This window comes from Podarcis gaigeae, assembly GCF_964106915.1.
Source record: "Podarcis gaigeae genome assembly, chromosome: 2".
Lineage (NCBI taxonomy): Eukaryota > Metazoa > Chordata > Lepidosauria > Squamata > Lacertidae > Podarcis > Podarcis gaigeae.
The window spans coordinates 66,472,891-66,543,849 of record NC_139679.1 but is presented as its reverse complement, the minus strand read 5'-3'; the positions used below and the strand labels follow the sequence as shown (position 1 = coordinate 66,543,849).

General features: G+C 41.9%; 3 protein-coding genes and 1 long non-coding RNA gene across 9 annotated transcripts; 2 read left to right on the top strand and 2 right to left on the bottom strand.

Annotated features, from left to right (window-relative positions):
* Positions 1–15,915: 15,915 nt before the first annotated feature.
* Positions 15,916–27,161, bottom strand: MRPL22 (mitochondrial ribosomal protein L22). The gene is made up of 7 exons (XM_083728763.1): positions 27,078–27,161; positions 26,897–26,942; positions 23,171–23,306; positions 20,042–20,107; positions 18,959–19,036; positions 18,188–18,257; positions 15,916–16,192 (listed from the first exon to the last, which is right to left on the bottom strand). Exons 1-7 carry the CDS (start codon positions 27,100–27,102, stop codon positions 15,981–15,983), a joined length of 633 nt encoding a protein of 210 aa, XP_083584889.1. The 5' UTR covers positions 27,103–27,161; the 3' UTR covers positions 15,916–15,980.
* Positions 27,161–54,864, top strand: GEMIN5 (gem nuclear organelle associated protein 5). Of its 2 annotated transcripts, none has more exons than XM_083728716.1 (28): positions 27,161–27,494; positions 28,267–28,421; positions 28,591–28,772; positions 30,331–30,482; positions 30,645–30,755; positions 31,394–31,526; positions 31,796–31,958; positions 32,930–33,142; positions 33,483–33,568; positions 34,193–34,275; positions 34,978–35,114; positions 39,008–39,081; positions 39,621–39,802; positions 40,934–41,073; positions 41,758–41,929; positions 42,258–42,485; positions 44,216–44,323; positions 44,593–44,721; positions 45,175–45,270; positions 45,663–45,800; positions 46,059–46,206; positions 46,970–47,089; positions 48,934–49,144; positions 50,068–50,325; positions 51,345–51,507; positions 52,602–53,115; positions 53,663–53,759; positions 54,475–54,864. In XM_083728716.1, the coding sequence occupies exons 1-28, from the start codon at positions 27,176–27,178 to the stop codon at positions 54,676–54,678; spliced, it is 4,716 nt and encodes a 1,571-aa protein (XP_083584842.1). In that variant the 5' UTR covers positions 27,161–27,175; the 3' UTR covers positions 54,679–54,864. The 2 variants fall into 2 exon arrangements, with proteins under 2 accessions (XP_083584842.1, XP_083584841.1); XM_083728715.1 differs by having other exon boundaries at positions 30,642–30,755.
* A 774-nt stretch (positions 54,865–55,638) lies between these two features.
* Positions 55,639–66,584, bottom strand: CNOT8 (CCR4-NOT transcription complex subunit 8). 5 transcript variants are annotated; one of them, XM_083728756.1, is made up of 8 exons: positions 66,399–66,584; positions 63,807–64,003; positions 63,017–63,199; positions 61,676–61,869; positions 59,606–59,767; positions 58,308–58,452; positions 56,939–57,049; positions 55,639–56,760 (listed from the first exon to the last, which is right to left on the bottom strand). In XM_083728756.1, the coding sequence occupies exons 3-8, from the start codon at positions 63,131–63,133 to the stop codon at positions 56,611–56,613; spliced, it is 879 nt and encodes a 292-aa protein (XP_083584882.1). In that variant the 5' UTR covers positions 63,134–63,199; positions 63,807–64,003; positions 66,399–66,584; the 3' UTR covers positions 55,639–56,610. The 5 variants fall into 5 exon arrangements, with proteins under 5 accessions (XP_083584882.1, XP_083584883.1, XP_083584885.1 ...); XM_083728757.1 differs by lacking the exon at positions 66,399–66,584 and adding an exon at positions 66,175–66,317; XM_083728759.1 differs by lacking the exon at positions 63,807–64,003 and having other exon boundaries at positions 59,606–60,574; positions 61,308–61,869.
* LOC310839821 lies at positions 56,999–58,379 on the top strand. Its single transcript, XR_014561669.1, has 2 exons — positions 56,999–57,126; positions 57,236–58,379. It is a non-coding gene; the product is annotated as an uncharacterized lncRNA (long non-coding RNA).
* Positions 66,585–70,959: the final 4,375 nt, after the last annotated feature.

Sequence of the window (70,959 nt, the reverse complement as noted above, 5' to 3'; positions counted from 1 at the left end):
CTCTATGGAGGCGCTGATTACAGCTATAACAAAGGCGGCATTTTTTCATCTCCGCCAAGCTAAGCAGTTGGCTCCTTACCTCTCTCGCCCTGACCTAGCCACTGTGATCCACACGACGGTCACCTCCAGACTGGATTATTGTAACTCGCTCACGTGGGGCTGCCCTTGAGACTGACCCAGAAACTCCAGCGGGTGCAAAATGCCGCGGCGAGACTCCTTATGGGGTCTTCGCTGCGAGATCATATTCATCCAGTACTATACAAGCTGCACTGGCTCCCGGTGGAGTACAGGATTAGATTCAAGGTCCTGGTTTTAACCTTTAAAGCCCTATATGGCCTAGGACCCTCGTACCTACGGGACCGCCTCTCCTGGTATGTCCCACAGAGGAATTTACGGTCTGCAAATAAAAACATCCTAAAGATCCCAGGCCACAGAGAAGTTAGGCTGGCCTCAACTAGAGCCAGGGCTTTCTCGGCCGCGGCTCCAATCTGGTGGAACGCTCTGTCACAAGAGACTAGGGCCCTGCGGGACTTGACATCTTTCCGCAGGGCCTGCAAGACAGAACTGTTCCACCAGGCCTTTGGTCAGGGCGCAGCCTGACCCCCTCCTCTGGCAACCTACACAGAATTTTGCTTGATGGCTGCCATTAATTTGATTTTAATTAATTTTATAATGAATTTTTTTAGAATGTTGAACTATATTGACTGTTGTTAGCCGCCCTGAGCCCAGCTTCGGCTGGGGAGGGCGGGATATAAATAAAATTTATTATTATTATTATTATTAGTAGTAGTAGTAGTAGTATTCATTGTTCTGTTAATTATAATATGCCAGTTTGTAAAAGGGATTCGTTACACCAGTTAAATATTGCAAGCCATTATTTTGGGTTACCCACTTGCAGAGGCTCTGAGATTCTCTTGTAGGTTGCAGCCCACAGATTGGGAAATGCTGGCATAGAAGGTAGGAAAGAGAAAGGGGATGTATGTTGTTGCCAGTGCTTTGTGTTTGTACAGTATTACACAGGTGGATTTAAGTCCTACTTGTGAAAACGCCCCAACCATAGCAAAGAGAAGCAACAGATACCATCACAATCTATTAAGACCCTTCCTCCAAGAATGATGAAGTGACAATCCTTCAAATGCTATGTGCCTAATTTGAAAGCATTTGCACAGTGACCCACCACGGCTGGCAGGGCACTCAGAGCCACATCACACTGATCTATGCTAACAATCTGATCAAAACCCTCCACCGAAAGAAGGATGAAAATCCCTGTGCTCTCCATCAAGACAAGATGCAAAAGCTGGCTAAGTTGCGGGGAGATTACAGCTATCAAATGAATAAGTCTAGCATGTGATAGATAAAACAAATACTCATTAAAATATAAATCTCTCCACACTGAAAAGAGGGGGGAAATATCCCCAGTCTACACGCGGAAGGCCCCTAAGACGCAAATATCTGGCAGAAGAACAGATGGGGAGAGACAAGCAAAGTAATCTGTTCAAATCCAACTACCCCCACAGAATAAAGAAATATGGGACCTGATGTGACACTGATATGCTCCAAAGAACGGTACAGAGAAAAAATAGCTCATCTCGTTGCTGCTGGAAACAGGCAGCAATTTCCAATTTTCAGTGTAATTCATTGAAAAGTAAACCAGACTGGTCTAGTCAAGCTCCCTTTCTCCCCCTTTTATTCATTTCTTCTTTTCCTTTTCTTTTTTCTCTCTGCATGCTTAGACCATAATTTAGATCCACATGACCAGCCAAGTTTAAAACTATGGACGGGAGGCTACAAATCCATTCAAGGTGCAGACTGGAGGGAGGCAGAGGGTTGCAATAGCCAGAGAAAACCCAGGATAAAACCCAGGTCATCCTTTAGGCATAAGTAAATGGGATCACCAGATTTTGGTCTGTTGGCAGTTTTCTTTCTCAGAGAGGAAAGGAACATGACAGAAATGTGATTGGACATGATGTATATACTCCAGGCCCCTCTCCTCTCACTGTCTCTGGAACTACATGGTGGAAATTAGCATGGGCAAATCATAGACGTTATTGATGTCTCCCATCACAGTAGTTTTCAAACTGTGTTCCCAGGAACTTCTGGAGCTTGTCAGAGGTCTTATATAATGGGGTTGGTGATGGTAAACAAGCAGCCTTAAACATCTTCCTCTGCAATGCACAGCTGCCAGACCTCAAAGCCTCTTCATGATTTGGCTCCCAAATCCTCTCTAACATACTTCCATGTCAGATCTTCAGGAGTTTCTTCTTTGAAAGACGTTCCTTCTTTGATGTGAAAAGGTTTCCATAAGGATAGAAAGTTAGAAAGCCAGGTGCTTTAAATGTATGGTGATGATTTTCCTGTTACAAGGCAAGGTAGCAAGGATGTTTGAATAAGTACGCTATCCCTAGGGCCCTTCCCCTTTTTATGAAGATTACCCACTCTGGGATCCCACAGCTAATTCTCCCCTGGTCTCCTCGCTGGCCCAAATAGGACTAATTTAGCCAGCTATCCCTGGTGATCATCTAATGTTTCTTGGGTGGATTTTCCCCCTAAACTGATTTTTGAATTCTAAATTTATTGTTATTCACATTTTATGCTGTATTTTAAGCTGTTTTTTGTTGCATCAATGAAGTGTTTTAAATTTGTTGTTAGCCGCCCTGAGCCCAGTTTTCTGAACAGGGAAGGGCGGGGTGTAAATAACAAATTATTTATTTATTATTTAGAGCAGGGGTCAGCAACCTTTTTCAGCCGTGGGCCAGACTATGTGGTTGGCCTGACTATATGGGGGGGGGATGAACGAATTCCTATGCCCCACAACTAACCCAGAGATGCATTTTAAATAAAAGCGCACATTCTACTCATGTAGAAACACGCTGATTCCTGGACCGTCCTCAGGCCGGATTAAGAAGGCGATTGGGCAGCATCCGGCCCCCGGGCCTTAGGTTGCCTACCCCTGGCCAAGAGGCAAGGAGGGAACATTATCGGCATAATACAAAAGTTACTCATTTCTATTCAGAGAATCAAGGCATGCTAATATAAAAACAGCACTGATTTTGGACCTCCGGTTGTCCATTGGTAAACCAAGATGAAAGGTTCTAGACCTCACACGAAGTTAAGCTGCAAACGCTGCATTTCACAATACATTACAATTAGAAAAATCAGAGCATTGGAGCTGGGCTTGTTAATGCCTCCTCCGTTTTGAGAAATCTAGCACAGCATGAAGTACTATGGCTCATGCTCTCAAGCTGTTCTATTATGCTTGATTTATGGCATGACAGCCCTTGTCCTAACCCGTAACCTTGAGCTTGTAAAATGCACAGGGGGGAATTTACTAACTACAGCATTCATCTTAATGCCCTATTGGGAATTACTGTAGAGAAGAAGAAAAAGCCGAGAGAGGCACAAGGTGTGCGGACACCTTAACCAGTAAATTATGAAGAGCAGTCCTCTAACAGCCAGTGTCGTAGATCATACAGTCCATTCTATTTTTCATTTAATTCAATCTTTATTTATGCAGGCAGTTTACTGAAAGAAGGGATTGCATTTGCCATCTTCTGAAGCAAATAATTAATGAGAAAATGTTACACTCGGGGACTAATCATGCAGGTACAGAAATACTTTCAATGCTTTTTATCTCGTTTTTAGCAGTGTCGTTGAAATATATGTGTGCATGCATATTTATACGCATAGCCACTTATGAGTTGGCTTTCTAAAAATAATAATATTCAAAATGGATAAAATATGAACTAATTTAAGTTAAAGCATTCAAAAATATATAGAATGAAACAAGATATGTGCTGCAAGATGTGCAGTGTATACTTAAACGTAAGTCCCGCTCTGTTCAGTCTCAGGCAACCATGTATCGAAATCACTGAAATAGCCAAATAGCTAAAATGAAAGCACAACATAAACAGATGTAAAAGCATGCTTAGCAACATGCCATCAGATATTTAACAGATAACCAGCTGAAACGCAACCCGAAATAAAAATGCTTTAAACTGGTTAGCAATAAAGATCAAGGGAAGAGAATGAGTGGACTTCTCTAGGGCTCCTGAGTCTAGAAATCGGATAAATGGTTGGTTCTGGGTGAAGGTTCCCATGAAGAAACAGGTATGAAGTTTGGGAGTCCACCTCAATTCAAAGCGGTTGGAAAGTAGCAGGTGGGGTGGGAATGGAGGCGCTTACCTAACCTCCCAGCAAGTGAATAACTACTGCTTACTGGGAAGGGCAAGGTGGGAATGAGGTTGGTGTGGTGTGAACACACAAGTGGAGACAATGCAACTGACCTCTGTACCACCTCATTCCTCTCCCTTGTGGTTAGCAGCAGAGACTCCTCTGCTAGGAGGTCTCCACACACACACCCCTGGCATCTGCTACCAGCTGCCACTGAAGATGCAGGTGTGCACTGCCCATTTCCTCTTGCCATTCCATAGTGAGACGAGACCAGGGCTTCAGCAAGACCATCAGCTTTCTGGAAAATCTCCCAGAGCGTTCAGCAATCCACCACTCTCTGGGGGCAGCCCATCTGAACAGGTCTACTGCCCTTGCAAAGCGGAATTGCCGCCGCCAATCCAAACTTCAACAGAAGTTGGTCAGAGCACGACAACAGGATGCACTACACGCACACGCCAACCTTCAGGCCACCCCTCATATCACTTGGGGCAAAGACTACATGAATTGTATGCCCTACCTGGGCTGTTGACCATTTGAGATAGACCCTGTATGGTTTCATACAGGCCATTAAGTCCCAACCCAGCTACAGTTATGGAACTCTCCCAACCCAGTTATGGAACTCTCTCCATTTAGAAATTCATATTTCTCCCACAGTACATGCCTTTCAGTGGTCTGTAAAGACCATTTTAGTTCATGGGGCTTTTGGTTTGGAATTATTTGTCCCCTAGTTCTTTATTGTCTTCTTCTTTTTTAACATTCTATCTTGTGTTGTATGCTTCAATTTTACTTCCTCGCTGGTGCCACACACACCCCGCCCCCCACCATGGATTCTGTTTTGTTTCAAGTTGATTTTAAATTGTTTACTTTGTAAGCCACTTGGCAGGCCCTCAGGTTGAAAAGCAGCCTAGAAATATTAATATAAACCAACACAGACTTTTAGTGTAGTGTACAAATGTGGCGACAAACAGAAACTCAAGCTGGCAGCACCATTTCCAGTCCCACAGACTGACGCATCAGGTCTGGGGTAAATCAGCAAAGAGGTGCTTAGACAGAGATTATTTTTCTCAGTGAGAGTCCTCTGAGGTGGATGGCAGACCATCGAGGAGAAAGCACAGCTGTCCTGTGCCTGCTCCAGTCAATGGCAGCCTGCCCTTTGTATCTGGGCTTGAATTCTTGAAACAAGAAGAGATTGTTGATGTTGTACACAGAATATAAAATCAGTCCTGTTGATGCAGCTCATGCCCTTGAGATATTCCGGTTCTTATTTGAGTGTTAATGTTCAACAAATCAGTCTCTGGCACCAGCTCCAAAGATTTACATTTTGTTGTTGTTGTTGTTCCCTTTCTTTTAAGTTATTTTCCCCAGGAAAGTCTCCAAGCAGTGACTTGGGTAATAACCAAAAGCTGCACTGATTATTATTGTTGTTATTATAGGCTCACTTTTATTTCTGTTTAATTAGTAATTATTTTAAATTACATGTGGTTGAAGTGCAGCTGGATTAATGTGGCTCAGCCATCAGGATTTTGTTCTTGAGCAAGCCAACATTACAGGAGGATATATTTCTGGGGCTTGTGGAGTGTGTGGTGACAGTTGCCATGCTTGATTTCTGTTGTTCATTATGGATATTTGAATTGTATTAACCTTAGTTCTCTAGTATGAGGAGAGAAGCAAATGTTGGCGGGCCCATGAGGGGCTGAAAGAGTAGAAGTATTATAGTAATTATAATAAATATATGTAGTATTTATAAATAAATAAACCAGCTATGCTGGTTGCCAACTGCTTTGCAGGACCAATTCAAGGTGCTTATTTTGATGTTTAAAGCCCTAAATGGTTTGGGACCCAAATATATTATAGCCTAAATAACTGACTTTGCGTACATGTGTAAATAAACACACTACCACATGATTTGCATAAGGCCTCTTTCTGTAGATGTACTAGCTCCCATTACTAGGAACACAGGGAGCTGCTTTCTATCATGTCAGACCATTGATCTCTGTAGCTTGGTAGATTCTGGCAGTGCCTCCCCAGATTTTTGAATCAAGATCTTTCCCAACCCTACCTGGAGGTGCCAGATGGAACAAATGACCTTCTGCATGCAGAGCATGTGATCTACCACAATTTGGCCCTTCACAAAATTGTGCTCAACAAGCCAGTGATTATTACATTCTATGTACGTGAACGGCTGTGTATTAATACCTAGTGGGGGAAAGAATTTGCACTTGATCTACAATAATCAGTGCTGAAACTGTTGAACATCTGGTAACCACCCACTAGAGTAGTTGTGGACATATGACCTCTTTCTTTCTCTATGGCTGAACTTTTGCTTTTCCTTTCCAGACACTAATGCTTTATATCCTTGGATCTTACTACTGTCAGTCACAGATACGAGCTGTAATCAAGGAAGCCAAAGACAACTCTTAAGGCCAGTGCATTTAACCAAAAAAACCAGCCCTGGCTGCTGAGAGAATTCACTGTGCATTAGAGCTTGCTGCACAGCCAAGTAGTTATCTGATTGCTCTTTTGTGGGGCCAAATTGATTTTCAGCCCATGACAAAGTGTGTGGGAAATACAATCAGTATCATTAGCAACTGAAAATAAATCTGGCCATGTGTTGTACTATAATGTGCATTAGGCTCTCTCTGTAGCCAAGCCCAGTTTTCAGCTACTCTGCACGTTGGCCCTTAATTAGACAGGCTCACTAAACTTGAACAGGAGTCAATCCCAGCGTGCCACTCATATCTAGCTAATTTGAGTTGCAATGATGAGAAGAAATGGAACCACCAGGAAAGCAAACTAAAATGCCAGTATGTTGTGGCCCATCAGTACCTTCTAGGGCACCCATGGAAGGTCACAGAAGGTCACCAATGGAAGGCCAGTGTGAGAACAGGATGCTGGACTTGATGGGCCATTGGCCTGATCCAGCAGGCTCTTGTTGTATGTTCTTAATATGCCCTCAAAAATCCACAGTACAAGAGAGACTGTTTGCTTTTCCTCCTTGGTTCCTGTTTGCATGGACTCATACACCCCATAAACATGACTACATTTCACTGGATGCCATGACTGAATGCCCACCTTCCCATCTAGTCTGAACAGAGGAAAGGTGCAAAGAGCACTTGAGTGTGAGCATGGTGGTGGCTTATGCAAGTACCTTTTCCTACTGATGGGATACATGCTCACCTCATTTTATTCTCCTCTTTTTCTGCTATTTTAGATGTGCCACCTATTGGAGAAAAGTAAATACATTTCCTTCTCCTGAGTTTGTAGTCTATGCATATGTTACTTTAACCCACAAGAGGGCACTGTTGGTCTAGTGATCTAGTCACCCCGTCTGTAGCTTTTCTGTCTGTTAACTTCATCCCTAAATGTTGAGCCATTTTGTTATTCTCTCCAGACAAGATGTCTGCTGTTCCTCTCTCTTGTCTCTACCCATCCTATAAACAGCTTCTGCATGAGTAAAGCCTTTGAACCCCAGAAACTCTAAGTGATCTTTTTAATCCAATTTACCCAAGCTGCAAAGTTTACTAAAACCACCTCTTTGTGGCAGCCAATTTGTTTTATGTCATGCCTCACAGCAGCCATTTTGTAATATGCTATGCCCCTGTGGCAACCAAGTTATGACTGGCACCCACAGCACTTTATCTAATTTTGTGTCCACTGACCCAAAAGGTTTTGTACCCAAGCTACCTCACTGGGCTCTTTTGAGGATAAAATGTATATTAAGGTGATAAGTAACATTGATTACCAGTTAAGAATTGAAAATTGAGATGAGACCCAACTAAGTCCTACACTGAGTTGTTTCAACGTCTTAGTCATGTTCGACTCTCCATGACCCCATGAACCAGAGCATGCCTTGGAAACTCTCTCTTTCTTCTCAAAGCTTCTCCTTTTTTATATCCATAGAGTTATCTTGGCATAATACTGGAGTAGTTTGCCAGTTCCTTCACCAGGTGGATCACGTTTAGTCTAAACTCTCAGCTATGACCTGTCCGCCTTGGGTGGCCCTGTATGGCATAGATCACAGCTTCTTGGAGTCATTCGAGCCCCTTCGCCACGACAGGGGCCATGAAGGGGCCTACACTGAGTAGACCCGCTGAAACCAATGGATTTATGTTTTTTGTTGGTAAGTGGTTAACAGTGTAATCTTGTAATAGCTATGCAGAAGTAAGCACTATTTAGTTCGTTGGAAGAAGAAGAAGAAGAAGAAGAAGAAGAAGAAGAAGAAGAAGAAGAAGATGAAGAAGGAGGAGGAGGAGGAGGAGGAGGAGGAGGAGGAGGAGGAGGAGGAGGAGGAGAGGAGGAGGAGGATTTGTTATTTACATCCCGCCCATCTGGCTTGGTTTCCCCAGCCACTCTGGGCAGCTTTCAACAAAATATTAAAATACAATACTCTATTAAAGATTAAAACAACCCTAAACAGGGTTGCCTTCAGATGTCTTCTAAAAGTCTGGTAGTTGTTTTTCTCTTTGACATCTGGTGGGAGGGCGTTCCACAGGGACAGCCACTTACCGAGAAGGCCCTCTGCCTGGTTCCCTCTAACTTGGCTTCTCGCAGCACGGCAACTTCCATATAGTATCAGTTTACTTGGGATTATCCTTCTGAAATCAATGGGACTTCTAAACAGACTTGCATAACATTGCATTGTAAAGGACCCTGATTTTTTTACTGGAGCATTTAAGAAATGTCAGAGTTGGAAACAGAATTGAATGGAAGCTTCATTGAAGTTTCGTTTTTTCTTCCATTAAACTTCATTATACCAAGCACAGTTTACAGCTTTAATCTGTCTCTTCTCAAAGCCTAGTCTGCGTTCATGCATGCTTGCTCTTCACTTTTTGTATGATCAGCAGATATATATAATGCTGAATCTACGTTGTTCTCTGCATCTGATTAATACAATTAGTAGGCAGTAGAGACCCAAAACACTGACCCCAGTAGGATCCTTCTTAAAATAACTCCTTTATTGGAGGTCACACTATTAATGATCACTGTCTGCTAAAGGTCTGCTACCATTCTTAGCAAAGGATTTTCTTCCATAATTAGGACTCAGATACTCAACTCAAATACAGATATGTTAATGACTGAGAAATTAGAACATCAGGAAACCTATCTCTGTGTTGTCAGCTAAAGCATATCACAAGGGAATAAAATATCTAGAACAAGATTCAAAATTGCTTGTTCCCTTGTCAGTTTAAAGACTTCCCCACTGACACTCCGGCTGAACAAGCTATGCTTTGCCATTGTAGGTTAAGAGCCATATGTCCCGTAGTTCAGGTTTGAACATGATACACAGGAGTGTATTCATCAGGAGGGTAGACCGGTCATGTATACAAGACGTGTTGATTATGATTTTCCTAAATGCAGCTGCAAGGCTTTGGACCAAGACCAAAAGGTGGGAACACATCTCACAAATGCACTTGGGATGTGATCTTAAAACCTCATAATCACGTTTATGTTTGCACCACTGAGAATCCAAGCTTTGCATTTTTCAACATTTCAACTCAGGGAAAGATGGCAAACTTGTTTTTATACCGCTTGGTTATTTTAAGCTTTTTATCCCATCCACGATCTATTTGCATTGGCTTTGAGACTGGAATTCATTTCACAGGTTCTTAAACTTTAGCCACTGGTGCACTTTTGTGCACAATTGATCATCCTCGTCATTTCATTTTGTATGCTGCCTTTCCATAGTTAAAACTATGCTCCATAGCTCCGTTGGTTAGAGTGTGAGGCTAATAACACCAAGCTGTATGGGAACAGCTGTATATTCTTTCATTGAACTAGATGGTCCTCAGGGTCCCTTCCAACTCTACAATTCTATGATTCCATGATTCTGTAACAATTTAGAGTGGTGGTGCCCACATGGGTTGGGAACAGGGTATCTGAAGGTATGCCTGCCTCCACATTAGCCTGCTCATATGCTGAGATAATAAACTGAGGTTTCCGCTGTTAGAAGTGAGTTAGGGTGGCAGCATAGAAAGGCCTTTCTCCATGATGGAATACAGAATACTCTACCCAGGACGGCTTGCCTACTAGCAACTTTGCTATCTTTTTAGGAAATACCTTTTTTCTGAGGCTTTTGGTAGTTAGGATTGTGGTAATTTTACTCTTGCTAGTTTTTATTCACTCTTTTTATGTTTTTTTTAATTTTGTTGCCTTATTTTACTTTTGCAAGCCTCTCTCTCTCTCTCTATATATATATATATATATGATTATACATGCTTTTATTTAGAAATAGGAAAATTTGAAATACAGTGGTTCCTCGGGTTAAGTACTTAATATGTTCTGGAGGACCGTTCTTAACCTGAAACTGTTCTTAACCTGAAGCACCACTTTAGCTAATGGGGCCTCCTGCTGCCGCCGCGCCGCCGGAGCACAATTTCTGTTCTCATTCTGAAGCAAAGTTCTTAACCTGAGGTACTATTCCTGGGTCAACGGAGTCTGTAACCTGAAGCATATGTAACCTGAAGCGTATGTAACCTGTGGTGCCACTGTAATAGGCAAAACAAAAATATCTACTGTGGTACTTCAGGTTAAGTACTTAATTCGTTCCGGAGGTCCATACTTAACCTGAAACTGTTCTTAACCTGAAGCACCACTTTAGCTAATGGGGCCTCCTGCTGCTGCCGTGCCGCCGGAGCACGATTTCTGTTCTCATCCTGAAGCAAAGTTCTTAACCCAAGGTACTATTTCTGGGTTAGCAGAGTCTGTAACCTGAAGCGTATGTAACCTGAGGTACCACTGTAATAAGAGATGCCTCCAAAAGCTATGTGGTTCTCATCCTACCACATGCAAGATTTTGGAAAGCTTTACCACCCAAGTGGTATTCCATTTAACTGAACCTCATCCTCATTCGCAGGTTGCTTTTCGTATTACCATTACGAATACCCTTTTCACACCATGTATATGCAGGCAAACACATATTCTGGAAAGGCATGGGCGTAGCCACGGGGAGGAGGGGGCAGCTGTCCCTTATCAATAAATGAAAATAACTAACTGAACAATTGTGTCACAGATAACTCAGTTCTGTCTCCCTCCCCCCCAACATAAAGCCTGCCCTCCCTCACAAAAAATAAATCCTGGCTACACCCATGTGGCAAGCTCATATAATTTAGAAAACAAGCACATTGTGTGATATAAACAGCTTTTCAATGTTGAATTGAACTACGAGCAATAAACTACAGTACTGGTTAATCAAAGCTTATGTGCCTGACCAGTGACTAAAACTGTGCTTTTTAGTTACATAAGAAGCACTTTAGACAACTTTCTTCCCTTGACTAGAGGATGCTAATAAACGCCTTAGGCTAAATGGGCTGCGTAATTTGATGGAATGTGATCCTCTTCCTCTGAAGTCTCATCATGCCGAAATCTCTCTGAGGTATGGCAATGCAAAATGACACGAGGAAGGTTGGCACTTCACATTTTTCCATTTTTAAAAATGTAAGTAAGAATACAATTTGGGGCAGAGATGTGCTTGTTAAATATAAACTAATCACATTCGGAGGAAAGATATTGCATGCTTAAGCATCTCACAGATGGAATCAGCAGCCCTGACGATGAAAAAGTGAAATATACATGCCTCATCCAGATAGAACCTACCCATGTGGCAAGAACATTATAAAAAATATTGACCACTATTGAAGATAAGCTCAATGTATGTCAATATCAAAGAAAAATAGCTGAACCTTCTGAAAATGACTTTGAAAAACTGGATGATCAAAGAAAATTATGGATATTGATTGACAAGCAATTCCTTGCCGGAGCTGTTCTCATTAGGGAGTTTTTGCCACACGTGCACAGAAAATACGAACAAATTGCCTTTGCTTTCTGGCAAAATTGCTTTAAATAAAACATAGCCTAGTTTGTGGGTGATTATTAGAATAAGAATGCAGGAAGGAAGGGATCTATGAAAATCCATGGGTGGTACTTTCCACCACGATTAGCCTTGGGCAGGAAAGGAGAAGTTGCTTTTTGGGGAAAGGATTTGGGCTCTAAGGATGCAGCCAATTATTCCCATCTTCACTTTACTGCTTGGAAGGCTCTTTGACACCAAAGTGATATTTTGGTGCAGGTGATGGAAGGCTTTGGATTCTTATGTATATGCATCAGAGGGCACAAATCCTCAAACACCAAACTCCTCAAACCTGCCCAATCCTTTTTGTATGAAAAAGGGCAGGTCCCCAAAGCAGCAGTGGTTAATCTGCGGCCCTCCAGAGGTTGTTGGCCTCCAACTCCCATCAGCCCTAGCCAGCATGGCCAGTGGTTGGGGATGATGGGACCTGGGAGTTCAACATCTAGAAGGCAGCAGGCTAGCCTCCCTCCCGCACCCCACTGTATAGGATCCTTTTGCAGGAAAACAGGTGAGAGAATGCAGAGTCCTAGTGGCTGGTTGTATTGGCGGAGTGCAAAATCAGCACCAGACAGCACACTTCTCCTCTCACTGTAGTCCTGAAGGTTTTTGAAAAGTATTTGTTTTCCCAGTAACAACGCAAGCAAGCAACATGATGCCTTATGTGTGCTTACTGCCTTCTGCTGCTGGGGATATTTTGAAGAAGTGGAGAGCTTGTTTTTACCTATTTTTCTGCAAGGATAACAGGTCTCAGTTGAACCAGGTGAGTCACTGGAATGTAGATCAGGTCCCGACAGTCTGTAACTGACTAGATGATAGCTCATAAGCTCAGCCCAGTCAAGATGAAGGTACCGTTGATGATGGGCTTTAGAGATTGTCTTCAATCTGCTCTTGAGCAACAAACTCTCCCTAGAATCAAGTGTGCTGTTTGCAGATGCTGTTAGATCCAGTGCTTCACTTCTATTACCAAATAATATCCATGGCACAAGTTGCCTCATGGACAGAAGTCTTGCTACGGATATCCATGATCTAGTAAACATTTGAACTAGGTTGCTTCAGTATATTGGAACTGAGGGGAGGAGTGGACCTTCAAAGCTATTTAGAAACTTAGGTTGGTTCAAAACACAACAGCCAGGTTGCTAACCACCACTGGCTATTTTCAACAGAGCTTGCCAGTACTAAAAAATCTTGACAAATTCTAAATTTGTTTCCACATTCAAAATGTTGGTATTAACTTTTAAAGCCCTACACATCCATATAATCATCTAGCCCATATAGGCCCACCAGTTTGTCAAGATCTACATCAGAAGCCCTATTTCAGAGATGGGACCTTTTCAGTGATGGTACCTCAGTTGTAGATTGTTCTCCAGAGAGACACTTGGCTGGCAATGATTTTGCTTTCTGGCACTGTGTAAAGAGATCCCTACCTTTCCATGGATAAATTTTACTTCCACCATTTGTGTTTTATTGCTTGTGTTTTGCCATTTTTAAATTATTGCATTGTCTTGTCAGCTTCCTTGGAAGCCAACAGCTGAAATCAGCCTACCAACGATTAGCAAATCAAAAAACTACCAAAGATTCTATTTTTTCTGCGTCATGTTTAGGCAGCAGCAAAACTCCTACAGACACCCCACTTTAATAATAAAGGAGAGCTATTTACAAAAGGGAGGAATTTTTTCAGTGGTCTAGCAGGCACTTGGAGAGGAGCGAAGGAATAACTTCTTTCCCCTCAGACTTTGAGAAGCTGGGTTGTTTACGAAAAATGAAGGCAACATGGAGCAATCTACAACTTTGTTGGAAACCAGTATTTAGCTTATGGTAGCTGGAAGGAAGGAGGTGGGGAGAAGAGTGTGGTTCTAGCACTGGATATAAAGGCTTTCTGTGGAGGATTCTAGCTAAAGGCCCGGAAGGTTGCCTTTGGTGGACCTTGACACCTCAAATTTCAGGGGCGCCTGGTGAAACGCCAAAATCCAGAGGCCGCCCCCTCTGAGCCATCAATTGGAGTAATAGTGGTGGCGCCTGCTCCGGTGCCCAGAAGCTCTGTACCTGGTACGACTCCCCTAGAACTGTCTCTGTTTGAGGGAGGAAGTTTTAAATCCTCAAAAATCAAGTTACCTGAGCCAACTTTTGAGGATTTCAAGCTTGCTCTAGACTAATAAAGGTCACTCAATAATATATAGGTCACACAAATTTCAGCTCATACAGCTATACATTTTCTTTAAGCCAGCTGGTTACAATTAAACAAAAAGCTAAAAGTAGATTAGATTACCTCACCATCTAAAACAGGAGTGGGAAAACTTTTTCAGACTGAAACCCACATTCTCGTCAGCGTGGTTGGAGCCCATGGCAGTGGTGGGTGAAGCCAGAGGCAAAAGTAAGAAGAGCACCAATTATAACTTTTGTGTATTAGGTTAGTTTTACACCCGCCCTGCTCTATCTTCCATCCAGATAAGCAAGAGGAGTTGTCAGAGTTCCAGGATAGATTCCAGCCAGGCAAAAACTCAAAAATAGGGCTGGTAGGATGTGGGACATAGACAGACAGGTGCGGCTGAGGAAGTGTAGCCTAGGGAGAGTCACAGGGGCCCAATAGGCAGGCTTGGTGGGTTGCATTCGGTCCCTAAGCCTCCTCACCCCTGACCTGAAACAAAATGCATCATTATCCTACTTTGGAGCTGGAAGAGAAGGCTGCTCTGTAATACGCAGCTAAGAGCACGAAATGCATAGAGAGTAAGTTGCTTCCCATCAAAAATAAAGAACTGTATAATCACTGACAATTTCCTTTTGTAATCTAGGTGCACATGCTCTATTACTGCTAAGCATGTCATTTCCTCAGAGATTAACTGGCTTCTGCACATATCAGGGACTTCTTAATGCAACCGAGTGCCAAGAGGCAACTAAGAAGGGCTGCAAGCTTTCCATATTTCCTTATGTACCCCCAGAAAATGAACAGTAGCATTATCTGCAGTTACATTGTACTAAACTGAAATTTCTCCTCATTACTTGTTTACTGTGCAGCTGCTCAGAAACTTCCCCCCCCCCTTCTGCGATGCATGAGAAGATATCAAAAGCAATCATCAAACCAAATGCATATTCTCTGCCAATTCTTGTCAGTGAACAAAACTGACTGCCCATTCCATATTCTTTAATGAATTATTATGCAAAAGAAAAGAATGAAGAAAAGGCAGTTGCACTCACAGAGCTTTGCCTGCTAGTTGAACATGAACAGTTGGTGTTTTTGTTTTTGTTTTATTCCCTGCATTTCCTGATGGAATTCAAATTGTGTGTACATACAGTTCCTAGGCAAGTCTCTCATCCAGGTGCTGACAATAACCAAAGCTCCTTGACTACAGCATGGTAGCTGAATCATGTGCCTTCAGAATATATTGTAATTTGAGACATTCACCCCTCACAAATTTGTAACTAGCGTTAAGCATATGCCCCATGTTCAGGTTGGGACACTTTAATGAAGTAAATCTATAATGCTTTAACAGTGTTTCAACTACAGGGCGGAAATCTAAAATAGCTACAAACCCAAAACACCATTAATTGAACTAGGGCAGAATCCATTTACTATCATTCCAGAAGCTAAAAGCACTTCTGTTAATGCAAGCCCCCTTTAGATTGGATATCCCATTAAATCTTTTTTTGCATTCTCAGCGTGTGCTAAAGCATACTTGCAGACTAAAAGAACAAAAAAGGCAATACTCCCAGTGAAAGTGCTACTGGGAAAGATCCAAACTGAAAAATCAGATTGTAGCTTCCTCATCTGGGACCACTCCCTAACACTTTTCTCAAGTATCATCCAGATCTGAGGCACTGTACTTGCCTAGTGCTTGGTATTCTTTCCTAGTCACCGTACACATTTTTGTATCAATAGGAGACACTTGAACCTAATTAGAAACTGATTTTTAAAATGTACTTTGTTTACATGGTTATCACAAAAAAGGGAACAACGCAGTGGGGAATATTACAATGTGTTAGTAATAGTTCTGTTACGAAGCTGCTGCACATACTCCTTTGCGTGATCTAAAGCAGTCTTTGGTTTCTCTGGAGGTGGAGGTGGGCCTTCGACTAATTTCACAAAGTAATGGCACTTGACTTTGTCCATAATGCCAAAAAAGCCTTTGCCATGGTAACGGATCCTTTTCAGGTAGTGCCCTTTTCCAGAGAAGGATTCAGCTAGAAGACATAAAATAGACGTTAAAAGAAAGGGAGAATGCAGGCCATAACATAAATTCTATTAAAAATAAATAAATCTGGCTCACTCAACGCCTTGACAGACCTGGATTTCTCTTTTTAATGTGCCACGTCAAAAATTACAAAACAAACCATAGAAAAATGTACCGGTCCTGTTTATTTATCTGGGCCTACAATAAAGCTATATGCAAATCCTTTACTTTCAGAATGCCCCAACCTCCATTTAGGCAGGCCACTAACTTTATTAAAGAAGTGTGGCAACAACATGGCATAGAAGAAATTAGTACACAAGAAAATATATATTTTTAAAAAATGGGTGAAAAAACAGGACCTGTGTCAACCAGCAGCAAAAACATTAAACAAATTAATGAAAACTACTACTGTTACTCATTTTTCACGAAGTATTTCACTAGGTATTTCTTCTATAACTGTGAGTTTCATCTATCAAAGGTTTTTGTGCAGCCAAAACCCACCCCACCCATTTTAAGCCTTCCCCTAGGAAAGCATAATTCACTAAGCTGGTCAGTCACTTTGCCCTAGAACGTCCACTCGAGGCGTTATGAATCATGACGAAGTGACATTTTATTTCCCCCTTTGCTAGAAGCCATTTCTATACTGCTTTTTGTCATCATATGTTTAAAAGAGAAATGAGCTTCCTATGACAGCAGCATTATAAAGGTAAGTTAAAAGGGTCCATTTGATATGGAGGACTCAGAGAGCTATACCTAAATGCCAGATCTAAATGCACTTAATTTAGAACCTTTTTACCTCAATTAAAGGTTGAAAGATGACCAGTTGCTGGGAAGTGAAGTGTGAACTGCTGGCTAACCTGCCACAGCAAAATGAATTACACAAACCAACAGAAATGGGCTGATGATGAAAAATGGATTATTGTGTTTAAGACCTATATGGAATAATGCACTTTTCATGTATACAAATGCTAGAGCAAGTAATGTCAAACAACCACAGCTGCAAGAACTGAAGTTATACTTAATCCACATACAGGTTGAATAACTTTTCAAAGGTCTACCCTACTTTTTATGCAGCTATCAGTAAAGTATGCTGATTGTAAAATTGTTGCTATCCCCAACAGTGCTAGGAAATTAGAAGCCTATCTTTAATCTATTGGAAGATGTCATCAGGCAAGTCTACTTCTTGCCAGAATTTGAGAAATGAAATATATTTGCTCCAAGGAATCTGTACTCTACATAAAATGGCTAGTAGGCCAAGAACTCCCATTGAAGTTGAAAGTACTCAGCATAACTTGTGAAGTCTTGTGTATACAAGTAATCAGTAGGCTTTACATGTTGTGTTGATTAAACCTTTCCCCTATCTAAGCACACAGATACTCAAAATCAACACAATGAATCTGACATCCTCATCTTAGACATATCCCACTGATTTTTATGTAATAGCTCTCGTGACATTTCAGTACTTAATAAACCAAGAAACTGCAGGACACTGAGAGACATACAAAACCCTCCATTTTGAAGCTTTCATTGAATTTTTATGGGATTTTTTGCACCTTTTTTTGAGGGGGGCAGGAATAAAAAAATCACAACATTTTCTGGTGCCCTTAATCACCTGGGAACAGTAGGTTGTGTTTAGTAAGCATACTGCGGGTGGGGGGTATGCCATGTGTATTTTACTTGCTGTACAAATGGAAGTTTTTCTCAGTTTTACTCAGAGAAGCCAAACTATGGAACACATTGGATACACAAAGTTCTGGTTGGGCCCTGTTGAGAAAAGTTAGATGGACACAGGAAGTGGTAGGGGGGACGGACTTTCCTTACCTTTCAAGTTCATTTTTAGAACTCTGAGCTTTCACCAACCTCCAAACCTTACGTAACCCATCCCTAATTGTTCAGAATGGCCTGCCAACCTTCCAGAGAGGCTTTTCTAGGGGCAAAGGTGGTTGCAGGGCAGAGAAAGGGATGGCCCTTTAGAATATGTCTTCTATAAAAATAAACTATTTACCAATGTGTAAGTTGGATCTAAATTCTACATTATGCTTCCTCACCGCCATTTCTTGGGCTTCTAGAAGGACCTATTGTAAAAAAGGAAAAATTACAAATTAAGATTATGTAAATTTTTAATCCTGGAGTTTTCATATGCACAGTAATACCTACTCACCTTTAAATTTAAAAAAGGAAACAATGCATTTCTTCAACTTCCTTGCCTTAGGGTACTTTGCTTCTTAGCTTCCCTACCTCATGGCAACATGTGCTGGGGCAGATTTTAACCCCAGCCAAACTGAAAACTTTCTTTTCCCACACAGAAAGAGGACTGCAAACAGTCTAGTTCCCCAAATCTCTCTACATTCTGTGCCAAAGGCTTCCCTGCCACAGGTGCCAAACAATATAATTACACTTTTGCCAGCACAAAAGTGGAAATGCCGTTTCAGGCATAAAAATCCTGCCAGAAAAATTAGATATACCCACATCAACTCGTACACCACTGAGTGAGGATGAGATACTTCTGCAAGATACCATGCAAGCTCTTAGCCACACACATCCATGTGTGTGTGTGTGTGTGTGTGTGTGTGTGTGTGTGTGTGTGTTGCATTTAACAAAGTTATCTAAGCAGTTCACCAACTTGTTCAAAAATACAGCATACAATCCAAGGCTTATAAAAGAATAAACCAGTTATAAACAATATGAACTAGCCCAGAAATATCATCTAAAAGATAGAAATATATGGATTTAATAGAGAATGGTAAATTAAATTCTGAAGAAACTTGTAACATACCTCTTTTATCACTTTTGCTCCCTTTTTGTCATTGAATTCCAACTGAGCTAGTGCCTGATCTATGGACATGCCTCGTATCTGAAATGAAAAGCAACACAGAGATGGGGAAAATTCTCAATACAGTATATAATTCATATATAGTGAAACAAACCGCACTATAAGCATCAGTTTCAGTGCAGAAGAACTATGCAACACTGAGTTGCTTTACACAGTTTTATAGAAGTGCTATGGTACAAAAAACTAAAACACACAAAAACTCTGACAAAGAGCATTAAGGACTACCAAATTGATATCAGGAAGAAAAATTCCTAATCTCAAATGCACTGCAAAATAAATAGAAAGCTTCTGATGAATAAGGCTTTCAAATCTATCATGCAGATATGGCTAAACTGTGACGTGCCAAGTGCTGAAGGACTGCAACTCCTGTTATTCCTGACTGCTGGCCATGCTGGTTGGGGTTTTGCAGAAAGGAAAAGGCTATTTAAAACTATTTTCATGTGCAGCTGCTTGACACAGCAACCTATGCAATTGCTGTATGATCAGCCCCCACTATGTGGCTTGCCTTCACCTGGCATAAGCTGTCACTAAGAGTTTTTCCCACACATAAATAACAGTTTAGGGCATGGAGAAAGTTTCAAAAGGCTTCCACATGGAAACTGTAACATGGGAAAGCCATAGTCAACAGATACAGGTGACCTGACTTGACCTCTGCAAATGATCCTGCAATGCTTTTTGCTTTTCCAGAGGAAATTTAAGCAATTCTTCATTTTTCAGTATTTGCTACAATCCATGCATCCCACCAAAAGTTTATATTATCTAAATCTCCTCCTGGTATATTCCCCGCCTAACCCCAACCAGGACAAAATGGCAGAGCAGGATCTTCTAGCACAGTAGCGGAAAGCATCCTCTGCTACTTTAAGTAAACTTACGTAACATTTTATCCAGGGATTTTACAAGGAAAGAGGGTTTTTAAAAAAATCAAATGCAACCACGTGTAAAGAGGGCACGAAAATACAGCCATCACCAAGAAAAGAAATCTCATAATCCTAACAAGATTAAGCCTACAAAAATCAATCCTCTTACCAGTTTTGCCAGGTACCACATCTTGTCCTTACTGTATTTAATGTGTCTTCGACAGTGGTATATTTCCTATATAAAAGAGATGTTTATGTTCTAGGGACAACAATGTCTTTTGTTTTCTCCCCACCACTCCCAGTTCCTCTACTACTTTGAAAACAGAAAACATTTCCTCCTCCACCTGCCAAAAATTATGTCAGACAGACTTTACATGGCAACAGGCAAGAATGGAAGCAGCGAAAACTAATTCCAACTATGTTGAGTCATTTGTCTCTTACTACATAATAAATAACGCTTAGTATTTCACGTGGGCAGCTTTATGGTCACCAACTATAGTCTGGCTGACTTGTTCCTACCTTTAAACAGTGCTATGCAATGACATGGTGCAGATTGAAAAGGTATCAGAAATGGTGCATCATACTGCTGCCTCACCTACACTACTTGGCAGCATCTCTCCAGGTTCTCAGGAAGATATATTTTCTGAGCTTGCTAGAAAATATCTTTTATTTTTAACTGGAGGTTGCCAGGAATTGAATTTGGGACCTTTTGCATGCAAAATATGCACTCTACCTCTAAGCTATAGTCCCTTCTCAGGTGGGCACACATTAGTACAGTGGTACCTTGATTTGCGAACAGCCTAGTTTACGACCATTTTGGATTATGACCAATTCAAACCCGGAAGTGAACGTCCCAGTTTGCATTTTTTTAAATATTATGGCCCATTTATTTATTTTTTTGGATTACAAACAATGTTTTTGGTTTACAAAGAAAAACATTTGGATTGCAACTTGGTTGGATTTTTTTGGAGTCCCCATTGGCGAAAGCGCGCCTTGGCTTACAACCTGTTTTGGTTTACGAATGGACCTCCGGAACGGATTATGGTTGTAAACCAAGGTACCACTGTATACTGAAGCAGTGAAATTTAATACAGACTTACAGATAACATAGGGAACAGCTGACCAGCTGCTTGCTTTGTCTAGCTATGCACTGCCATGGGTCTTCCCTGACCCCACTATTTTCCAGTACTCTTCTCCCACCACAGTGCTGAATGGGTCTGCTTGTCTCTCCCTCTCCTACCTGCAAACACCTGTTGGTCTTTGCAGCTGGCAATGGAAGGAAAGGATCCATGCTCCACACACAGTTCACTCCATGTTGAAATGAATTCATCCTTTCCATTTTCCAGGTGCAAAAATTAGCCAACAGGCCTTTGACACAGATTTTTCTAGCACTGCTCAACACAAAGCTGTTCAACTTCCATACTAATTCTCAGCTGTGCCTCAGTCAGTCTTCATAGGTGAGATACATTTCATGAAATTAATGCACATAACATAGGGTTGGCATATGTCTGGAATTTCCCAGACGCAGCCAGGATTCGCCCATCGGAAACAGTGTCCTGGCAGTAATTGCTGAAATGTCCAGGAAAATCCAGGTGTATGGAAACCCATGCTCAATAATTCCCCCCCCCCAAAAAAAGCTCAACAATTTATTGTTGTATGGCCACCCTAACAAAATAGGTCAGTGCAGGTTAAGTTTTCAATATACAACTGATTAAAAAGCTGCTTATAATAATCCCTTCACAACTAATATTTTGCTAACACACATAAGGTCCAGTACCAGCTACAGAATGGGAATCCATTTATATATATATTTTTTAAAAAGCTTTGAAAAAGAGAAGCAAAATTCACCCAGATACATTAATCATTTGAGAAGTGAAATTTCGTGTGTGCTTTGTTGCTCAAAAATATAGTGTGTATACTTCAAATCATATTGCTCGCAGAGCCGATAAATGCGCACAGAAGACAAAAATGAGGAACTTAAAAATAAATACTGTATTTGTCTGCAGTGAAACCATTTTTCATTTTAGCTGCGCTCAGCAGCAAGCCAAACCATCTGACAGTAAATTCATTATTTAAAGGTAAAGAAAAGCTGTAAAAAATGCAAGACCAAGATTACTATAACTGATGGGAAAACTTGAAAGAGTTTTCATACAAGTCTCCCAAGTGCCCCATATATCATGCTACCAGCAAGTGATTTCAAGCTTTTTTAAAAATAGCATCTCTTTCCTGCAGTGACCAGCCTTTTAATATTTAGTTTATCTAGTTCCGCACACAATGGAAGCTGACAAGGGTACCACTATGGCTACAGTTTCCTAAGTACAGCCCAAGGCAGGAGAAATAAGGATGCGATCACAGTGAAATTCAGGCCAGAATAAACCCATTAGCTGTACACAGCAGACAGAATGAGACTCAATTTCTACAGAATTAGGGATACATATGCCTTATCCTATGATGTCTATTCAAGATCTAGCATCTATTTTGTTTACCAGAGGGGAGAATAAAATAAATGATACTTTAAAAACTTAGCATGATGTGCTTGGCCATCTAGCCAAGCACACATATCCTAGATACTAACAGCAAATTCAATTTCCTGAGACTGGATCCTTATGTAGCTAAAATGTTTCAACATGTTCAGGAAAACCACAAGGTCTGCAGAAGTGCAGTACATCTTTAGTGAAACAAAAAAGCACACACAAAATAACGGCCACTGAGCTTTTTATTAATATAAATTCTAAAGTACAAACAAACCAGAAAAACATAACCACAGTTACTAAGCAAAGTTATATCGTTTGTACTTTTGACCTTACATTTTTTTTTAAAAAACTTTAAAAAAGTGAGGACTGACATGCTAAATAGCAAGAAAATGCTGACTGGCTATTACGGAGGACAAAATCAAAATCGGAGGGCTGGAATTAATAACAATAACAATAATAATAATAATAATAATACCCTGTCTTTTTCCCTGACAGAACTCAAAGAGGCTTGTGAATGAAAACTGAGTAAGGATCCTGAACAAATCATGTTTTATTTCAGTCATTAATTGTGCCAAAGAGCTGCTGGGATATGGTAAGTCTGGGAGTCACTGCTTCCTTTTTTTGTGAATTAATTTTTTTTTCTTCAAAAAAAATTAACAATGTTTTTTTTTAATGGGGGTCATTGCTTCCGACATTTAAGCCTGTGTGTTTGATACAAATGCGGTGCTAGCCTTGTTCTCGGAAATTACAGCCTTGCAAAAATAGACAAAATGAACCCCTGTTCATTGCTCTACAATTCTGTAATATATAGATGTAAGTCTTACTGCAGGTCTTCGAGGTTCTCCTGGTTGCTGTGGAGGATAAACCATCCTATTCTTCTTTTCCCATCTTCCAATATCCCCAAGAGATGCACTTGTATGGATATTTGACAGAAGAGGAACACTGCAAGGTGCTAGTAACCTGTGAGACAAGAATTTGTCATTCCACCAAGATTATAATAATCACTTAAGAGGTTGATTGCTAGATGCTTTTCATCCCAACTTATCAGAATGTGCTCTTTCATTGTCTCTCCTAACCAATGAGCAACATACTCCAAGATGGCTCAATTGCCCTGCTGGTTTGAGGGGCAGTAGGCCTAATGCAAGGAAAGGGGGCAAAGATAGCCCAATAGGCAGCATCCATAATGCTATCCTATTTATACATTATGGGCATATGCTCCTAATAATATATTCAATATCAATTACTAAATGAAGTGGTATTGATTCAGTTAGATACACTATATGGGAAAAGCTGAGCTTAAAGTAACTAACAGAAACCACACACTAAACATTTTAATTTGGGCATATGTCTCCCAGTACTTCTCTTATTATTCCAACTAAATGATTTAACTTCTGGACTGGGATTGGAGACAGGTAAATAAGAAGGATGGGTCTTTCTGGAGGGAAAGGAAAGAATTTAAGTGATTAGCAGTTTTTATAATTCAGCTTTGCTTACTTCCTTGAAAAAGATTATACACTGGTTAGTTGTGGGAGGGACACTAAAGCATTCATAGCATGAAAGGTATTATGAGAAGGCAAATTTCCAATGCATATGGAGTTTACCTTATTTGACACGTACAGGTTCATGTAGAATATGTGCAAGTTATTTATAATTTTGTTCAGATAATGACACAGACCAGGAATTTTTTAATGATACGAAGTGTGCATGGCATCTTCTTAAGACTAAGGCCCTTTAAGTTTCCCTCTGGAACACTGTAAGAACTTATTGATGCCCAGAAATGACTATGCAAGAATTCAGGCCCAGTTGTTCTTTGCAGGGCTACATCAGTTCTTGCCACTTGCAGAAAGAGGGAAAAGTCCCTAGGCTGAATAAAATGCTCACATGGGGCCATATCCAACACTGCTGCTCCACTAGTGTGGTAGAATTCCACTTGCACAACTGAACATTTCCCTCCTTCCCCCGCGCACACACACCCTTAAAATTTGCTCGGAGGGTTGGAAGACCCCCCCAAGCCAATTTTAAGGGTGCCCGGGGAGAGCAGCAGAAAGGGAAGTCTTGCTGTGTGAGCAGAACTCCCCACATGCAGTGTAGGATGCAATTCACAGGCTGTGAGACGCAACCAGTAGTTCCATGTGATCCATTCACACAGCTGTGACCCATAGAAATAACTTAAGGCTTCTGCAGTATCAATTGTATTTAAAACAAGCAAAACAAATCCACTCGTTTCTGAAGCACATAAACTTCTGGAATATTGCAAAATTCTTTTTATAGCCTCCTCAATTTCAGAAGCAAGGTGCCATATAGCATAGGAGAATTTCTGTCTGAGAAACACAACTTGGGCACTAGAATATTTATTTTTTCTTTAGTTTCTGTCCACTGTCTCCATATCCAGTCACATTTCAGCAGAGACAAATTACCCATGTGCAAGAAACCATTAGGTGATGGCACCCTCTAGTGCTCAAGACACCCCTATAGAGAGAACACAGGAAATACCTATTGCTATTCGTATTTACAGATACATATCTTTTAAATTATTTTCATAATTTAAAAAAGCATTTATACACCTTGGGTCTCAGCTAGTACTATCAAATCATGTTAATGTCCTTAAATATATATATACATATTTCAAATATATATCAAGTTTCCTGAAATGTTCAGTTTTTCCATCTGTAAAAATATGCACATGCACATTTGTATTTTGTGTCTTCACAATGGTATTCAAATACCAAGAGACAGCCTGTAAAATTAAAAGCAGGCGCAAGCTGTCTCCCAGCACAGCCCAAGTTTGCTAGATCCTATTGGTTGGACCAGTAGCAGAATTATTCCAGAAGAATTTCAACTCTAGAATTAACTTCTCCAAAGGAAACAAATGGAAACTATTGCCTATTTTTGCCATTAGGATGCAAAATACTGGCTTTGGATTATACTCATTAAAGCCATCTTATATAAAGGTGTGATTCATTAACCATGCAGATAAGTGTAATCCCACTGAAATAAAATAAAATAAAAACTGTGCATGTTTTTATTCTTCCCAAATCTTTCCCCTGTGATTCTTCATTAATGAAGATCAGAGCCCTACTGTTCCTCTGTAATACCCTACTGAATGAGAATGGTTTCCCATTGTGCGGTAGAAGTGTGCTCCCTCCTGGTCACCTAATGAAATGCTGGCCTCCACTTTTCTTTCCTTGTAACTCTGCAGCTGAGGGACAAGGAGTGAAGTTTCATAAACATTTTTGCACCCTATCAAAGGCTCCTGTGTTCAGTGATTATGACTGGGGGGGGGGGGGCTTTCCAGAGTAATCACCTGCTGCATGTCAACTTGGAAGAAAAACCTCTAACACATATCTTAACCACACGTGGGGAGACACAATCCTTTAGATATTCTGGTCCAAAATTGTGAAGGGATTTAAACTGAGCCCAGAAACTGATCAGGAAGCAGAGCAATTGACTTATAGTGCCTGGTCCTTTCTGGCAATTTGGCAGCTATACTGTGAACTAAATGAAATTGTTGGACCCTCTTCAAAGCAGTCCATTCTAGAGGTTACCAAGAAATGACGTCCAAGGCATGATAACCTGAGCGTGAAGACGTTCTACACATACCTTCATTCACTTAAATATTATCTGTACTCAAGCACAGTCTGAGGGTGTTTCATTTCACCATCAGGTGGATACCCTCTGTTGATTGATTGCATTTATATACTGTCACTTCAAGGCTGCAAATTCCTCAGCCAGGCAGCCTAGTAGCTGCTAATGGAAGATGTTTTCTGTTCCTGCACTGATTTAAGAAAGCAGACACACAGAGGTTGGATGACCACCTGTCATGGATGATTTAGTTGATATACCTGCATTGCTGGGGGTTGAACTAGTTGACCCTCAGGGTTCGTTCCAGCTCTACGATTCTGATTCCATGATTCTAGAGGCTGGCTTGGGTCTTGGAGGCACAAACAGCCTAGCCCTTTCTTTTCCAGCTGACAGCAACAGCACGGCCTAAACCAGATCCCTATACAGTGGTACCTTGGGTTAAGTACTTAATTCGTTCTGGAGGTCCATTCTTAACCTGAAGCACCACTTTAGCTAATGGGGCCTCCCGCTGCTGCCGCGCCGCCGGAGCACGATTTCTGTTCTTATCCTGAAGCAAAGTTCTTAACCTGAAGCACTATTTCTGGGTTAGCGGAGTCTGTAACTTGAAGCGTATGTAACCCAAGGTACCACTGTACAGGGCTGTTAAATCGACCAACCTCTCTTAAACACGGGAGTACAGAAACCTTTAGAAGATTTGTTTAAGTCTCAGTGGTTACTGCTGCTGGTCATGCCCTCGAACTCTTGGATACTGACTACGACCAAAGGACTGCATTGGGCGCCATAATTCTTCTACAACACCAAATGGCCAAAAAGTGCCCTTAAAAGAAGAAGCCGACAGCTTTGCATTAGCTGTTTTCGTGCGCCAGAGGCCTCTTCATCACCCTGAGAGAAAGAGAGAGAGATACTGCGGTCTCCTCCGCAGCCACAACAGCGACCGGCCCCCAGACCCTTTCGCAGGGCAGACTCACCTCCCGGTCCGGACGGAGTTGAAGCAGCTCCACAATCGGGCGGTCCCTGAAAACGAGAAATGAGCCATTAAGGGCAGGAAGCTGGTAGTTTTGTTTTGTGGGGTAGTGGAGAAATATTCAGCCCCCCTGGGCACATGCCATTGTCGCTTTCCTCTTCCTCCCTCCCCACCGCCAAACTCACCCCCGAGCATTGCGGGCGCCACCATCTTCGCGGCCACAACCCGTCTGCCTATTTTACGACAGCAGAGAAGGGCGCTTCCCCCCTCCCTCCCCTCCGGAATGTCCTCAAACAGCCGCCGTAGCTCGGCGCGAAATGCTTTGCGGCACACGCGGGGAAGGAGCCGCAGCTGGGCGGCGCTTTGCGGCGGCCGCTGCGAGCAGCGAAAAAGAAAACGTGAGGAGGAAGCCGCCTGGGAAGAAGGAGACAGGATGGCGGCGGCGTGGCGCCCCGGGGCAGCCGAGCGGGTGCTGACGGCCTCGCCCAACTGGTACTGCAGCCGCTGCAGCGACACCTCCCAGGACGGGCGGCTCTTCGGCTTCGCGGCTCGCAACAGCGTGTGCCTCCTGGAGATCCGCCCCTCCGCGCCCTCCTTCCACGGTACGGAGCCGGCGCCTCCGCTGCCTGCATCCTGCGCGGGGCTCCCTTCAAACTTCGGGCTTTTCCTTCCGTGCCCGAGTTCTCAGGGCGGGCTTTCAATTCTGGGGGAGCGGCTGAAGGAGAGCCTCCTTGTCCAGAGGCAGTATACCAGATACAGTACTTGGGATCCCTCTCTTATTTCCAGTGTGCCCTACAGTGGCAGCAGCCCTAAGCACACTTAGGACCGCATGCGCCTTTCTTTGCAAGTGTGGAAGGTCTCTGGTTCAGCCCCTGGGGGAAAGATCCTGCCTGAAACTCTAAAGCCGTGGTTCCCAACTGGGGGAAGGGGGCAATTTGATTTTTAAAGGGAGGGGGGCAATTCGAGAATGAGATTAACAGTGAATGGAATATAGAATTAGTCAAACCGATGTGGGGAAGGGTAAGACGCACTGTATGAGAAGACTCATTGAATAGCTACTAGAGCAAGGGTTTTTAAGTTGCAGTCCATGAACTCTCTAGGAGTCCGAAACCAAAAGGTTAAGAATAACCGTACTAGAGCAATTGCATAATTATGCCTCCCTTAGCAGGAGATAGGTTGTAACTTTTCACAAATAATTTTTAAATAAAAATTAAGAGAGAAGAAAGAGTGCAGAAGCTTTAAACATAATTTGGAAGTTATGCTAAAAGTGTGTAGACAATAGGCCTGTGTTAATAATAAGCTTTGTTTTTTGCCCAAAATGCTTGAAACCAAAAGTTGGCATTATTTTACAGCCATAATGTTTTCTCATCACAGGGGAGCTAGTCGGCCACACCGAAAGAGTTTCGGGTTTCTCGTTTTGTTCCTATCCTGGTCAGAACAGCTTCTGTGCCAGCAGCTCTGATGATGGAACTGTGAAAATCTGGGATACGCAGACATTGACTGTCATGACTGAACATATGTTGCATCAGGTAAAGCAGTTGACTGCGGTGCCACTGTCATTTGACAAATGGAGAATCAGGGGGCATTCTCCAGGGAAACTGCTGCTGATGTCTACTCTACAGAATAGTGTATACAATATAGCTTTCCCAAAAGCATCCATGTTAATCTTCTTTCTCAATTCTCTCCCCCGTCCCCAAGAATACAATTTCTGCAGTGCATTGGTCGCCGAAAATGAAAGACTTGGTTGTGTCTGGTGATGAGAAGGGAATAGTAATTTGCTACTGGCATAATCGAAATGACAGCCAGCAGTTCTTCCCAGAGCCCAGAACTATATTCTGTCTCACCTGTTCTCTGCACCATGAGAATTTGGTAGCCATTGGGTAAGTATACTAAGGCTGCATACATGATTTACTGTGCAGCTCTATATTAAAAAATCTCATTATTTTATCCGGGAGCAACTCATTGGCACTTACTTCTTAGTAGACATACAGAATTGTGCTGTTGGATTATTTACTTGGCCCTGCAGAAAGAGGAATACAGAATAAATGAAATTCTCACTGACTTGAGTGATTACATGTTTCACTCAGTTTTCACCAGGGGAACGTAGATGAAACTACGGTAGTTTGATCATCAGTGCCTGAACTTAAGGACTCAACTCTGTTCTTGGCATTCCCTAATTCATGAATCTGTGGTTGCCTTTTTTTGCAATGACTTTTGCTTTTAGAAGATGCCTATAACACATGTGGGGGGGGCATTGGTAGAGAAAGAAAAAATGATTTGAGAGAAAATAATTTTCACATGTCACGTTCTAGGTATCCTTATATATTTTGCACCTGTTTTTGGATTCTGTAAACTACAATGAAACTTTTCAGAGTTAATACATCCTGCCAGTTTACTAAGTGGTAACTACAGGGTGGTACAGTTCTCACCTCATTTTCCTCAATATAGATGAAAAGCAAAAACATGGCAGAAAACTATACCACTTTGCAAGTTGGTCATCTGTATTATGGCAGGGTTTGTTCAGATTTTGTGTCACATAACACTTCTAGAGATTTTTATTCACTCCATCATAAGGCAGGCATCCTCTTCTGGGCCAGGATAGTAAGCATTGCTCCAAATAACTCAAAGTAATTTTCTTGTAAACCACTTGGAGTTTTTACTGCAGGCAAGCAGTGCTGTATATAAATTTTGTTAAATTAATGGTTGATTTTAGCATTCTGACAGACCAGGGAAACTTAAGGTAGCAACCCCATTCACACTTCACTTTGTAGCAAATCCAGTTAATCACAATGGGACTTAAGTTGCAAGTACTGTAAACATTCATGAATTGGGTAGCAGTGTGTGTTTGTAGTTCTTCATGAACTGTTCATGAGCTGTTCTTCATGTTCTATAAATTTTTATATTTGCAGCCTCCCTTATTGGGAACCAATGGTTCCAAAGTCTTTGCACCAGTCTGTGGGAGGAGGTTTGGATTGGGTGGTGATGCCCCTTTGCCAGGCTAAAGAGGTCACCACCCACAGAGTGTCTGTATCCTCTGAGTGGACTTCGAAGGGTAATGGCTGATCAGCTGATCTTTGGGTACATCAAGCCCCTTTGAAGGCACTTGCTGGTTACAGTGATCTCCTTTGAATGTTGACAACTGTCATTTGCCTGGCATCATTATTATGTTGGGTGGTTGGCAGTATTTTGTCCATGAACAGTGGGGAAATCAAGTATTCATTCCACTGGCTGTATCCAGTTCCCCACCCCTGTTCTAGACATATGTTTCTCTTTCTTTCCTTGTATAATGGGAGAGGAGGAATGTGTGTGTGGTGGAGGGACAGTAGACTGCACAAAATATTTATGGGTTGCATCTTGTACTGACCTAACTCGGTAAAACATTATTGATAGCTTGAGAATTCAGGCATCCCTCCCCTAACGTATGGCCTTTCTTTTAAGCTATAAAGATGGAATAGTGGTTGTGATCGACATCAGCAGAAAGGGAGAGGTTGTTCATCGACTGAGAGGTCATGATGATGAAATACACTCTCTGGCTTGGTGCCCTGAGCTTGGGGAGGAAGGTATATGTGGTCGACAAGATGACTTCCAAGGTATGTTCCTGTACATGGGGCAAAGGGGTAGTGTTTGTTCTTGTGATCATCACCCTGCGTGTATTGGGTGCTCTAAGGGCTCCTGAAGACTATGTAGAAGATCTTTCATTCAAAAATAAAGTAGTACTGTTTAACTTGATTTCATGGTACTCTTGGAAGAAGACACTCCTGTTGGAGGTGTGACGGAAGAGGCAGCTGTAACAAAAGGCTATTACTTGGCATCAGGAAGCAAAGATCAGACTATCCGTGTGTGGAGCTGCACCAGAAGCAGAGGTAAGTGTATAAAAATTTGATTTGTTTTTCTTTGGCAAGGCATGCTTTGTGCATGTTTCTCAGTTTGCTTGCTTTGTGCATCACCATTTTGACAGTTCACAGCATAGTACTGACATGTTGTAACTGCATTTAGCATCCCCGACATGCAATGTTTTGCTTCCCTAAGCAAGTATGACAAAACCTCTTCGGGTGCCATGTAATTTCTGGCACTGTTGTCATCCAAGACTGAGTGAAACATGAAGACAGAGCAGTGCCTTGGTTGAAGTGAAGGAGACTCTGAAATCGAAAATGCAATCCTTTGCATGTTCAGTCAGAAATAAGCATTCTATGGTTTTTCTTCCTTCTAAGTGTGCAGGAAATTGAAACCTATGAAGTCTGGCTTAGCTAGTCATAAGTTTTGGTGCCTTGTACTCCAGATAATCAAGGGCCAGGAGTTAGGTTGGATTCTGAGAACTGAGGCAAGAACATTTCATAAAGTTCCTGGTTATTCATAAGGGCACTTCAAATACATGTGAAGAGTCAGCTTTTCATTTTGGAAGACAGTTGTTTCGTGCTGTTCTCTCCCTTGTCCTGATATCAGTGGAGCCTGGCAGCACTGGTGGATAAGCATGCTGTAACCATTCCTTCTGTTTCTGCAGTGGTAATGACTCTGAAATTGCCTTTTTTGAAAAGAAGAGGTGGAGGTGTTGAAACACCTGTGAAAGAACGCCTCTGGTTAACACTACATTGGCCCCCAAGTCAGCCCACACACATCTTATCCAGCTGCTTTGGGTGAGTACTAAATGCAATGCAACAGTAATAGAAAACTCAATGCAAGCATGGGATTTGGGAATAATTCCTTAGCATTCTGTAGCCTCCCCATTTCTGGAGACTTCCTCCTTTCTCGGCAGCCTGAGTCATATATAGAATGTGATGTGTGAAACTTGGTATGATGCAGTCTTTCCCATTCTTAATGGAAGGATTTCATGTATATTACCATTACCATGTCTAGTTGTTGTTGTTGTTGTTTTTTGCATGTCTTGCTATTATTTTCTTCACAGAGGTGAGCTGCTGCAGTGGGATTTGACTCAACATGGGAAGCGGAAATGGGAACTTCTGGGAGCTTCATCCGAAGGACAAAACCACTCCAGAATAGCGTTCAATTTGTGTTCCTTGCAAGTAGAGGCTAGGCAGCTACTTCTCTCCATATCAATGGACAGGGATGTAAGAACCACAAGTCTTTTAAAATACTCCAGAGTTTTATTGTTTTGGTGGGTTACCCTGCTAAGTTGCTGTCAGTAGCCATGAATCTGTTCCTAGCAAGGACCTATTCTAGCATTATGTAAAAGCACACAACATCTCTCCAAAATAATTACAGTGGTACCTCTGGTTATGTGCTTAATTCATTCCAGAGGTCCGTTCTTAACCTGAAGCTGTTCTTAACCTGAAGCACCACTTTAGCTAATGGGGCCTCCCGCTGTTGCTGTGCCACCGCTGCTGCACGATTTCTGTTCTCATCCTGAAGCAAAGTTCTTAACCCAAGGTACTATTTCTGGGTTAGCAGAGTCTGTAACCTGAAGCATATATAACCCGAGGTACCACTGTATCCACGTATTGCAAATAACTCCGGAAGGGGAGGGTGCTGAATGAATTAATATGGTGTCTGTCAAGGGCATTTGAGGATTAACTGTTCTATAATTCACCTTGACTCACTTTCCAGCTTTATTGTCTCATTATCATTGTCTCTGGACCTCCCATGATTTGCTCTGGTCTTTGCCTTCTTCAGCCTTCAGTTGTTAACAGCTCAGCTATCAGTACAAACAGCTATCTGTCTTTTGTGTTACCTGTGGTTTTGGAGATAGTTTTCCGTCTTCTGAGAATTAGTTTCCTTGATAATGTCAATTTTATAGAAGCGAAAAGTGATTGAAAGTCCTGTAATCTTTTAAGTTTTCAGCCGGGAAATAATCAGACCCAGCCTGGCCTTTTCTTTCTTTTTTTTCTTGTATTTTGTGGAGACAGGGAAATGATTTTGGTCTGCAAGTTCTTAAAATTCCATATAGGGCCACTTAGTCATCTTTGGAGCAGATATCTGCTCATCAGCACTGCTCCCCTTTTGTAAACGGCATGCTTCTGGAGAAATGTTTTGTTAATTCCCCCCCAAAACCTTTAACTCCCTCCCCAATCTCTCTCTTTAGGTGAAGTGCTGGGACCTGGCAACTTTAAATTGCTGCTGGACGTTGCCTTCTCTTGGGGGTTTTGTGTACTGTTTGGCCGTTTCCCCCGTGGATACAGGCTGCCTTGCTGTAGGAGTTGGGGATGGCATGCTTCGGGTGTGGAACACCACATCTATCAACAATCACTATGATGTGAAAACCTTTTGGCAGGGCATTAAATCCAAGGTCACAGCTGTAAGTGTGTGCTTTGATGCTTCTCTGTTTTTTAAAAAAGTTCTTCTGATTCCGAGATTGATATTGGTAGCAACCTAAATGGGGTACGACTAATGCTTGCTGTACCAGGAATGTATGGAAGCACCTAGAGTAGCAGAGTCCAATACCTGGCAGATTTGTAATAGTAAAAATAAATACATTTTCTAAAATGGCAAATCTGATTTAAAATGATTGGCTTTCCAATTAAAATTTTTGCCTTTTGATAACCTGACGAATGTGGAAAGCAGCACCTTGTATGGATAGAAATGAATCCCAGACATCCACAAAATGTTGAAAGCCTTGTGGCTCTTTCTGTTTGCAGTTGGCCTGGCACCCAAAGAAAGAAGGCTGTTTAGCTTTTGGAACAGATGATGGGAAAGTCGGCATCTATGACACCTACTCCAACAAGTAAGAAATGACTTGGCTTTTGTTGATCTGTGTGAGTCGGCAGATTATAACCAAACTAAAAAAAAAATGAAGAAATGTTATAAAGGGGGGGGGGAGTATTTTTTAAGGAGATTATAGAAGGTGGATAGGATAGAAGTCTACAAATTTCACGTTCTAATGCAAGAAAAGGAACTGTGTGCTCCTGAAATGTCATGCCGAAAATATTTACAGATATTCCAGTAAACATAATTTTCTGAATAAAGCTTTGAATTTGTTTTGAATATAAAATGTAAACCTTTTTTGTTAAGCTGATTTACTTCATTTAAAGTCATTCATAAGGTTAAAATCTGAGCAAAACTGACATTGGAAATCTCACAGTGATTTACTATTCTCTGAATTGAGACTCGGCATAAAAAATTGCATATGCAAAACAGAGCACCAACAGTCTCCTAAAATTTGCCATGGAGGAATGCAAAAGTATCTTGAAAAGTTCTGCTGTTCTAACTTTTGCTTCTTAACTCACTTAGCCATTTTCACACTTTGATTTCTGTTTGCAATCTTTTTCAATTATGCTTTGCATTTTACACTAGATAATGCATGCTCGGTGAGCTTTCTGTTAAATATGACACCCAAATTCTCCTTTAGGCCCCCACAGATCTCCAGCACCTTCCACAAGAAAACGGTGTACACGTTAGCCTGGGGACCTCCCGTCCTTCCGTTGTCCTTTGGTGAGTCTGGGGAATCCATCTAGGATCGCTGAAATAGCCTTTAAGAAGCTAACTAGCAGACAGTGGGGTGTCTATAGTCTCCAGTGTTAAGAATCAAAGCATAGTATAATACTTGTTTCCTCCTGCTCTGGAGGGTAGGACTTGAGGCAATGGATTCAAATTACAAGAAAGGAAATTACGACTAAGCATACGGGGGGGGGGGGGACTTTTTGACACGAAGAACTGTTAGACAGTGGAACAGACTCCCACGAGAGGCAGTGGACTCTCCTTCCTTGGAGGTTTTTAAGCAAAGGTTGGATGGCCATGTGTCGTGGATGCTTTAGCTGAGATTCCTGCATGGCGGGGTTGGTCTAGATGACCCTTGAGTCCCTTGTTTTATTACTTCTGATACGTTCTATGCACTGTATGCCTGCCCCTGCATTCTCCAACATTACTGTGTACAAAGAAAAACAATTGACGTTTAAGGGTGGGGCAGTAGTGCATCTGGCTTAATTCTTCAGTGATTTTGTTGTCATGGGGAGAAGAGCCCTGTTGCATTAATGTAAATCATTGTATGGGGTTTTGCTAGCAGGATTTAGTTAGTTGAATCCCGTCCGATATGTTTTGCTAAGCTGGTTAGCACACTTCTTTCTGCCAGTTGTATTCAAGGTGTCTGCTTATAAAAAGACTAACAGGTTTAATTTCTTTGTTTCTCTCTTGCAGGAGGGGATGGTGACAGACCTTCAGCAACTTTGTATAGTTGTGCAGGAGAGGGGATTGTCTTTCAGCACAATCCTTGGAAACTTGGTGATGAAGCCCATGACATCAACAAACTAATCAGAGAAACTAATTCAGTTAAAGTGAGTAAGAATTTACGGGCCATAGGTGAAATTCACCTGTTAAGTCTTCTCCATCTGTTCTGTGTTGTGCTTGTGGCAGTGCAGCCTTTGATACTGATGGGCTGAGTTAGGTGTGCGGCTGCTCAGGGAACCGAACAATTTGCAGTACAGTTTCTGAAGGAAAAGAGAGTTGTCAGTTCAGCTGGAATTAAAACTGTGGGCCAGGAAGAGCCTCCAGGGGGCTGGGAAGCTGAGGGAGTCCAGAGGCAAAGAGGCTGAAGGAAGGACAAGGGAATGGCAGGGCCTCTGAAGACCTAGTACGCTCAAGTTCAGGAGGTGGAACAATGTGATCTGAAAAGCAAAGACCTAAGAAAAGGATTGGGGTTTGAAACATGGAACTGAAGAAAAGTGAAACCATGATTAAATTAGAACAGCAGGGAAATAGCGTAGGCATGAGGGGGAATGGGAATTGTGTACTATTGGAGGAAGGCAGTGGGAAGGAAAGGGAGTAAAAGGATCAAAGGACTGCTAGGAATCTGGAATGGGAGTTTGATGGAGGAGAGAGTGTGCACACAGTGTCATCGCCATGGGTGTGTATGGGGCTCTGAAGAAAGAGAACCATCTTTTCCTTCCTTGTTGAGCAATGAAGAATGAAATCAAAGAACAGGTCTGGGAGGAAGGCAGCCACAATTGAAATCAAAACTGTCTAGGTTAATTGTAGGGACACTTTCTGGAAGACATCTTTTTGGTCCTCTGTACTACTTTTTTTTTGTCAGGCTTTATTCTAAATTTTAAGCTATGGAATTTATTCCCACAAGAGCTAGTGATGACCATGAACTTGGATGACTTTAAAAGAGAATTAAACAAATTCATGGCTATTGATGGCTGCTGCCCTTGATGACTATATATGTCTCTGAGACAGTATGTCTCTGAATACCAGTAGCTGGGAAACTGCTGGAGAGGAGAGCCCTGTTAAGCTCAGGTCCTGTTTGCAGGCTTCCCATAGGCATCTGGTTGGCCACTGTGAGAAGAAGATGCTGGACTAGATGGGCTACTGGACTGATCCAGCAGGCTCTTTTTGTGTTGTTTTTCTCTTTCCAGCTTTCAGCTATTCAATTTATTATTAGTTTATTTGTATTTTATATAGCATTGCATGGATCAGTTGTTTTGTTGTAAGCCGCTTTGAGCATGGTTTTTGTGTGTGTGGAAAACCAGCATACAAATAAGATGTATGACTGATAAACAAAACTTTGAGGTGTTGTTTTTCACTATATATAGGGTTTTTTTAAAAAAAATGTTTTTGCCATTTATTTGATACATTGCGGACCATTTGGGGCACAATCTGGTGGAAGAAAGCTGCATACAAATAGACAGATGAGTGAATGAGAGGAGAATGCCATCAGCTGGCACTATAGTGCTATGACTTAGTAACCCTGAGAGGATTACTGCAAGAGCAAAGTAAGAGGCTGCTGGCGAAGGGGCTGAATTTCACACTTCCAGTTCTTAAGCTGCAGGCTGCTACTCTGATTTCCATCCATCCCGCAATTGCAAATCTGTTGTAGATTTAGCACACTTGAAATTCCAAACCTTCAATTATTAACTTGAGCAGATGTTTTAAAGACCTCCCCAAACCTCAGCACATCTGTCCCTTGTTGGGGCTCTCTTTCTGCATGTTGGGGCATTGCATCGTCTCTTGTGGTGAGGCTGCCATCCATTGTTCTTACTCTTCTGTAATCTATTTGCACAGGAAAGCCTGGATGAACAATTGACATGCCTTTGGCTTCTGGGCCAGCCATGTGTGGGCTGGGGCTGGCCTGAAGCTTTTCATGGTCTATAAACACTCATAATTTAGTTTCAAAGCTATAGTGTGCACCTCCTTCTTGGCGTGAGCAAATGTCCTTAACGCCATTCTGCCAAATTAAGGAAGCAAGGCAAGGAGATGAGAGGCCACAGAACAGGGGTAGAACAGAGAGGTTTTGAATTTTCCCCCCTTTTGGCTTGTCAGACAATGGCGTGTCTCCTGAATTTTCCTGTTTACTTTTGTCATAGCATTCTACATTCAGGGAGAAGTTGCAGTTGCTTTATAGGTTCCACACGTATGCAGCAAGATGTATGGCTTGGAACTCCTTAACTGCTCAGAGGGGTTGTTTGTGGTTCTAGTTCCCTTATGGGAAGAACAGTCCAGATCAGTTAAATCCAACTACAAATGGAAAAACATAATCAAATGGTTTCAGGAGATTGTAGGAAGGCAGTAGTTATATGGCCACAAATGGCTTTTCTGCGCTGGTGTATCTTGTGGCAGGCCGTGTTGGCTGACTGAAATTGTTCACTTGTGAAAATTTGTGCAGGAATTTTATGGATTCCCATCTCCTCTGTGCCCCCTCTCTTAACCCAGGCAATTTTGGAAGAAACTGATTTTCTGGATCCATTTCAGTTGGGGTTTAGGCCTGATTTTGGTACAGAAACAGCTTTGGTCGCCCTGTATAATGATCTCTGTCGAGAGAGATGAGGGAATCATGTCCCTGTTCTCCTCAACCTCTTAGCAGCTTTCGATACCATCGACCCATGGTATCCTTCTGGAGCAACTGGCCAAACTAGGAGTGGGTGGCACTGCTTTGTGGTGGTTCCATTCCTGCTTGGATGGTCATTCCCAGAGGGTGTTGCTTGGGGAACGCTTTTCAGCCCCATGGAACCTTCAATGTGGGGTTCCTCAGGGCTCAATCCTATCCCCTACATTGTTTAACATCTACATGAAACCGCTGGGTGGGGATATCTGGAGGTTTAGAGTACGTTGTCAGCAGTATGCTGATGAAACTCGGCTCTATTTCTCCTTTACATCTGCAGGTGAGGCAGTGGAAGTGCCGGACCTAGTGTCTTGTCTCAGTAATGGACTGGATGAGACCCAACAAACGGACACTCAATCCAGATAAAGCTGAGGCACTGTTAGTGGGTGGTTCTGTAGACCAGATAGGTGGGAGATCACCTGCTCTTGTTGGGGTTACATTTCCTCTGAAGGAGCAGGTTCGTAGTTTGGGGGTCCTCCTGGATTCTTTGCTGTCGCTCAAGGCTCGGGTGGTCTTAGTGGCCTGGAGTGCCTTCCATCAGCTTTGGTTGGTGGCCCAGCTGTTAAGACAGGGATCGCCTAAGTACTGTTGTCTATTCTCTGGTAACTTCAAGGTTAGATTACTGCAATGTGTTATACGTAGGGCTGCCTCTGAAGACAGTTTGGAAACTTCAGCTAGTGCAGAATTCAGCACCAGGTTGCTCACCAGAGCCAGATGGTTTGAGCATATTACACCGATCCTGGTCCGATTGCACTGGCTACCAGTTAGTTTCCAGGCCCAATTAAAAGTGCTGGCTTTGACCAATTAAGCCTTAAATGGCTCAGGGCCGCAGTACCTCATGGTCCGCCTCTTTAGATATGAACTTACCTGGTCCCTGAGATCATCTTATGAGGCCACTTCTTTGTGTGCCTCCTCCTCGAGAGGTCAGGAGGGTGGCAACACGAGAACGGGCCTTCTCTGCAGTGGCTCCCCGTCTGTGGAATGCTGTCCCCAGGGAAGTTCACCTGGCACCTTCATTATCCACCTTTAGATGCCAGGCAAAAATGTTCCCTTTTAACCAGACCTTTGGTTGATTTGTTTGACATCCTATGCCCTTGCAAAATGTGGGGTGTGGTTTTTGTTTGGGGGGGTTATTGGGTTGTTTTCATTTTGATTGTGTATTTTGTGGTTTCATACATTGCTTTTATTGTTTGAACCGCCCTGAGACTTCTGCATTTAGGGCGGTATATGAATTCTAATCATCATCATCATCATCATCAGTTCTCATGTATTTTATTTTTTGCTGGTTCTATAAAAAGAGTGTCGGGACTATTGATGTGGCTCTCTACTTCTTTGTCTATTTTATTATAGCACAAACTACCAGCGCACACAGAGATCAGCTGGAAACCAGATGGCAGCATCTTGGCTATTGGTAATGAAGATGGGTAGGTACTGACATTTAAGTTCATGCTAACTTTATATATGCAAAACAAAACAAAAAATTCCTTCCAGTAGCACCTTAAAGACCAACTAAGTCAGTTCTTGGTATGAGCTTTCGTGTGCATGCACACTTCTTCAGATACACTGAAACAGAAGTTTCCAGACCCTTCTATATAGTGAGAAGGTGGGGAGGGGTATTACTCAGAAGGGTGGTGGGAATAGGTGGTTGGCAGATAGCTGTGATGAGCAATATATATATATATATATATATATATATATGCAGTAGGCATTGTGGGTTTAAGGTCAGCACAGGGTGTACTTAACAACCTTCCAAATCTAACTTAATTTTAAACATGACAAAAATAGAAGTGGCTTACTTGGACATACTAAGCTGTTTAATTTTTATTCATTTTTTTGCTAGCCTGAGGAGTTGCATATATTGTTTTGGGAAGGCAGGTGGCAAACATTTTTGTTTGCCACATTATTCAACTTGTTAATTGATCATCTCTTCCTTTCTCCCCCTCCTTTATTTTTAATATTGCAGTTCTATTGAAATACTTCGGGCTCCTGACTTGAAACTCTTGTGCACCATCCAGCAGCACCACAAGCTCATCAATGCTATTCGCTGGCATCACGATCATGGGGCACAGCCAGAACTGAGTTACATGATAGCTTCTGGCTCAAACAATGCTGTCATTTATGTACACAATATCAAGAGCGTCATAGGTAACTCTTGCACATGCTTTTAGAACCTGCCATCAGTCACTCTGTTCAGACAGCAAACTGGCGGTGCTGCTATTTCTCCTCTTCCTGGGCAATGTTGGTTCCTTCATGGCTTCAAACACTAAAGGATTCTTCCTTCTCCGTTTGTTTGAGCAATGCTCTGTGTGTATGTGCGTCATTGCACAGATCTGCTTTTATGGAAGTGTCAAGAGATAACAGCAGCTAAGACTGGAAACCTCGTTTTTTTGTGTGGTACAGCAAAAACCTGTGTTCCTGTGAAACTATTTTCTCAGTGAAGTTTGGCATTCATGGGAGATTTCTGAAAAAAACTGTAAACTATATGATAAAATTAGCCTTAATGTTAGCATGTTGTCTTGGGTTTGGGGGGGCACTGGCACTAGTGGAGTAACGGAGAACTGAAATGATGACAGTAACACAGAACTAGCATGTTCAGGAGCTGATTGTGCAGTCAGAGATTTGACAGAAATTATGTTATGCCCAACCAAAATTGTGATCCTGGACTGGTAATACCTGCTCAGATGAAACCATTAATCTTGGTAGATTGAAATTTGCTGAGCAAATAGGATGCAAGGAGTATATTGTTATTGAGTCACCATTAGCTTTGACCAGGAATAGGCAAACTTGGCCCTCCAGATGTTTTGAGACTACAACTCCCATCATCCCTGACCACTGGTCCTGTTAGCTAGGGATGCTGGAAGTTGTAGTCCCAAAACATCTGGAGGGCCGAGTTTGCCTATGCCTGGCTTTGACAGTACGCTTTGCTTCCCTTACGTTGTGATGGTTGCATTCCCCCCCCCAGTATTGTTGTGTTAAATCCACTGAAGTCAAACTCTTCAGAAATTCAAGCATTAATATTGTTGCTGTCTTGAGAGAACTGTGCAAGAAAACTATCCTTGGGAACACATTACTTAACAGCACATTGGTGTGTATGGCATTAGCCATTGTGACAGAAGATTTCTAGAGTGTGGACATGGGCTACTGTTCCCTTGTGCTTGCGCTGCCGAGGGTCTCTGACCAAATAACATTGGCACTTTTAGAAGCAATTTTTATTCTCTGACATGCGTTTAGGAACATTTGTCCAGCTGCTTCCAACACCATGTATTTTGTCTTTAGAAAACTCTCCAGAGAGACCTGTGACAATAACTGAACCTTTTCGTACTTTGGCGGGGCACACAGCTAAGATTACTAGCTTGTCTTGGAGCCCACATCATGACGGGCGACTCGTATCTGCTTGCTATGATGGCACCGCCCAGGTATGATTGTGAAAGGGTTGTGATTTTTGTACAGTTCTTCCCTCTGCCGCCGCTAATTAAATAGATAAGGGATTTAGGGATGCCTATTTTGCTCGTCTTTTTAATCAGGGAGAGTTGTATCTTGAATAGTGGCTTCTTTTGCTACATTTTGTACAGAGTACGCAATATGTGTGTGCTTTGTTAGGTGTTAAGGAGGCACTTGTGTAAATAAAGGGAGGCAGCTGCTATGAAAGGGTGCTGCTTTAGGATATTTTGTAGGTGAAATCAGCACTTTTATAGACGGGTGCATTCTTGTATTTTGCCTTTCTTGCAAAACATAAGTAATAAGAAAAAACAACATAAGTTTCTTCCTAAGTGTACTTTGGTGTGTGTGTATATAGAATTCAGGAAGTGTAAATTGGGTGTGTGTACACACACAGAGAGAGGAAACTGATCTTGTACAAATATGCCATGAGCAAAAAATGGCAAATTAAGAAAAATGGGATGTGGGTGAAGAGAATGCCTATGCAGATAGTAGGCATTCTTTGCACAGACTGTGTTGGAAGTGCTGCCTGCTGTACTCCAAAGTGGAGGGGTCTGGAGACTCAGATGTTCCTCCTTTGAGATGACCCAGTTGCATTAGCCTTCTTACTGAAAACAGGAAAAGTTTTGACTGCTTTTCTTAATGAGAGGTTATGTTCACAGGTTTGGAATGTTCTGAAGGAAGAGCCTTTGCACAACTACAGGGGACACCGGGGCCGGCTGCTTTGTGTGCAGTGGTCACCTGTGGAAGCGGACTCCATTTATACTGGAGCAGATGACTTCTGTGTTCATAAATGGGTAGCTACAAAGCAAGAGCACAGCCGCCCTCCCCAAGGTCAGTAGATTGCTGATGTGTTGACACCAGGGGGACTAGGAAGGGGGTGAGGGGAAGTAGATGCATTTGCTTCATTTAGTTCAGTGTTTCTCAAACATAGCCCTAGGGAGTGTTCCTAAGTCAGCAGGAATTGAGGCCTCATGAAGTGTGATGAAGATGAGAGCTCACCTGGCAGCATAGACAGAGCTCCAAAGATGGATGGTGAGCACAACTCATCAGTGCAATTCGTCTGGTTCACCCTCCTTGGGTGAGGTTGTGTGGCTATTCTCCCAAGCGCATTTTGAACGCACACAGCTTTTATTTTCAGGACATTTCTGTTATTTTGTAGGTAAGAAGAACATTGAATTGGAGAAAAAGAGAAACACTCAGCTCAAACCAAAAGCCAAGAAGAAGAAGAAGCCCTTGGGAAAGGTGCCTTCAATACCGGATGTAAGTGACTGGGTGAATGGTGGTGAGAACGCGAAAGAGTCTTTCTTAGAGGAGAATGGCCTGTCAGACCAAGAGGGAGAAAAGGAGCAACAGGAGCAGGATACAGTTGAGAGGATTTCCATGGAAGGTATCTACTTCGTTTGTATGTTTTCTTACACCATCTGTCCAAAGATTCCCCAGATCTTCTTTAAAGAGCAGAAGGTCCCTCTCTGGTCTGCAAATGGAACTGTGGATATAATCATTTTTATACTAGTTCAAAGAGCGGAAATTAACTTTTAAGTGGTTATGAGAATGGCTGTCATCTTTATTCATTTTATTTGAAATTTGAATACCGAAAACAAAGTAGGATGAACCCTTGACATCTGGCACAAGTAAGATCTCTGGGCTCTTAGTTTATGTAGCTCTGAAATCAGACTGTGTTATCTTTGAGGTAAACTAAACTGAACTGGAAGTTGGCCTACACTTCTCAGCTCTCTTACACTTTACCTGTTTTTCTTTTTTTAAAAAAAATGATTTTTATTAACAAACCAATCAAATCACATTAGTTCCAAATTACAAAACCGAATTTTAAATTTTTGTTTGGGGTACCCATGCTTCAAGCTCAGAAAGGGTCCAATCATCTCTTATTTTCTGCTGCTTTGATGTTCACAGTTCTGTCTTTTCATCTCTTTGTTATTTTCCTTTCCAAATCATCTTTCAATTTTCTTGTTGTTATCGTATTTTTTTCCTTTCTTTATAACCTCTGAAAGTCTCCACAAGTAAGTTGAAACGAACGTTGTTATAGTCCTGTGTGGATTTTCACATTAATCCAAAAGTCATATTCAGACGGCAGACGCCATTTCGATATTTCCATAAAATACAGTCTCAGCATCTGCTCATTAGCTTTCTCAGACCTGTTGCTCCGACATCATTCTTTTCAGGGGGTTCTGCCAGATCAAACGCAGAGTCAAATATGGTAACAAAACCGTGGCTTCCTCCCCCTCTTGACCGTCAATCCTGCAACAGAGCCTGTCTTGTCATGGCAGTTCTCTTTTAGAACTGTGTCATCCCAAAAGCCTTCCATTTCCTTTCCAGATCTTCCACAAAGCAAAGCCTTTGGTTAATAATTCATTTCCACACAGGTCATTATTCGATCTCACTTGTTATCGGTAATTGCAACGGTTCTTCTTAGGGGGGGCTGTTAGGCAATCATATAGAGAAAAAAAGAAAAGTTTTCCCCCCCTTTCCGCCACGTTCCAACATACCGACATCTTTGATGTAGTCTTCTTTGATATATTTTCCTGTTCAGTCCAACCCTTCGCTCAGCTTCACAGAGGTCAATTCAGTTAGCAATCAATACTCCCTTTCTTCACTCGAAACATGTGCATTTGCTCTTCCTAATTGTTTATCTTGAGCTCCTGCAACCAGGTCACGATCAGAAGTAGTGTCCGGGAGAGCGAAAAAAACTCACACAAGGGCTTTCTGTCTAGTGCCCTCACCCCTTCCTTCTTTCGAACTCGGGGGTGATTTATAGGCAACCGCAGACGAGGCAGAGTTTTCCCAATGCCCCTGGGAAAACCTGGGAGGCTAATTACTCCCATATTAGCCTCTCTTTTACCTCGTGTGAGCCGGAGAGATGGTATTGTCGGCCATCTTCCAATGCGCCCCTAGCGGCCCCCTACACTTTACCTGTTTTTCAACCAGCGTTGAAAGCCAGAGGCCATGAAATATTTCATAGGAAATAAGAAGCATGTGAACATCAGTTCTATTTTGCCCAGCTTTTATTTATTTTTTCAAGTTTCTGTTTCCATAGCATGTATAAAGTTGGCCATTTTTATGCTAGACATTATGCAAATGTAGTTTTGTTATTCACTGTAGTTCATAAGGATTCTCCCGTGTGTTCACCGCTTGCCTGTGTGACCGATATTCCAAAACCACCTGTGATCCACAAGACCCCGCTTGTGAGGAAGGATCAGTTTAAACCAGGTAGGTATGCATCCTGTAGGAGAAATCTAGGGAGGCTACATAGGATGGGGACATGTTAAGCCTTCTTTGCTTTTAAAAGGAAATACATTTGCTTGTATTACTAATTGTGGTTTAGCACACCTGACCGTCAGACATGCTGCTTGGGTCCAAAATACCTGGCGAGCACTAGGTTGGGGAAGGCTACTTTAGCTCTTAAATAATGATACAAGCCTGTGGCTAGAGATTCCCACTTGTAGCCTAGAACGATATTATGGCAACTCTCTTCTCAGGATCAGATTCTTCTATGAAGAGGAAAAAGCCTCGCTCCATCCTACCTCTCAGCACATCTATGGACCATAGGCCAAAAGAAGACCTGCACCAGGACTGTATGAGACTAGCAGCTTTCTTGCACTCCAAAGGTATGGGCAGCAAATTCAGTAATGATGGCTACGCTTGACTGTGCTCAGCTGAAATGTGTGTGCTGTTAAATAACACGGGTTGAAAATATGCAAAGTAGGCCAGGGTGTCTTTAATGGATGAATACATATGAAACAGTAAATTGCCATTCCAGAGATGAAGCAGAAAATCTACTTGCGAACAAAAGGACATCAAACTGAACATCAGAAGAATGTGTGTATGGGAGAGCCTCAATCTGAGTGGTCATCTGGAATCTGTTCTTGGGCGGGGGGGGGGGGAGTTCTTAAAGTAATTATGGTTTTAGGCCGGGCCACAAACTTCACTGAGTTCTTTGTATATTAATAGTGCTTTATAAGTAATCGAGAACTGTAAAACTACTCAAAATATTTTACCCTGTCATGAGGAATATAAACGTATATGTGAAACAGAAGGTGATTTTGTTTTCTTTCTTATAGCTCAGAATGAAGATATATCCTCTTGTTCAAAGGATCCTATCCATTTGGGGCTATTCACAGACAGACCTGCCCTGTACAGAATGATAGAAGCAGAAGGTTAGTCCTTGAATACTAACTCAGGTTTTCTCACCTTCTTTTTTTTTGGGGGGGGGTGATATTTGTGTGGCTGTTTAGTACCTAGTGAATCCATCAAACTTTAACCTTGAAATAAGTGGCTCCTCTACATTCTCTTGTACGCTTGTATGACAAATTGCCTAATATTCCAACTACAGAAAATAAGGATGGTGTGGGTAGGGTGGGTGTTTAAGGGGCTGAGGTGGCAGCATGGTCTCAACATTTCACCATTAAACTGAAGAGCTAATAGTAGAAAGCCGGTATAGACATTGTGTTCCAGTGGTGACTTGAATATTTTATCGTTCTTTTGCTGTACGCATTTTTCCGTTCTCCTTCTGTGGCGCTAACCAGGGAACACGTTTTATTTCCCACAGGAAAAAGCCACTTGGAGAATGGACACCCGGAATTATTTCAGCAGCTCATGCTGTGGAAAGGAGATCTGAAAAGTGCTCTTCAGTCCGCTGCAGAAAGGGGAGAGCTGACAGACCAGCTGGTGGCCATTTCGCCAATGGGTATGTTTTGATATCCCTCACCTCGAAAGAAGCACCTGCTACTTTGCTACCAAGCAGGCTTAATCAGGCTACTCTGTGGGCTTAGTGGCTGGACCCCGGAGAACAGAATAATTCTAAAGTGGTTTCCTCCCCCACAGTTAAGAATCCTGCGTTCTCTTTACACTACAAGACAAGAATGTTTTTCCGTTTTTGTAGGAAGTCCTTTCTTGTATGTGTTCACTTCATTGTTGTATTATAATTTTGCTGTCACTGTTTCAGCTGGCTATCAGACCTGGGCATGGACTGTAGAAGCCTTCGCAAAGCAGCTCTCTTTTCAAGAGCAGTACGTTAAAGCCGCGTCCCATCTCCTCTCCATTCATAAAGTGTATGAGGCTGTGGAGCTGCTGAAATCACACAACCTTTTCAGGTTACTATACTCCTGTTGTTTTGATGGGTTACAATGTAGAACACACAGCCCCCCGGCTGCTTAAAAACTAAAATACATTAAATCCTAGTTATTAAAAGTCCTGGGAATAGTGAACACTCAGATCCATTCCTTCAGTTGCATTTCTGGATATGTAACGAAGGAAAATGTATTGCCAGATAAATCTACAGATGGCAGCCTTTTAAGTGACAGTGGGCAAAGATGGATATCAAGTTTAGCGCAAGGGTGTAATAAACGGTTGTGTTAGAGCTGCGTAAGGAGCTGATGTAGTTACTTTTCTCATTTTAAATAACACTGTATTCTATCCCATCTGGTAAAGAACCTGGCCCAATTCACACATGTGTTCAAGCCCCAAAAGATCAAGTGATTACTCGCTTGTACATGAACCATTGCAGATGAATGGTCATAGATAGGTCATATATGCCTGTTACTACGCAGATAAAATCCTTCCAGTGACAGTAATTCACACATACATGAAAGACTTGCCAACTTTTGAGCAGTCGTGTGATTTCTCTACTGCTGTGCATGTGTATGTGAGCCTGTAAAGTTCACAGATAATGCAACAGTGCTACAAGTCATTCAAGTTAGACTCTTGCTGGTTTAGTGAATGCCTTGGCATCTGAATGAAGTAGAATCAATTCATGATCATTGTTAGGATCAACTTCCTTTTGAAGTAAACGGAAGCATGCTCGTTTTTCCTGTGCATTAGTGTGGTGTATCTAAATGGTTTTCTCATTTCCTCCAGGGAAGCCACTGCAGTTGCCAAGGCTAGGTTGCGTCCTGAAGATCCCGTTCTGAAGGATTTGTACACCAGCTGGGCAGCAGTGCTGGAGAAGGATGGCCATTATTCCATGGCAGCCAAATGGTATTGGTGCAAGCAACACTTTTCTTACTTTAAATGAGAGCAGTTTTGAACCTAAGAGCCAGGATCTCCTAAATAGTTTGGTTGTTTTGGAGTGCCTTCCTTCTAACATGAGATGATGGAGGGCACAATCATTTAATTGGTGCAGAGTACTGTAGAACTGTGATCCACAGATTTGGGAATGTGACAGCCAGCTCAATGCTGTTCACTTCAACCTGATCTTTGCCATTCTCAATGTGATGTGCAGTATTGGCCATGGTGAATATTGAATCACTTCCTTTCAGCTGCTTAGGCAGGGGTGAGGAAACTGCAGGTCGGCAGATGTACTGGGCCCACAAGGTCATTTTTCCAAAATTCCAGCCACCTGCACCTGACATCATATGCAAGGTAGAAATGCCAGCTGCAGAGAGCAGGATGGATCTGATGCATGAGGAGTTGAATCCTGCTCCGTTCCCTCTAGGAATGTGTGGATTGCCCCAAAGTTTCAGCAAAGAGTACTAAAATACATACCTCTATTCTGATTGCTTCTTTTGTGCAGGGACTTCAGTCCTGCTCAGTTGGGTCATGCCAGCCAGTTCCCACCAGGAAATGCTGCATAAAACAGGAATGAATTCCCTATGTATCAGTGATGGGCTTGAGGAGTATCTCCCCCCACCCTGGGTGGGCCAACTTTTGATAGGTGTGTAGCCCTGCTCACCTGTCAATAGTTGGCCCATCAAGGTCAAGGGAGATAAAGATTTGCCCCTTTCATGCCATAAACGAACCTGGGTCTTAGCAGGATGTCGCAGTGGTGGTGCCGGACATTGTTTGTTTGTTCAGCTAGCTTGATTCACATATGTATCTTAAATCTGATTTTGACTATCAGAATTGGACAAGCGTAAGCAGTCATTTTAGTGATCTCATTTTGAGTCACCCAGTACCCCCTGAACCAGCCTTGATATAAAACCAGGTACTTCAAGAAAGTGAAAATGATTTTTTTTCCATTTGTGAATTGCTTCCCATATGTTTTAAAAATAAAAACAATTTCAGATTTGGTACAGATGTAGACTGGGATAAGAATCTCCATTTATAAACCTTTCTGGAAGAGGAAGGTCTTCATCAAGTGCTGTAAAGATAATAAGAGGGGGCACCTGCTGGGTGTTGCAGAGGGTGGGTGCTGCCACACTGGGTCCAGTTCACTGCAGTGTGCAGAGATTGGTTGGGTGTCTAGAGGGAGAGACATTCATTTAGGCATCCTAAAGCTGCTGTAGCACTTTGCAACCAGAACCAGCATGTTGAACTTGGTAGAGCATGTTGAGCTTGGTAGCGAGTCCAATTCTTTCAGCAGTGTTTTAACATGGCATTGATATTCTACTCCAGTCAGCAGTTGAACCACAGCGCCTTTGCACTTGTTGTTTAGTCATGTCCGACTCTTCGTGACCCCATGAACCAGAGCACACCAGGCCCTCCTGTCTTCCACTGCCTCCCGCAGTGTGGTCAGACTCATGTTTGTAGCTTCGAGAACACTGTCCAACCATCTCGTCCTCTGTTGTGCCCTCAATCATTCCCAACATCAGGGTCTTTTCCAGGGAGTCTTCTCTTCTGATGAGGTAGCCAAAGTAGTGGAGCCTCAGCTTCACGATTTGTTCTTCCAGTGAGCACTCAGGGCTGATTTCCTTAAGAATGGATACGTTTGATCTCCTTGCAGTCCATGAGACTCTCAAGACTCTCCTCCAGCACCATAATTCAAAAGCATCAATTCTTTGCACTAGATTAGACTTAACTTTTGACTTGGGTGGTTAAGTTGTCTTGAAACAAAGTGTCTGCTGGTGAAATAAGAGTTTCTTTTGTTTATGGTTCCCTTTCAGTTACCTGGGAGCTGCCTCTCCCTATGATGCAGCCAAAGTGCTGGCTAAAAAGGCTGATACCACCTCCCTTAAAGCTGCTGCTGAGCTGGCTCTGATAGCTGGAGAGAAAGATCTGTCAACAATGTTCTCCTTCAAATGCGCCCAAGAACTTATGTCTTCCAAGAATTGGGTTGGGGCACAAGATGTCCTCCAGCAGCATGAGAGTTTGTTGGTCAGTGTGTGTTACTCCTTTTACTGTTGCACCATGGATGACTGGAGTTGTATCACCTGTTCAGTCCTGTGCATATTTGTTCAGAGGGAGATACTGGTTAGCTTTGCAAGCCCAAGTGATCATTGCAAGCCCAAGTGATCAGGGTAAATGTGAAAAAGTGATTTCTTTTTCAAAAAATCTGAATTTTAAAAGTGCTCTTTTTAATGTATATTGTGTCATTTGAAATAATTGGTTTAAATAGTATATCTCTTTGTAATTCAAAGAACTTATTAAAATTTACCATCTTAATTGCTTGAAAACAGAATCCATGACTACAAATAGAGTTAAAGCCTGCTTTTTCATGGAAAAGTTATCAATAGCACAACTTATGAGATGAAGTATCTCAAATGTGACCACAAGTTATACAATACAGTCAACCATTCAACATGGTAATCTACTTCTTGTTTCAAGTAGAAACACTGTTTTCACAACTATTGGCACTTGCCTCTGAAGTGTTTTTTAGTTTAGACACTTATACTTCATGCAGGTCTGCTTAGTTGTTGTACGTGTATATATATACAACTAGAGCCAAACAGAAATCCTTAAGCTACAGTCCAAATACATACTAACTAAGGAGTACTCTTCATTCAATACAGTGGTCTTATTTTTTCCTTATTGTTGTAAAATCAGAATTTCAGTTCCTGCCATAGGAAAATTCTGCTAATAGGAAATACCTCCATTATTTAAGTTTCCAATAAAATATTCCTAACTCTCCCAAGAGACATTTGTATTTGTGATGTGACATCTACCTTTCAGCCATATAACCCCATTGAATACATTGCATCAAGTTTTACGAGAAACGTTCTGGATTGCTTTTCCTTTTCTGTTTAAATGAATCGGTCCCTGGGTGCCTTGTTCCTCCTGACTATGGTTTTAATCTACAGGGACAAAGGCTGGTGTTCAGCGTCAACGAATTGCTCCAAAAGTGCCTTGCTGAAAAGAATCTGGTGGAAAACCGAAGCCCATCCCTACCTTGCTACCACAGCTGGACAGTGAAGCAAGGCTGCTCTTTCACAGAAATGGTGGCCGATGTGTGGCAGAGCATATTTGGTGTCGATACTGCTGAGCAGTCCAAGAACCTGCTTGAACAGCTGAGAACTATTGAGTATCCTCCCGCTACTAGCCATAGTCATCCCAGGCAGGTAATTTGCGTGTGGGCTCTGCCTGTATGGTCTCTCTGAATTGGAGAGAAGGGTGAGGAAAGGTGATCTCACTGCCATGAGTACAGTGCAGGATTAATCATAGTTCTTAGCCATGCTTTTCCAAAATAGGTCAAGAAGTTAGTGCTGTAAATCCCCATTTCAATCAATCCATTTTGTTCCTTCTGTATTTAGGAAAGGTACTGGTAGGGCGACTTATGCATTGTGTGCTTTGAGAGAGAGCTTGCATCAGTTTTCTTGACTTGCGTGTTTTCCATCATTTGGCGTTGTTTGCTAGGCAGGGGCATCTTGAAGGAGTGAGCCAAGTGAAGAGACTCTCATCTCCCAAGGACTGGATGTCCCACTGGACATTCAGTATCCTGTTGAATTAAGTGGGACTTGCTTCTGAGTAGGCAGGCATGGATGTTGCTGAATATCAGGCTTGTTCTTTGGTTGCCAGCCCCTTAAGTTGATGGTGCAAGCCTTCACATACTGTCTCCTGTGGACAGGCTTGCGTGATAGTTCATGGGTTGGAGAGACAGCTAGACAGAGAGAGCTCCATTTCCTGCTTCAAAAATAGGAATATTTTTGGTAAAAACGGTGCTTTTAAAAACAGCCCCTGTGATCACCACAGCTAAAAGCATCAAGCCACTTTCTACAGCAGGGGTGGCTACCCTTTTTTGGTCCACATTGACTGACCCACGGTCAACCAAAGGGTCAAAGTCCACACTCTGGAGCTCCCAGGTTGCCACCAAATGCAAACTTCACTGCTAAGGAGCAACTGGGGGCATATTTTAAGGCTCCTTGTTGTCCCTTTGGAGCCTGTTCCACACCTGACATCACATGACACTGGGTCTGGGGCAGATGCGTATCACTCAGGGGGAGGAACCAACTTGCGGAAACCAGATTAAGACCTCTGGTGGGCCTGATTTGGCCCATAGGCCAGAGGTTCCCCATGTCGGATCTTCAGAAACCTTTTGTGTTTTCACGGTCCCTCCCACCCCACCCCTCTCTCTCTCTAGGTTTTGTTCCATATTTCCCATGACCTCACACTGGCAATTCTGAGCCATCAGACTGCTTCCTGGGAGGAGACAGTGAAAGCCACTCTTGCAGCTGTGACTCGTAGCTACGATGCTGGAAACTTCAGACTTATGCAAGAAATCTGCAACCTCCTCCTCCCTACAGGTATAAAAACTCATCCCACATTTAGGTCAGTTTTTATATAAATCCATTGGAACAGATCAAGACTTCGAGCCCCCCAACTTACAAAGTTCCTATCAAAGGATGGTATTCTGGTAACTTTCCTATAAGAATTTTGCTTTCTTGGATCCCATCATTGGCACCTCTGGCTTCCCTTTTATTCATTAAAAGGGCATAGTTCAATTTGTGACTTAAGCAATATTGAGCAGAGGCTGCATTTGCATGTAATGAGATGCCAAGGTTCTTGGGTTAAGAAACCGTACTCGGCATGCAACCATGTTCCTCCAGCTTTGATGCACGTTGATAAGCAAACCAGGAAAAGGGATAGCTGTGTTGCATCAGAAGCTGGGACCATGAGTTTGTATCCATCTCAATCATTGCATACACAGAACACCTACTGTTGGGGCATCGGAACTTCCCCTGTGAGGGCACATGGAGGAGGAGAGGGAAGGAAATTTTCATCATGCTCACGTAATGATTTAGTTGGATACAACCCATGACTTTTTGCCCTGGTACACCACAATCTGTAAGTTTAGCAGGGAATTAAATATAATTAATAGATTAACAAAGCAGTTGTACTGAACTGTTGAAAGGGAGAGGACTGCTTACGTCCTCCTTGTTCTATACAGTATGCAGATTATGGATAATCAGTGCAGTGTTCTAGAGAAGTTCTGTTGTGTAAACCAAGGCATTGTTTTTAAAAATAACTAACATTCCACTCTGTATCTGACCCTGATTAGGCTGGCATAGTGAGGCATCTACAAGGCCACTTCCAATGACACTTCTTGTATTTCATTTCCACCAGTCAAAGGGGAACTGGCCTCTGCTTAGTGACGGGGATGTCTTCTGTGTTTTACTTCTTTTGGATACTACTAAGTTGTAGCTTTGTCACAGATGAAAAACTGGAGGGTATCTAGGGGGAGGAAGTTCTACATTAAATCATCTGTCATGTAGTCCCTCCTGAGTGAATCAGGGCAAGCAGCCCATCACATGAATGCCTTCCTCACTGTGCCAGCCTAGAAGGTATGGTAAGTGAACCCATGTTCCTTTCCAACTGTGCATATATTATGTTTTGACAGGTTGCGCTCATCTAAGAGAGAAGCTGGACAGCACAGATTTGCCAAGTATGGCAGCCTGCAAAAGCCTGGAGGCATTTGTAGCTTATGGGCAACTATACGATCTCTGGTGGAACCCGGAACGTGTGGATTTGCATGTCGTGGAACAACCAGGGCTGACCTCTGAGGCTTGCACTTTTGAGCTGTCCACTCCTGGCCAGAGTAACATCGAAAGAGTCTCTTTGCCTGAAGAAACTGAAGTTGAAGATCCGCTTTCAAGAGGACATAACAATTGCACACACTCAGAGACTGATTCAGTAGCCAGCTCAAGCCTTTTAGTGGAAAGACAAGCAAAACTGAGGGGCTGTAGAGTGCTCCTTTCAGAAGAATATGCTGCAATCCAAAGTACAAAGAGAGAGATCTCTAGAATTCAGCAGACTTTGGCAGACATGATCAACCAACATCAGAAAAACAACCTCCACCAAAGTGCCACCAACAGCCAGGATTTAACGGAATCCCCAGCAAGCCAGAGTCAGAAGTAAGTGGTGCATTTTAGTGATGATGGTAGTGCTCAAAGCTGGCTGTGGAATCCCATTGAACTAGGCCCAAATTCAGAAATTTATGTTGTGTGATAGTTGTAAAAAAAAACCAAGCAAACCCTCAGAACTTCTGACGGTGTGGTTGGGATTACCAGATGAGAGAAGTTCTGTTGTACTTGCAGAAGTTGTTCCATGTTTGCATTGATTTAGTTGGATATGACACATGGAAAAGGTGTTAATAGTCTCTCCACTCAGTGTGAGCTTTTCAGGGAGACCTTGGCTGTGAATATTTGATACACTAACCCTGAGAGAAACCTTTGACACACTTCACAAAAAACTGATCAGATTTTTTTGCTTCAGACAAGTTGCTGCATTCCTTCTATAGTGATATTTATTATACAGAAGTCAGTTTCATAATGTTTATTGACACAAAGTTATCAAGCCTTATAATCACACTTTAATTTCTAAGTTAAAGTGAGTGGGAGGTTGGGAATATTTAACTTTTTTGTATTTTTGAAATTGTGATCTCTTAAAACTTCTTTACAGTAAGGAACAAGTGAATGAACCAGTTTCTCTGCTAGATTTGACAAAACAACTAACAGAAGCAAATCAGAAACTGGCAGAGTTCCCAGATAGTATAAAGGTAAGTCTGACTTTAACATGGAGCAAAATCCTTGTTTCCCTGCTTTACTTAACAGCTCAAGCTTGTGGGAAACTCAGCCAGATGGGCGGGGTATAAATAATAAATTATTATTGTTATAACTTGACAGAAGGAAATCAAGAGATTTGGGTCTCCTTGAAGATATGTTTGAAGATGCTTGTTTTGTTGTAGCAGTAGCTGGCTAACCTGTGGCCCTACAGATGTTAAGATTCAATTTCGCCAGGGAGAATGGGAGTTGTAGTCCAGCAACAGCTGGAGGACAAAATCCTGTTTTTTACAAGATCAGTTGGTTTAAAAATCTGCATAGCACTCGTTTCATGCTACACTTTCAGTGATGTCAATGACTGGTTGGCAAAACAGCTGACTTGTACAGCTTCAAGTTGGAAAAGTGAATGAATTCTAAAATATGTGACCCCAGAATATACATGTGTGATAACCTATGAGCAAGCGAGTTATGTTCACCTGAAATATGCAGCAGTCATCACTGAAGATACCCATGCAGCTGAAAAGCTGCTTACTACAGCAGCACAGTGTAGCTTTAAAATATTGTGCTCTTTGGAATAGCACTAAATCTGGCAATATCGTTATATTGATCGTATAATGCAGCTGGGAAATGTGGTAAGATATATCACCTCAGCTTGGAGTTATACATAGGAGTTTCCAGTGTGTAAAAATACTTTTTTTTTCTTTTTTCCAGGTTTCTCCCTTCCCCGATGTACTTGAGTGCTGTCTTGTTGTGCTCCACATGAGTGTCCAGCACCATGAAGTAGTTCCAGAATTACAGGAGAAGTCATTAGAACTTCTTAGAAAATACAAAGGAACTCACATTTGTAAGGACGAAATATGTCTCATTCTAGAATGGATGAACAAGATACTTCTACATAGTCATGCCGGTCCGTGAGAGCTTTCTGAAATAATGTGCAGAAAGAAAACCCAACCTACCAGAAGTATCCATTTTTTTTTCTAGTGCTGTCAACTTATTTTCTATTTTGAGGCAATACTCTGTGGAAGGATTCTCTAACATACATAGTCTCTATGAACTTTCTGTGCACGACAATTGACCAATAAATAGTATATATGCTAAAAATGAAATTTATTTTTTCATCACTGCTTTTCATAAGCAAATTTTGCAAAGATTTGAGGATGGATGCTGCCTACTGCACGAAGGGACCTGCAAGGGCACCTTTAAAAAATGCTAGTATGGATGATACAAAGCAGTTGACCGCTCATCATTGCAACCTTGTGAAGATATCTTACACCAAAAGTAGGATGGGGAATAAAGAAAAAAAACATGCATGGATGGTGCTAATTGTAGTATACATATCAATTAATCTTGCGTATAAGGTAAGGCAAGATATTCTTGACCTCCCCCCAGTATACCATTTTCTGTAAGTACAGTGGTACCTTGGTTTTCAAACTCAATCCGTTATGGAAGTCTCTTCGACTTCCAAAACATTCACAAACCAAGGCACGGCTGATTGGCCCCGGAAACAATGCCGACAGCCGAAATGGAGGTTTGGCTTCCAAAAAAATGTTTGCAAACTGGAACACTTCTGGGTTTGTGGCATTCAGGTACCACTGTACATTATATTTGCCACAAGTCTTAGGAGATCTAAGGAGACAGAAGCCACTAGCTGAGGGTGGGGTAGAAAACAGCAGCCTTTTAAGACCCCCAAAGATCCCAAAAACTTGCTTGATATCACTCATTGGCTAAAACTACTGAAAGGGGGGGGGGGTAACTTATCTCACAGAAATCAGTTAGCAGATTAAGGCATGCTGCCAGCTTTGCTTTGAAGCTTTTTATCTAGGAGACCTTTTTAAAACACAATTTCAAAAGAAGTGTGGAAAAAGTCAAAAAGTCTCATGCCTTAAGAAAATTCTTTATTTTACAAAATTAAGAACCAATCATATATACATGAGCATTTAACTGCAACCAGTGAATACTTTTACATAATGGGGAGTTATTAAGCTTGTTAAAAATACCACACTATCAGGATTTTGTCTCTCCCTCAAACAGATTTTGGTTTTCAAGATTGTATGAAAATTGCTATTAAATGCACTTTTAGTCTGTAACCATTTAACAATTTTGGGTTGCTCTTTAAAGTACTATAAAAGGGACATCTAAAAGCTGAACTAGCCTTCATTGGTAGGTACGTGTGATTTTATCCATTTACTCAACAACTTGGTAGAAGGGTAACTTGGAATTAATTTTCGGTCCACATTGTTATTGTAGTCTCAATCATGCAGGCAGTTTTGATTCTATGGTAGTTAAGATGAAGCATACTGCTATATGACACATGGCCCGGCAATCTAAAAGGAGAAGCTAGCTATAATACAAGCCAGCACAACCCTTACGGCTGCTACTAAGATGTAAGCATCTCATGCATTATGTCTCCACCACCAGGGCTGAATGGATCACTTTCACAGAATTACTTACACAAAAGATAAAAGCTAGCAGAGGGCTTAGGAACACATCACCCTCACAGAGAGCAAAAAAGGTTTAAAATAAGCTTTCAAAAGCTAAATCTGCAAGTGCATGAGAGAACTGCAGCACTGCTGAAAGTTCTGAAATGACCTGCGCCTTGCAAATTCAGCAAGTTTTAAAAGAAAACAGAGGTATATACACTGTAGTTTGTATCTGTTTTTACTTATGAGCATGACACTCTACCAGCCATTATGAAACTGCTGATTAGAATCAGCCAAGATTCATAGCAAAGATGCCTTTTGCCCTCTGTAAAAACGCTAGTTCTTCTGCCATGTGTTTGAGATGTAACACTTTAAAGGAGGAAGCTTGCCCCCATGGACCCATGTTCTGTTGAACAGCATTCTGTTGTCACTGCTGCAAATTGTTGATAATAGCCAGAATACTCATTTTCTCTTGAGCTGCTTCTACATCTTCACTCTGTTTCTGAGCCACTCCCGTACCAAGGCCATAGAGTCTCCCACAGTACTTTGCATCATCAATTGTGTCCTCAAAGAACAACTGCAAAACAGAAAAAAATACACGTCACAAGTTGTTTCATATGACTAACCAACTGCAGAAACCATGGAAAGGGAAACTCTGTCTAGTCAAAGGAAAGCTGGAGATACCAAGGTGGTTAGAATTTGCTGGCAAGCTACTGCACACTCTCACTATTTGGTAGGAGACAAGACACGCCTACCTCTTTCATTCTGAAGAATGCCATCCCAGTGAGTAGCGAGTCTGATCCAGCTTGGTGCTGCCGTCCAATCCGCTGTAAATCCAGCTGGTCAGCAACTTCCTGAAGGCCTCCCTGCAAGAGAGAAGAAATCAGACCTAATCCACCTCACTTCTTGTCTTCTCTGCCTATGACAATTATAGAATCATAGAGTTGGAAGAGACCACAAGGGCCATCGAGTCCAACCCCCTGCCAAGCAGGAAACACCATCAGAGCACTCCTGACATATGGTTGTCAAGCCTCTGCTTAAAGACCTCACAGCATTTTACAAGAATTTCAAATTGAAGGCCAAGGGTTAGACTTGTATTTATTAATAAGGTTAACCTTGGACAAGAATTTATAGTTACTATACTAGCAAGCTTTAGAAACTACAATACAAACACAGAGCTATCAAACAAGTTCAATTTTGCTATCGGCATACACGCCTCAGAATTGGCATTTGGACATTTGCCTCCAAACTCAATTTGATCAACCCATGAGTCATAAATTTAAGTGAACAGTAATAAAAGTGCAGTTCACAAAATGTAAAACAAAACAAAAAAATTCTAGGTCGCCAGAGACCAGTCGCAAACTTCTTTCAGAGTACCACATCAGATCACAGGAAGACTCCCTGTAACACTGGTGTGAAAACAGCTTGGTGAATGAGGCATATGTGCACGATTACTCACACAGAGCAAGGATCGAGTGCACACTTCTGCCATTTGTATTGAATGACACCATGGTACAGTAGGTTGCCACTCACACAATGGTTGTTTATTGCAAGGAGCATGTGACACTGGTCATCAAATAGTAGGCCAGTAGCAGGGGACCATTTTTCTGTGGGCCATATTAACAGTGGCTGAGGCTGAGTCAGTGTCAGCTCTTTTTCTCCATCATTGTTTTCCACACCCTATACCCATCTCTAAGAAAGCATAAAGGCAGCTTGATTTTATCTGCTTTCAGCTGTCCCCAACCCCCAGTCTCTCTTTCTGTCCCTTCTTCAGCTCTATTCAACCCTCCATTGCAGTTACCAGCCCACACTCCCTCTCAATGCAAGGAAGATTCCCACACACACTCCTCATCTTGGCAAAGCTCATCTGCTCTGCTATCAGGGAGATTTGGTAGTCTGGTTAATAGGAAGGAAGTGATGGAACACTGTGAAGATGCTGGTCATGTACCCAGCCCAGCAGTAAGAGGGAGTTGCAATTCAAACCAATCCTACTAACTATTTATTATTTTAAAAGCCATAAACCTACCAAATAATCCATATTTCAGATCACTTTGTTTACATCTATACAAAGCAGCAACCAATGTATCTCAAATTTTGCAATTACAGTAAAATCAAGTACTGTACCTTTAGGTTTTTGCAGCTCTTCATGAGGTACTTAACGTCATATATAGATGGAAAGAAAAGGTTCAAGATATGAAAGAACTCATGTTCTTCTTCTGGAAGCCTTGAATCTGTCAGAAGTTTTACCATATAACCGAAGTCATAGCCACTGAGGAAGGAATTATGCAAAGACAGATCAACCAGTGGTTTAAATGCATTATTTTCAAACCTGGCTGGTACTACTAAAATGCTGTCACTAGGAGATATCCTAGAAGCAGTTACTAGAAAGTACCTTGAAGCCAAGGTTATCATTATTCTCAACGCTCAACTACTGCAGATTTCTGGCAGGGAAAGAACATTTCACAGATAGGGTCTGTTTGGAATTTATAGTGAATCATGTACTTAATTCAATCAACCAGCAAGCACTTGAGTGCTGGTAGTTCTGAAAACTAATAACAAGACAATGCTTCACAGAATTGTAGGATTGGAAGGACTCCGAGGGTCATCAAGTCAACCCCCTACAATGAAGGCATTGTTCTGCAGGGGGCCAACTAATAAGCTTATATTTATCTGCAAAGGGCACAGAAGAGAGATGCAGAAGACTACACTGTGGAGTCTTACTTTAGCACAAAGAATTTCATCACCTTTCCCACCTCTCATAATTACCTCACTCTTTTTTATTATTTTTTAAATATTTTTATTGCTTTTTAACATACATACATATCACAAACATACTTACACAGCCAACAAAAAAAGAGAAAAAAAAGGAAAAAAGAAAAACGAAACATGTAATACATAAAAACATAGACAACTCAACTTACATTGACAAACACTCATCGACTTCCCTTTATCTCGATTTCGGAAAAAAGTTATATTTTTTTATCTGCAGTGTCTCATTCTTCAAGCAATTTTTACGTAGTAAGCGTTATCTCATACCTACTGTGATTTTTTCAAATATATATTTGTTTTTTATCAACATTTTTATTTTCCTTTTATTTCTGTTTCCATATATATCTTGAATTTATCCCATTCATTATTAAATTTTGTACTTTTTTGATTTCTTATTTTCTGTGTCAATTTTGCCAGTTCTAAATAATCAAATAATTTAGATTGCCTCATAATTACCTCACTCAATAACCCGTTCAAGTTAAGGGGACTTAAGCAGAAGAGGAGGGCAGAAAGCACTTGCTCCCAGCTTCTTTGTCAAAGGCCCCCAACGTAAGTTTTTTGGGATATGCAAAAACTCTACAATCAAGCATAAATTTTTCACAACATAACCTAAAAGTGACTAAATGTTAGAAGTGAAAAGCTATTTGACAAACCTGTGAAATGAAAGCCACTTGACATTGTCACAGAGCACCACACCAGAGGTCATAAGTAGTTCAGCAAAATGCAAGGTATCGATCCCTTCCTCTTCATGCTTCTGAAACTGCAATCCAGAGCTTGCAAGAAGGTCTATTGAATCTTGAGAATACATATCTTCCCTAGTGAGAAGGGCAAATAAATGTCATATATCAGGTCTTCACTGTGCCTAAATGAATCAATGGAACTTTTATAATATTTATTTATAACCCTCCTTTTCTCCCAATGAGGCTCAAGACAGATTACAGATTAAAAACAAGAACCACTAAAAACACAGGGGAAAAACAATCTAAAAGCAATTAAATATTGATAGAATTAAAACTATATACATATATAAAATCAGTGTAAAACATGGAAATAATTACAACAGAAACAGCATGACAGTAGCCCTTTCATTAAAAGAAGTCAATTCCCAAAAGCGTCTTGGAGCAAGAAAGTCTTAAACCCACCCCAACCCTGCTTCAGAAGGACAGCAAGAAGGGAGCCAGTCTTGCTTCTCTAGGGAAGGTGTTCCCAAGTCTGGGAGGAGCCACCAAGAAGGCCCTCTCCCATGGCTCCACACAGCATGCCTGTGAGGGTGATGGGCCTCCCGCTAAGATATCAAAACCCAGGCAGGCTTGTATGAGGAACAGCTGCTATCTCTGTGCAAAGTGAGAGCACACTTCCAGACTCTCCAGCATAAACTCCTCACTGGGGAATGAGAGAGGAAAGTCCACAAAGAAATAGGAGATTGGGAGTGTGTAAGTAAAAAGGCCCCAGAACATTTGAGTAAATGCAGGGCCACTATGTCTACATTTACCATACAAAATGCCAGCTTCTTGCCATATACTTGGGGTAAAAAAAAAAATGGAAGACGTTTTTGTTTTGACAATATTTTCCAGCTGGACAAAAAAGTATCTCCTTTAAGTTTAAAAATAATAAACATTTGCCTTGAATGAAAATGTTTTATAGATGGTATATAACACCAGTAAAACTAGCAAAAATGTTTAAGACATGTAACAAGTGTTGGAAATGTAAAGAAAAGGAAGGAACGTTTTATCATATGTGGTGGGACTGTAAGAAAGTGAAAAGTTTCTGGGAGATGATATATAATGAGCTGAAAAAGATGTTAAAATACACATTTGTAAAAAAAACCCAGAGGCTTTTCTTTTAGGGATCACAGGAAACGAGATAAGAAGAAAAGACTGTAAACTTTTCCAATATGCAGTTACAGCGGCAAGGATTTTACTGGCCCAGAAATGGAAACAAGAGGAAATGCCAACGATTGAAGACTGGAGACTGAAACTAACAGACTATGCAGAATTGGACAAATTAACTGGGCAAATAAGACATCTTAAGGACCAAAAATTCATCGAAGACTGGGGGAAATTTGTAGAATATCTGAAAAACACATGTGACGTTCAAACAACGTTAGTGGGATTTCAAGAAGCACTGTGAAAGCTGAGATGTATTATTAAAAAAAAGAAAAGAGTAGTGGGAGGGAAGATCAATGACAATGCTAAGAAAGGAATGCATAACTAAGAGGTAGAGATGGAAGATTGACAGAGAAGCTGAGGGAAGTCCAAAAAGAGAGAATTTGTTTGTCAAAGATTGGATAAAATTGAATATTTGTGTTGTAAATCAATAAAAATTATTATATATATTAAAAAAAAAAACATTTGCCTTGAATTGTTTTTTTGTGCTGCTTGTATGGCATATTTGCAAACTACCATGAGAAGCATGTAAAAGGCAATTCGTAAATGAAAAAGTTATAATGATACTTACAAGAAATACTTTTTCCTGATTAGGGTGAAGGGCCTGCTAAAGATTTAAAGCCCGAACAATTTGGCAGTAATCCTAGGTTTAAAAGTGATTTTTAATAACATTTTGACAAAAAACCCATCATTCTGTGCTGGCATATTGATTTGAAACATAACCCCTTCATATTGAGATGGGATTTTTTCCTAGCTGGCAAGCAGCTCTTCCTCCTATGTGGGAACCACCTTTCAGAGAAAAACTGATTCACACATTCCCCAACTTTGAAGACTTACGTAAGATTGAACTTGAAGTTAAACTGCCATGTGTTGATCCCAGCAGGGTATTCGCCTTTCTCATTTGTGAAGGTCAGGCCTAACTGGATGATTTTCAGCAGATCAACATTGCATCGGAGCAACTGATACTGATAGTCTATAGAGCTGCGAAATTCACCTATTGGTCGAACAACCACCCCAGGAAACTCTGTGTCCTAGAAAAACAAAGAGAAGTCCAACCCAAACCTTGTAAGTTCTATTCACAGATATAACACACACCAATGCAATAAACACCACAGACTATCTCCTGAATTCTGCAGTTGCCGGCGTCACAAAAAGTTAATTAAGCATGCATAAAATAATGCCTATAGCCAACTGCAGTTTCTCTTTTTGTGGCCCTTTTCCTTCTTTGGTGAAACATCTGCCCCCCCCCCCCAGCCATTCTAAAATGGGAGATAAAGTGAGAGAATGCCTGCAGCACTACAACTGCATAGCCACTCCTCCCCCTGAATACAGAGGCACATGGTGATTCAGATGCCCTTGGCAGCTGTTTTTCCAGCCTGTTGCAGGCACTATCTGCAAAGTGAATCCTTCATGTGCCATTGCCCCTGAATTCAACGGAAGGAGTAGAGATAAAGGTGACTGGGAGGGACAAGGGAATGAAGGACAACAGGAATGCAACAACAACAAAAAAGGTTTTCTTCGCCTACAATTTAAACTGTAGTAGTCTAATTAGCTTAATAAAAGTAAAAAAGCAAACCTCAGACTGATTAGAGTCCTGTTCCCCCAACTCTAAGCCATGTTCCAGAACATGTGAACTGTTCCTGACTGAAATACAATTTTTCAGTTTCACATAGGATTTGCATAAGCTAAAGAGGAAGGGACATTGCTCTTTCGCACATGAACACTACATATTTTCAGATTCTGGAACAGTAGAACCCGTTATCTTAGGTTGTGGTCACTCAGTGAACTAGAGACTATTTAATCTACATAAACTCTACAATCTTTTAATAAGTAGGCTATGGTGCACGCTAAAGGCATCTTTACATACCATGTCTTTTATCAATCTGGGCTGTCATATGAGTTGGCTGGGAAGGAGCTTCTCTTAGGTTTAACCTCATTGCAAAAGGAACTTTGTACTTGCTTATAGCTTCATCCCCTACAGCCCAAACCAATGAAGCTAGGCATTTGCTCATCTGATATCTCAATCTGCATTAAGGACACTGAAAATCCTCCTAAATTTCATCAGGTGTTTTATCACATCTACCAATTAGCTGAACACACTAATTTAAGCTATAATAACTCATTTGTCTACATATAAATCCTATATTTAGAAAACTGAATACTGGAAGACATATTTACCATTGCGATGTAGCTGTAGCTAAGAACTATTTCCCGAATTTTTCTCATTTCTTCTTCTAGATTATTTGCCCATACTTCGCAGATCACCTGACTGTTTTCTGCAAGTGCTGCTGGCATCCTGAGGGATTTGCACCACAATCACAAGAGCAGGGTGGGAGCACCAAGATGTCAAGATAAACCACCCTAAATATGTAGGAAAAATGACAAGTGCTTATTCCAGCAAGATATTCATTTCAGAGAAAAACAGTGAGAAAAACATCAGGGACAGGGAGTCCAATCCTATACATGGTTACTTAGAAATAAGTCACAGATGGCAGAGTTCCACTCAAGACTACCCCTTTCTCTCCCTGCATACCCTCAAAATCAGCTCTAGATCAGATTCTGAGGGGAAACAATAGCAAAGCTGTAGCCACTGTCTGGTGAGCAAGGTTATCAGTGGTTTATTACAGTATTTTGTATCTTCCTTAAGGGTATAAACACTAAAACGATTGCATTTTCTACATTTGTATTTTGCTGTTTCGAAACAGGCGTTTGTGTAATTCTTATACTGACTGGAAGACAGATCCGCTTTCTCCAGCAACACCCCAGAGACTATGCATAAGCCTTGTGCCCTGGATCCTTGTAGACTGCAGCAACTAGAGACAGAAACAGGACATATTCCTTCAAGGCTCCATATATTGGCCACAGGATTTTTTTTTTGAGCATTTTCCAATGCATCTTGGATATTACAATTTAAATAGATCCATTCCACACAATGCAGGAATTGGGCCTTAAGTGTTGTGGCACTTACCCTTTGGAAGTTCCTCCTCTTGAATATTAAACAAGTCTTCAGTAGTCTTTTCAGTGACTACTGAAGACCTTCTTTCAACAGCCTTTTTAAGTTGAGATCTTTTCCAGTCTGATTTTGTGCATATCAGAACTGTTGTTAAGATATTTTTGAAGATATTTTTGCTGTTTTGCCTCTTGTTGTTTGCTGCCCAGGTTCCTCTGGAACGAAGGATAGCAAATAAAATTAGTAAATAAATATGCATCTTGACCAGAGAATGTACAAAAGGACTGTTAAGATATACACATTCCTAAAAGACTGGTGTTTTAAAAAAAGAAATTCAAAATGCACAAGGCATGCATTGCTGCTTCTGCCTCCTGAAAAAGTCCATTGAAAATCACTCTTATTTCTTCCCATGCAAAGGCAAAAGGCAGAGAACTTGGGAGAAGAATATTTATGCTGGGTTCACAGAACAGGGTCATTCATTGTGGCCAAGTTTGTGGGTGGCACCAATTTATTTTAAAGTAGTGAACACCAAAACAGATCACAAAGCATTTCAAAAAGAGCTTTCTGAATGGAGTGAAACAACAACATAAGAATTGGCCTCCACAGTCACTTATGGACTCACTATTAAGACCATATTCATGGAAGACAATCTTACTCAGCTACAAGAGATCGCCAAAGAATAAGGAGGCAAATGAAGTTGTTAAGAGTTGTATGATGAACTTTGGTGCAAAAAATATCAATTTCATATATATACCAATGGATGCTGAACTGGTAATAACTAACCAGGAAAAAAATATTTCCATTTAGAAAAAGAAAGATGGAACATAATACAGGTTTATAAAAACTAAACACGGTATAGAGAAATCAGAAATAAAAATACATTTTCCCTCTCTTGTAATACAGTAACAGAATGTTAAACTATGGAATTCACTACCGATATTTACTTCCAGTCTCAAGGTCTAGTAGTAACTTGGCTTCCTCTCTTTTGGTGCTATATTTCACACTATTTTGTCTAACCTTTTGACTATGAAAACTTTAGGCTTCTCAGAATTGCTTGTTGTGAAACAAGGATTTTGTTTTAAGCCTGCTGCTCTGAGTGTCCCTAAACACAACCAAGTGAACATTCTTTTCACTATTTTATATGAATCTGCCAGGATCTTTTTCTAAACCCAAGTAAACTTCAGTAAAATTATCTGCCCTAAAAACCATGCCATTATTCTGAACATTCTTCTTGCATTTCCTTATTTATATTTGCTTTTCAGAGTAGCAGTAACAGTACTAAAAATGCATAAAAATCAACAGGATCATTTTTGCCTCACAAGTTTGAGAAAAATAATCTTTGCCTTCCTACAGATGCTTCAAACTGTGCTGTTTCCAAAATATTCTCTCTATTAAACCAAGTTATATCTTAGATATTAAGAACTTTCATTATGTATAATCATTTTTAACCCAACAGTCTTTAAAGAAAACCTCATGTAACAATCTCAAAATTCTTAGTTCCAAGCATATTATTATATTTGTTAATTACTCTTCACCACGACACTCCAGTGTTACATCTAAAATAGGCAAGACAATACAGTGCATCATTTTAATCACTGTTCTGCCTCATCCAAACAGCAGGTAATACTGTTTACTGATCAATCTACCGGTACTTCACATTCTGCTTTCAGTGAGTGCGACAATTCCAAAAGAGCAGGATTTCCAAATTATGCTCTGAATCATCCCTCAAACCCCTTTAACAAGGCAATCCACCCAGACATTTCTTTGCCAGAATTAGCTTCCTATACTCCACCCCAGAAGTTAAGAAATATCTGTATTTTCTTGCAGCCTTTGCTCTCCCTCTTTGGCCCTCTCCTTGCCCAGGAACCCGCCATCCATCCAAGCATCACCCGCATCCAACACCCTCCTCCATTCGTTCACCAGTACTTTTCTGCTGCTGTCTCAACTCTCCCGAACGGGAATACAGACTGGAGTTAAAAAAAATACCAATTTTCTGCTTAAATGCGAGGCCTCCTTCGATCTCCGTATCAGGGAAGGAGGCCGGGGTTAGAAATGTAAGGAAACAAGGACGAAGAAACAAATCGGCTTAATAAAGAGCACAATATTCTTACACGCAAGATAGAGTCTTTTGTCGCGACGAAATCTAGACTGACCTGGACTATCTGATCTGACTTCGCAGCGGAAGCCTCTCTCGTCCCTGATCCCTTCCAACAGAGAGGGAATATTCTCTCTCACGAAAGAAGCATTTGCAGGACAACTTGCGTGCGTGTGTGTTTCTTCGCCCGCCCCCTGCGATGCAAGAAAAACCTCTCCGCGCGGAACTTTAGGCCCTCGCTTCTACGTGCCTTGCGCGGAAGGAGGAGGAGGAAACGACGGCGCCACAAACCTCTGAGGTGCTGGAGCCCCTGCTCTGCCTTCCACACCTTGAGAGCTACGCAAGCGAGAACCGAGGGTTTAAAAAAAACACCACCCACAACCAGGAAATCCGGTCAGCAAACAAAGGAGCTTTCCCGCCCGAGACCCTCCAGAGGCTCCTCCCCCTCCCCGCCCTCTCGGCCCCCAACCTCCCCCCGCCTGGCCTAAGGCCTAAATGCGAGCCCAACGCCTCACCAGGAGCGCGGGGAAACCGAGCGCCGGGCCGTTGCTCCTTTCCGCCGCCTTGGTCTTCCTCTGGTGGGGTCCCTTCTAGGCTACCGATTTTCCATCGCTCGATGGTTTGCTGAGCTGGGCGTCTTTTTCTCTCTATCGCTCTGTTTTTCTCCCTACACGCATGCGCTCTAAGCGAGCCTTTCTGGGGCAGGAAGCATCCGGCTTTCCGTAAGAGACGCCGGAAAGAGGAAAGAGAGCGCCCTTTTGCACGTGAACACTGCCTGCAGCGGCTCCTCCTCCCCGCTGTGTTCCAACTGCGCCTGGGAGGCGTTGGGTAAACCCAATGAGCAACGCGTGTCCTGTCGAAAGGGATGGCTGAGTTTTTTGTTTTATGCGTTATGGAGCAGGATTCAACGGCGGCAGAGGCCGCCCAGAAAGGAGGAGAGGCAGCTATGAAAACGATCGAGCTGTTTTGTTTTGATTCTGGCAAGCTCTGCTTCAGCAATTGAGGCAGCAATCCGAAAAGCAGCCTGGTTTGGGAATAATAATAAGCCTCCTTGAACCCCGTGGGATTCATTCCCATAAGATTTATTCCCGAGTGAGAATGTATGCTAATACGCCATGACAGTAATGTTAAGCACATTTGAGACCTGGTTCTGGACTTCGAAGTAAATCCATTTCAGGTCACTGGGAGTCATTCCCAAGTAATTGCATTACAGTCTTTAACCACAAGGCATTTTGAAATCGTAAGGACTTTGCTTCCAAGTGTTGTAAATAAAAATATGCCCTTTACCCTTATGGGGTATCCAAGAACCTATATAGAGTCCTTACATAGGTTCCCTATTGGTAGGAGAAAATAGCAGAGGCCAACCAGAGAATATTGAGAAGCAAAGCAGCTAGTAAGCTTGATCTTTATTGATCTGTTGCAACAGGGGGCTCCCCTCACTCACAGGAAAGGAGGAGGACCCACAAAAATGCTGTGCAATGGCTTATAAAGACTTTTGAAATTCCCATCCTGTAGACCAAGACCACCCCCAGAAACATGATACATACATCACAGAAGGGGTGTAACCTAAGACCACCCCTCAGATACATCACAGAAAAGGTGGTCTTAAAACAGAAATTTCAGTATTGTTTTTCTCTTATCCTTGTTTGTTTTCCTGTCTGGCAGGTTACTTGATTGGATTGCCTGAGGAGCCTGGCCATTCTTTTGTAGTGATAAATAGTGATAAAAACTTAGTTCCTGGGCGTGTCACAGGCTCACACCCTATTCAAACACATCAACATACCCCTAAGACAGGATTTGTGAAGGAAAAGACAATGGGGAGGTTTTTTCACTTTGACCATGCAGATAAACATTTGCTCAGTTTAGGAATCAAAAATGGCTTCAGGTCAGTCTTCCTGTGCTTGATCTATATACGTGCAGTTATGAACATTACCATATATCTAGACCTCAAAATTCCTATCACACAAGGTAAAGTGGGATCATTCTTCGAAATAGAGCCTGCAAGTTGAAAGTTTCCCTCACTACGATTTGTTGTGACCCCATGGACCAGAGCACGCCAGGTTTTCTGCTGTAGATCGCCTCTTCTATGATGTATATATGATGTATTGGGGGGTGGTCTTGAGCTACAGGGTGGGCAATTTCAAAAGTCTATATAATGGCTTGCACACCATTGTTCTGGGTTCTTCCTGCATGGGGGGGGGGTGAGCATCCTGTTGCAACAGTTTATTAAAGATCATGCTTTGCTGCTTTACTTCTCAATATTCTGGCCTCTGTTATTTTATCCTACCTATAGAGAACCTACATAAGGGCTCTGTATGGGCTCTTGGGTACCCCATAACGAAAAAGGAGCAGCTTTTTCTTAGAATCTCTTTATTTAGCGCTCTACGTGGGGCTACCTTTGAAGGTGACCCGGAAACTACAACTAATCCAGAACGCGGCAGCTAGACTGGTGACTGGGAGCGGCCGCCGAGACCATATAACACCGGTCTTAAAAGACCTACATTGGCTCCCAGTACGTTTCTGAGCACAATTCAAAGTATTGGTGCTGAACTTAAAGGCCCTAAACGGCCTTGGCCCAGTATACCTGAAGGAGCATCTCCACCCCCATCGTTCTGCCTGTACACTGAGGTCCAGCGCTGAGGGCCTTCTGGCGGTTCCCTCATTGCAAGAAGCAAAGCTGCAGGGAACCAGACAGAGGGCCTTCTCGGTAGTGGCGCCCACCCTGTGGAATGCCCTCCCATCAGATGTCAAAGCTATCAACAATTACCTGACATTCAGAAGACATCTTAAGGCAGCCCTGTTCAGGGAAGTTTTTAATGTGTGATTTTAGTGTATTTTTGGTTTCTGTGGAAGCCGCCCAGAGTGACTGGGGAAACCCAGCCAGATGGGCGGGGTACAAATAATAAATTATTATTATTATTATTATTATTATTATTATTATTATTATTATTATTAGTTTGATCAACTATCTAGTTTGATCAACATGCCCCTGTCTGTGTCCACTCTAGGCAAACAAGGAATGTTGTATTTGCTCCAATGGATTACATCCCACACATATCTCCACCTTTGATACTGCCCTGAGCACTTACTTGATCTGATCTCCTGTCTCTTCCTCTGGTATTTAATTTCTCTGTGTGGTCATTACCTCCTCTTCAACAATGCTCATTTGCCTACCCTTCCCACATTTTGCCTCTTGCTCCTGATACCTCAGTCCATTGACCCAGGAGCTTTCTCTGAAGCACCATCCTCTCCCTTCTTGCCTGTAGTTTATGACACATTATTCCCAGTTTTCCTTCACCCTTTATCTCCAAGAAATGGAGTATTTTGCTTACTCCAGTTTTCTGGAGTTTTTCTTCTCCAACTAACTTCTGCCCTCAGCATTCTATTCCAAAACCAAAATAATTGATAATTTCCTTGTTCTGTAGGTGAGTTCAGCACACCCCATGGCTTTCAGTGCCACCTTTATGCTGATACCTCACTTCACTCCTTTCTTCCTTTATCTTTTCTCAAATCTCTAAATGTCCCTCTCATGTAAGTATTTTTCTAAATGATGTTTCATTGCTCCCTTGTGCTCAAAGAAAAAGGTCTTAACCATTTTTTTCCACTCAATTTACTATAGCCACACACAGATAGATGACACTGGTGTATGTTTCAATGGAATTAAACTGACTTAAATCCAAGGATTATTGACCTATGTACCAGATGAGGGTGTAGATTATCATTTCATATCAACAAACAAACACACACTGACATCCCCTCCATCAGCAAAATTTCAATGTCTTCTTTACATAGAATAGGAGATAGTTGTTCATGTGCTATTCTCGGTCAGTGAAAGAGTGAAGCATATGGGAAAGTGTCCATGATCTTAGTTCTAGTGACATCCATATCACATCATCTAATCACTGCAGATAAACTTATTGATGTTAGTTAAGTCAAAGTCTTAGCAAGAGATCAGCAAGTTGGACTTAGCATGAGGTGTCCCCCGCCCTTGAGAGCGATCAAAACAGAACATTTTCTGCTGGGTGTGCCTCTGCCCTGAATGGCATCTGCACTATGATCTGCAATAATTGCAGCATACCTCCACTTACAACAAAGGGACACGGGTGGCGCTGTAGTCTAAACCACTGAGCCTCTTGGGCTTGCTGATCAGAAGGTTGGCAGTTCGAATCCATGCAACAAGCTGAGCTCCCATTGCTCTGTCTCACCTTCTGCCAACCTAGCAGTTCAAAAGCATGCCAGTACAAGTAGATAAATAGGTAGTGCTGCGGCAGGAAGATAAACGGCATTTCCTGAGCCTGAGAGAACTCCACACCATAATGTTGAGTGTTGGACATTATCTGGAGGGGCTATTCCATAGAGTTCAAGAGCACCCCGAGGGACAAATGGTGGGCTGCTCTGCCATCATGGAACCCATAAAAACTCCAGAAAACCTGAAAACTAATTTACACCTCCTTGAGAGAGGCACCATAGAACCAGTTCCACAGCATCAGTGTTCCTCCAGAGTCTTCTAATGGTTCTCAAGAAAAATAATGATTTCTGCACCATTCTGATCTGCTTTCTTGAACTGTTCCATATAGGTCTGATCCATTTCAGAGGCTCTTCAGCATGGAGATTACCTCGTCTTAATAGGCTTCATGGAAGTATACCGCCATATGCCCATTTTACAACAGCCTAATCACTTCCTGCACTTTGCCCATGGCCAGGAGAAACTCTCCCATTTGACCTCTCCGCAGTACCCCAGGTTTTCACCAAATTCATGATAGCCCACCTATGCACCTGGTTGCCCACCAATGCACCTGATATGTTCACATCTGGACAACCTTATGGTTACCAAACCTTCTCAGTCATGGGAGCACCGAAGGATTGGGGAACAACCATCCACTGCCTAAAGGAAAATGGCTCCATCATCAACAGAGGCAAGACCCTACTGATCCCCAACCAATGTCTCCAACATATAGGAGTGGTGATAGACATTCCAGGATGAGACCACTCTATTCAAATGTGCTGAGTGACATTTGACATCCATCTCAGCCATTCATGCGAAGAAGGGGATACTCAGCAACAAGGCCAACTGGC

Bases quoted from the DNA above. Each gene is read 5' to 3' on its own strand.
- MRPL22 (XM_083728763.1), bottom strand. From the start codon at position 27,102: ATGGTGGCGCCCGCAATGCTCGGGG. The intron at 20,108-23,170 runs GTAAGACTTACA...TCTTTTATATAG, and splicing joins GAGAACCTCGAAGACCTGCA to GAAATATACCACTGTCGAAG. The intron at 19,037-20,041 runs GTAAGAGGATTG...TTTTCATTTCAG, and splicing joins TGTGGTACCTGGCAAAACTG to ATACGAGGCATGTCCATAGA.
- GEMIN5 (XM_083728715.1), top strand. From the start codon at position 27,176: ATGTCCTCAAACAGCCGCCGTAGCTCGGCGCGAAATGCTTTGCGGCAC. The intron at 30,483-30,641 runs GTATGTTCCTGT...TACTCTTGGAAG, and splicing joins TCGACAAGATGACTTCCAAG to AAGACACTCCTGTTGGAGGT. The intron at 53,116-53,662 runs GTAAGTGGTGCA...ACTTCTTTACAG, and splicing joins CCAGCAAGCCAGAGTCAGAA to TAAGGAACAAGTGAATGAAC.
- CNOT8 (XM_083728756.1), bottom strand. From the start codon at position 63,133: ATGCCAGCAGCACTTGCAGAAAACAGTCAGGTGATCTGCGAAGTATGG. The intron at 61,870-63,016 runs GTAAATATGTCT...TTGTTTTTCTAG, and splicing joins GCTACAGCTACATCGCAATG to GACACAGAGTTTCCTGGGGT. The intron at 57,050-58,307 runs GTACAGTACTTG...TCTCTCTTGCAG, and splicing joins AGAGCTGCAAAAACCTAAAG to GGAGGCCTTCAGGAAGTTGC.